The sequence below is a fragment of the Panicum virgatum genome, chromosome 5N (genome assembly GCF_016808335.1).
Source record: "Panicum virgatum strain AP13 chromosome 5N, P.virgatum_v5, whole genome shotgun sequence".
Lineage (NCBI taxonomy): Eukaryota > Viridiplantae > Streptophyta > Magnoliopsida > Poales > Poaceae > Panicum > Panicum virgatum.
In genome coordinates, this window is record NC_053149.1 from 68149325 (window position 1) to 68210589 (window position 61265).

The 61265-nt window shown below is 47.1% G+C and overlaps 4 protein-coding genes across 6 annotated transcripts; all 4 read right to left on the reverse strand.

The window, feature by feature from the left end:
• Nucleotides 1-9366: 9366 nt before the first annotated feature.
• LOC120674389 (peptidyl-prolyl cis-trans isomerase FKBP15-1-like) lies at nucleotides 9367-12110 on the reverse strand. Its single transcript, XM_039955567.1, has 6 exons — nucleotides 11947-12110; nucleotides 11779-11828; nucleotides 10651-10713; nucleotides 10277-10367; nucleotides 9988-10092; nucleotides 9367-9803 (listed from the first exon to the last, which is right to left on the reverse strand). The coding sequence occupies exons 1-6, from the start codon at nucleotides 12014-12016 to the stop codon at nucleotides 9712-9714; spliced, it is 471 nt and encodes a 156-aa protein (XP_039811501.1). The 5' UTR covers nucleotides 12017-12110; the 3' UTR covers nucleotides 9367-9711.
• A 26432-nt stretch (nucleotides 12111-38542) lies between these two features.
• LOC120676765 (eggshell protein 2A-like) lies at nucleotides 38543-39855 on the reverse strand. 2 transcript variants are annotated; one of them, XM_039958100.1, is made up of 2 exons: nucleotides 39761-39855; nucleotides 38543-39468 (listed from the first exon to the last, which is right to left on the reverse strand). In XM_039958100.1, the coding sequence occupies exon 2, from the start codon at nucleotides 39413-39415 to the stop codon at nucleotides 38780-38782; it is 636 nt and encodes a 211-aa protein (XP_039814034.1). In that variant the 5' UTR covers nucleotides 39416-39468; nucleotides 39761-39855; the 3' UTR covers nucleotides 38543-38779. The 2 variants fall into 2 exon arrangements, with proteins under 2 accessions (XP_039814034.1, XP_039814035.1); XM_039958101.1 differs by having other exon boundaries at nucleotides 38543-39470; nucleotides 39733-39804.
• A 3222-nt stretch (nucleotides 39856-43077) lies between these two features.
• LOC120672259 (AP-4 complex subunit epsilon-like) lies at nucleotides 43078-50045 on the reverse strand. The gene is made up of 11 exons (XM_039952576.1): nucleotides 49171-50045; nucleotides 48541-48726; nucleotides 48195-48410; nucleotides 47991-48101; nucleotides 47543-47740; nucleotides 47321-47452; nucleotides 46867-46923; nucleotides 46665-46781; nucleotides 46023-46100; nucleotides 45367-45510; nucleotides 43078-44763 (listed from the first exon to the last, which is right to left on the reverse strand). The coding sequence occupies exons 1-11, from the start codon at nucleotides 49771-49773 to the stop codon at nucleotides 43693-43695; spliced, it is 2913 nt and encodes a 970-aa protein (XP_039808510.1). The 5' UTR covers nucleotides 49774-50045; the 3' UTR covers nucleotides 43078-43692.
• A 2074-nt stretch (nucleotides 50046-52119) lies between these two features.
• On the reverse strand, nucleotides 52120-59278 carry LOC120673185 (E3 ubiquitin-protein ligase Smurf1-like). 2 transcript variants are annotated; one of them, XM_039953916.1, is made up of 14 exons: nucleotides 59035-59278; nucleotides 56433-56698; nucleotides 56313-56347; nucleotides 56157-56235; nucleotides 55983-56061; nucleotides 55633-55713; nucleotides 55410-55540; nucleotides 54924-54977; nucleotides 54271-54430; nucleotides 53751-53970; nucleotides 53368-53472; nucleotides 53098-53223; nucleotides 52869-52920; nucleotides 52120-52633 (listed from the first exon to the last, which is right to left on the reverse strand). In XM_039953916.1, the coding sequence occupies exons 2-14, from the start codon at nucleotides 56634-56636 to the stop codon at nucleotides 52484-52486; spliced, it is 1476 nt and encodes a 491-aa protein (XP_039809850.1). In that variant the 5' UTR covers nucleotides 56637-56698; nucleotides 59035-59278; the 3' UTR covers nucleotides 52120-52483. The 2 variants fall into 2 exon arrangements, with proteins under 2 accessions (XP_039809850.1, XP_039809849.1); XM_039953915.1 differs by lacking the exon at nucleotides 59035-59278 and adding an exon at nucleotides 57131-57322 and having other exon boundaries at nucleotides 52130-52633.
• Between the last annotated feature and the right edge of the window lie 1987 nt (nucleotides 59279-61265).

Genomic DNA, 61265 nt, shown 5'->3' on the forward strand with positions numbered 1-61265 from the left:
GCCCTCCATACACGTTGGGAGTTAAAACTACAATAAGAACCCCTGAATTGCACTTCATATGCTGATTTCGCCGTGTATTGCCCATCCGCAGTGAATTTCCAAATGATTTCATCTTCCACGGCAGTCAACTGCACCTCCTGTACCATGTCCCAAAGCTTGACAAACTCTGCCATTTCCTCCACACTTTGCATTCGCCAAAGCCCCCTAGTCCAACTCTGGTCCTCCAACTGAGCGTTTACTGTCAGATTTTTACGCCACGCTAGCTTATATAAAGCTGGTGCAATGTCCCTTGGCGCTCTCCCTTGTAGCCAACTAGAATCCCAAAATTTTGCAGTAGCACCATTTCCTAGCTTGACCAAAGTGCAGGCTCTAAACAACTGTTTGTCAACTTCATTAATCGGCACTGCTCCCCCAACCCAAGGCCTGTCATGGTCCCTCCATTCATACCAGAGCCAGCGTAATCTTAGGGCTCTACTGAACATCTCCAAGTCTAGCACTCCCAAACCACCCAGTTGCTTTGGTCTTTTCACTAGACTCCACTTTACCAGAGAGTGGCCTCCATTAGCATCAGCAGTACCCTTCCACAAGAAGCTTCTTCTAATTTTGTCGACCTGCCTAATTGCCCATTTTTGTGGCGCAAACACCGTTAGAAAATAGGTGGGTATGGATGACAGTACTGATCTGACCAAGGTCAGACGGCCAGCTCGATTCAGAAATTTCCCTTTCCATGTCGGAAGCCTCCCTGCAATCTTGTCTATCAGTGGCTGGATATCCACCCTGCGCAGATGCCTCGTATGTAAAGGCAACCCAAGATACGTGCATGGGAAAGTCTTGATTGGGCACCTGAACTGCTCCAGAACTTCATTAAGGTCAATGTCTCCACAACACATCGGGTATACTGCACTCTTTGCTGTGTTCACAACCAAACCAGACGCTGTTCCGAACGCCGCCAGTATTTCCTGCACCTTTGTAACTTCTTCTCTTATTGGCTTCAAAAACATTGCTGCATCATCAGCGTACAGGCTTAGCCTTAACCTTGCATTTGGCACGTTCATATTCTGCAGACCACCATCAGTTACTGCCTTTTGTATCAGAAGTTGCAGAGGTTCCATTGCAAGTATAAATAACAATGGCGATAGAGGATCGCCCTGTCTCAATCCTGTGTGATGTTTGAACCATTTCCCTCTTGAGCCGTTCAGGAACACCGAGGTTGAAGCAGTAGACAATAAGATTGAAATCCAGCTGCACCAACGTGCCCCAAACCCCATTGCAGATAGTACTTCTAGCAGGTAATCCCATCTGACAGTGTCAAATGCCTTTGCAATATCCAGCTTTAGAAATAATGCCGGAATCTTGGCTCTGGTCAGTTCTCTAATCATATTTTGTGTGTACAGGAAGTTATCATGTATGCTTCGCTTTTTGATGAATGCACTCTGTGCTCTAGACACGATTTGATTGAGGTATGGAGCCAGCCTATTAGCAAGTAACTTCGACACCAGCTTTGCGACACTGTGTGTAAGGCTTATCGGTCTGTAATCAGCCAGAGAAAGTGCATCCATCTTCTTAGGGATGAGTATCATGTGTGCAGAATTGAGCTGCTTGAAGTGTCTGTCATGCTGGCTGTAGAAGTAGTTGATCACAGCCATTAGATCAAACTTTATAACCTGCCAACTAGCCTTGAAGAAAGCCCCAATATACCCATCCGGACCCGGTGCTTTATCCGAAGCAATGTCGCGCACCACGTTGTGCACTTCCTCCTCAGTGAAATCTTCTTCCAAAACACTCAAATCATGCCTATGCATTGCTAGTGCCTCCCAATCTAGTGTAAACTGTCTTTGCACAGGAGCCCCAAATTGTTTGCTGAAATGGTCATGTATATGTTGCTCCTTTTCCTTATGATCAGTTACCATGCCCCGCTCAGTGTGTAGACTTTGGATGAAATTCTTCCTCTTTCTTCCATTGACTCTCAAATAAAACAACTTGGAATTTGCATTTTCTGCTTTTATTGCAGTCAGCCGAGATTGCTGCTTTGCCCTCAACTTTTCTACAGCCGACAGCCCCAGGATTCTCATTTTCAGATCTCTTTTCAGTATTCTTTCTTGTGTCGTTAACTGTCGAAACTCCTGCACCACATCGAGTATTCTCACTAATTGCTTGGCAGCACACAGTAAAAGTTTAACATGCCCAATCTTGGACTTCGCCCAAGCCTTTAAAGCTTTCCCTGTTCGCTGTAATTTGGTGTGCAATCTCAAATATGGATTTGTTAACGAGAGACTTCTGTTCCAAGCGTCCTGTACCACTTCCTCATATCCCTGTACCTGCGGCCAAAACACCTCAAATCTGAAGCCTGAGTATCGAGCAATCTCACGTTGTCCTACCATTAGAAGGGGGCAGTGGTCTGAAACTGAGGAGGACAAAGCTTGTAATTGACATCCAGGCAGCATCATATCCCAGTCAGCAGTGCAAAAAGCCCTATCAATTCTTGTTTGTGTTACATCATTCGACCATGTGAACCTTCTGCCACACAGTTTCAGCTCTTTCAGCTGCATCCGATTGACCCAATTTCTGAAAATCCCCATCATACGCCTGTTGAGGTTTTGGTTGCTTTTGTCTTGTGCTTGTAAAATGAGGTTGAAGTCTCCAATGACCAGCCATTTGCCATTTATACTATTCCTTAGCTCACTCAGGTCCTGCAGGAATTGCACTTTTTCTTGGTCATCTTGTGGGCCATAAACCACAGTCAGCCACCACTCCACAACACCAGTCTTTGACTGTAACCTTGCTGAAACTGAGTGCGCACGCAATTCAGTCTGTATAATTTGATAGAAATCATCATGCGCCGCAAGCAAAGCTCCACCCCTTGTCCCAGCTGCAGGTAACACTGCAAAGTTTGTCCCAAAATTGTTGCCAAGGGTTTCAGTTACCACCGCTTGATCAATAAGCTGCATCTTAGTTTCCTGGATGCAGACAATGGTGCATCTTTTCTCTCCTGAAAGATCCCTTATCACCTTCCTCCTTGCTGGATTATTCATCCCTCTAACATTCCAGTTTAGTAGAACACAGTTTTGATCAATCATGGGAACAACAACACTCTGAACACACATGTTTGAGCCAAAAGCTGACCACAAACACTACACAAACACACTGATTCGGCAGTACCAAAGACAACAGACTCCATACAGACACTAGTAATTCTGATAGAGCCACACGATGAAACACTACCCTGACAACCCACACCCACTGCAACACACATCGAAACAGACACAAAAGGAACACACACATCCCCCCCACCTCCAAACAAAGAGGCATACAATGGGGAAACATCAGGCATCAGCAAGCACGGCCACCGCGCGCAGTGCGTCTGTGCCTTCTCCAACGCCACAGCTCAGACCAAAGATCTCTCGGTATTCAGTCACCTCTTCGTCTGGCAGGGGGACTGCGAACTTATTGCCAATGTCCTCAGCCGCCCAAAGTCCCGGTTTCTGCGCACGCTCCAGGAAGGAGCTCTTCTTCATCAGCAATGCAGTTGCCTGCTCCTCCATCGTCATACCGCTCGTCGGCCTATTTGCCAGTCTGGTGCTTTTCCTTGAAGCTTGCACATAAGCAATTTCCTTGTTTGTGCTTGCCGCCCCCTTTCTTGAACTTCCAGCAATAGACCTCTCAGGCGTGCCCATCAAAGATCCCTGAAGATTTTTTGCGTATGGCGGCAGCGCCACTTCCTGACGGCCACCGCTTACAGTGACAGTGCCATCCATGATGTCATTTGCAGGCTCCCGGCCCTCCTCCCTAGTAACCACAGCGTCGGAGGAGAGCATGTCACCTCCACTGTCTGTGCCTCCCTTAGCTTTTCCTTCCACCGATTGAGTCCTCTCTCCATTTCCATGTTCTGTTGTCGGGCGAGCTACAGTCAACACGCTGAGGCCTTCAGACAAATCAGTATACTCTGCATCGGGCCCAAAGACTTCGGCCCGTATTAGTGCAACCTCCTCTGCCTCTGTCGTTCCCCCTCCTTGAAACAGAAGATCCACATCACCACCTTGACCATCACGTTGTTGCGCTGTCGCCTCCATGACCCCGACACCCTTTGCTGCTTCTGGCATTGGCAGGACACATGAAGTTTGGGTTGTCTTCAGAGCACTATCGTGCGCACCCATGTGATCAAAGAGCAGCAGTTTGTCACCACACTGTGCTTCGCCCTGCATCGGGTCGAACCAAGAAAATGCCAAGACATGTTGCTCCTGCCCATCACCACGCACCACTTCCAACTCCTGTTCAATTTCCTGCACCTCCTTCAGTCCAGCCTTATCTCCTTTCACGTGACCCACAACAATTTTTTCGCAAAGCATTGGGTCCCAGTCTTCTGTTTGATTATCAGAAGTTACACGAAATAGGAAAGCTAGGTCTGGCTGCCCTTCCGTAGGCCTGAATTCCCCCTCAGTCGGGGCATCGGTGGGGTGCCCCATAGTTTGACCAGCAGCCGTAGCGAGACCGTCGTCTTCCCCAACACCGGCAGGAACGCTGCCGGCTGCAGTGCCCTCCATGGCATGACTTCTGTAACGTCCTCCTCCAGCAGCAGCTGCACCTGAACCTCCCGAACGGCGATCACCATGCCCGCTGGTCCCGGCGCCCCTGAACGCTGTGTGCGGCGGCGGCGGAACCTGCATCTGACCACTCCCTCCCCCAGCACCTCTATCTGGAGATCTATCCCGACGAAATCCCCCTAGCCTTTCATGCACCGTCGCTCGCCTTGGTGATCTTCCCCTGTCCGGCACCCCCAGCCTCCATGAGAAATTGTGCCTCACCGGCCACTCATCCTCCAATGATCCATCCGGAATCCCGCTAGTATCACTTTCGTAACTTCTCCAAGATGGACTGTCCGGAAGCGGTGAGAAATCCAGGACCTGATCCACATGTAACAGCACCTCATAGTTCAGCAGCTTTGCCGGCCCAGGGTGGACTTCCGGCAGCTCCATGTTGCCGAGGCTTGTACAGAAATCATGGTACTGGTCGTTGGTGAACTCGACCGGTTCCTCCAGCTGCAAGGTTCCTTCAATTGCCACACTGTCCGGGTCACGCGTCGTGATCCACACACAGACGCATGCCTCCTCCTCCGCCTTCCTCTTCTCTTGATCAATACAGTTCACGATCGTCGTGGCCGAGAACAGCTTGCTGATTATCTCCACATCTGCAGCATGACCTGGTATCCCCTCAATGCATACACGTACCCGATAGTTAAGCTTGCACGTAGCCGCTGCTCCAAACTGGCGTGTCCATGGCATGATGTGCATCCGAGTTCGCCCAACAGCGAAAGGCCCGCGCCCCAGCACAGCATTGCGCTGCGCCGGCTGCCCAAACCTCAAGATGAATGTTGCACTCTTCAGCATCGTCACTCCCAGCGCATAACCCGGGATGCGGAGCTGCCGGACGAGGTCCTGATGCACCTGGCCGCAGGTCAACTGCTGCCTGGCGTCCAGCTGCACGCCGATGAGCGAGTGCAGCTCGAGGTCGCGCTCCGCCTCCCTGATGGCTGCCGTGCGGCCAGCACAAGCAGTCACCGTCGTTGGCCTCCGCTCCGGCTCCCCAGGAACAAACTCCATCTTCTTGCTCGGCTCCTTCTCCGTCTCCCTCGCTCCCTTCTCCCTCCACTCAGCCTTGTTAGCTTCGTGAGCTCTTTTGCAGTGGCGTGCCTTGTGCCCCGATTTGGAGCACAAGACGCAACGCGGGGGGTCTCTGCACTGAGCTATGCGATGGTCTCGAGCAAAGCAGTTGAAGCACCTGTTCTCAGCCTTGGAATGGAGAAGCAGAAGCAAACTGCTTTTGGAAGGCTCCCGTCCACCAAAACGCTCCTTGATAGAGGGACGGCTCGTATCGCCGGAATGAATGCTCACCTTCCCCCCAACCCGATCATGAATGCTCCTGCGCACAGGCTGAAGACGATCCCAAACGGTAGGCTTTCTTCCACGCTCTTTCCTCAGCTCCACACTCCACCCTCCTTTATCCTGAGCAGCCGCATTGAATCTCGGCCGAAAGGTTCTGACCCCTACAAGCGCCTCCTTGTAGGAGACTCGATGTGTCGCAGGTTTGACAACGACCGAACGGACTTGGCGGCCAATCCTCTCACCGTCTTTACTACCTTCCTTAGATTCCGCCGCCGGGAATCCTGCGGTCTTCAGGGCTTCGTCTTCCGGGCCGTCCTCCTCATCCTCCGAACCAGAGTAGCAATGGAGGTCCAGGGCTTCCTCCCCCAGCGGGTCGCCGGTGGTCAAGACGGTCGCCGCCGGTGGGTCACCGGCCGGCGGGTTTGGTGGTGTGGTGGCAGGTGCCGCCGGTGGGTTACTGGCCGGCGGGTTTGGTGGCGTGGTCCAAGGTTTGCCGCCGGAAGCGACACAAGCTCGACGCGTTGCTGGCCAACATCCTGCCATCCCGTTCTGAATGCAGGCTGTTTTTACGCTCCCCGATTAAACAAGGGGAACTCCCGGCGTCTCACTGCAGCAAACGGGGCGAGGGGTAAGTGGCCGGCCGCCGGCGGCTAGTTTATCCCGCCGGCCATGTGGGGGCTGCCGCGCCGGGCGCGTCCCTCCGCCGCGGCGTAGTGTACAGAGAGACACACACGACTATTATAATCCATCCCGAAAGAAAAAAAAAGATAATTAATAATCCTTCCCGGCGCCCGGTCAAGATCTAACCACCGCTAATCGCCGGGGCCTCCGCCTCCCCGTCAGCGATCCAGTCCTGTCGAGGTTGGCTGATTGCATCTCGCGTGCCCATTGGACGACGTCGCCCCCGCCGGGGCCCCACCGGCTGGCTAATCTCCCCGGCGATCGCCAGTTAGCCGCGATCGATGGATGGGGCTGAATCTAACGCTGTCTTTTCGGGCGATCGCGGCCGGGCGCTCGAGGCTGTTTACAACTCATCATCGCGATCGATGGAGCATGGCTCAACTAATTGTTTATTACTTCTAGTTATTATTGGCAAAGCCGCAGCTTTTTTTTAAAAAAAATAACGGCAGGGTGCTCTCGTCCTGCGACTCCACTGCTGATGATGTGGAGAGGAGAAAGCTGCCGCCTTTTTTACCGGTGCCTGTGACAGACATATTTTTTTCTACCACCTGCTCCTCCGACTCGGTAACATGGCCTCCAATCATTGAGATGACGGGCAGGAGAGAGAGACCTGCTACCGAGACCAGACCACTGTGATGCTGATGCAGTTGTCCGTTGCTGTATCTGTAGTTGTAGCAGTATAATTATCGGGTAACTGCGAGCGTGAGAGAGAGAGTTGGTGATGCCGTTAATGGAGGTGGAAATGTGGAATCATGAAATCACCGTACGCGGCCTCCTGACATGGCGCAGCGGCGAGGTGATAGGGAGGGGCAGGCGGGCTTGATTACTACCCTAATTGGACAGGGATGCCATTGGGGCTTGCTTCGCTGCAGGAGGCAGCGCTGGTGCCGCTGTTGTAGACCGGTCGTGGATCATGGGGGTAGGCCATGGTCATTGGTCTCCCCTCCCCCTCTGCCTCTCTCTCTGCTGTGAGCCTGTGTCCGTGACCGGCAGCGGAGGCAGGTGACATTCCCCTTTCTCCCAGTCCCAGTAAAACCGAGGAGAGGAGCACTGGCAAGCACTAGCAGAGCCCTCGAGCTCGAGCACGGCTGCTGTAAAGTGGAGGGAGGGTGGAGGGAGAGCTGGCCGCCGGTCCGGCGCCACTGTGAGCGTCTGAGCGGCGGCACGACGCGGAGCAGTCCAGCAGAGATGCTGTGACTGTACTGTGTGCGCAACATGTCAAGTACAGTTCAGTTGAACATTGAACGCGCAGAGGGAGCGGCACTGTTGCTGTCACTGTAGTGGAAATCCGTGGGGAATTGATACGATGGGCCCGATATGTCCAAGAACAGCTCTCCTTGCGGTATTTTTCTGTAAATCCAAAGCTGCAGAAAGGTTAGCGATGCGGTAACTTCTCGCCACGCCAACACTTGTATTTCTTTCTAAGCTTGGACGTAGCGTCGCCAAAAAAAATTATGAATCTAATGTCCAAAAACTATCGAGGATTCTTCGACAATTCAGATGACGTAGCATAACAATCGTAGCAATGGCAATTGGGCAGACAATGCTCAAGCTACACTACCATGCCAACAGAAACGAAAGGGAATGCATTGCAAGAACGGAGCCGGGCACGCCACTGGCGTCGTCGTCGGCGAGGCGTGCGTCGCCTCCGTCCCCGGCTCGTGCCGATGCGCGCAGCTACAGGTCAGCAACAGTCGCCGAGACGCGCGATGGGAAACGGCAGGGCTTGTCCGCTTGCCCCCATGGAAAAGACGCGACGCCGAGACGAGGGCGCGGGCCCCCCGTTCGAGGCCGCGGCCAACAGTCTCGTGCCCGTGCGTGCGTGAGTGGAGGCCAAAAGCCATGAGGGGAGAAAGGTGTCTGCGCCCATGCGCGAAAGCACGTCGGGTCGGGACCCGTCCGGTGGCGCCAGCAGCTACTAGCTTTGAGCCTTTGACTGACGACTCCGCATAGCCGCCGTGGGCTCGCCGCTCGTGGCTCCATCTCGTCTGAAACCAAACGAGATGCCTGCAGGCCAGTGTGAAGAAAGACTCTGAACTCTGAAGAGACGAGACGCCTCGGCGCGGCGCGTCCATTTTTCGTCCATCATTGCATGACTCTCGGCGTCCTTCGCGTCGGAAACTTGGAATTTGGTCAAAACGGGTGCGTGAATCGGCTCATCGATCATCTAGCGCCTCAAAATGTGCTCCTGGTCCTAGACTTTCGTGCCCCGTTCAGGCTCGCAACCAAGAATGTTTTTCAGACGGTGTCGTCGTGAATCCATGGCCGCATTTCAGAGGAACAGCCTTTTGCTCAGACGGTCCGGCCACTTGGCCGGCGTTGCACCAGCTTTGACCGAATTCCTGTTGCGTGGAACAGCTGCGGAGGTCAAAGATCTATAGTGTCAAACGCACGCATGCTGCATCAGATTCAGATGACAGTCGCCATCCTGCCTTTTGAGTTTTAACGACTGTTTATTCTCTCATCCTCTGCAATTCTGCATCGCATCGAGACTGTAGTTCCTGCTGAACAGAACAGGTGAGGTTCGTGCCGCAGGAGGAGAATGCAGAGGACATGCTGAAGCGCAACACTCTTATTCCTATGCGCCGATGACAAATCGCATGAGATCCGAGCGCAAGATGCTGGTTCTCTGTTGGCTGTTGCCCACTGTTGCTGTTGGCCTGTTGTTGGCTTGTTGCCTCAGATTCTGGGCCGGTTCAGCTCAGTCTGAACATCTCGTGATAATGTTTTTAGCAGAGCAGTAGGCTGCATGAGGCCTACGCATTCTCCCGTCCACAGGAAAGCTAAACATCACTGAAGCAAAAACTGGCAATCACTGAATACTTCTCATGTGAAAAATATCTGGTTTGAATTTCTAACACTGGTTACATTTGAGATTTAGAAGGCGTCGACCTGCGTCGACAGCAACAGTAATGCAAGAAGGAGCAGGTTGTGTCGAAGACCGTGGCAACAACGCAAATCGAATTCTCATCCAACCAAGCGAAAAAAGTTTCCACAGTATATGAACAGTCGCTGACATAGATCATAGAGCTTAACCAGACTTGCATTTGTAACATCTAAATCATAACACAACAACCCTTTCATCAAGTGAACTCGCGCGAGCCACTATTAGTGAAGCTGCTACACGTTCAAGATGAAACTCTTCAATGTGTTAAAGCTCGCTATTGCTTTCTGCCTTTGCATCACCAGATGTCTTTCCATTGACAGCGATAAGCTCCGTGTCGAAGATCAGAGTTGCTCCACCTATTCATTACAAAACTTATGGTTAGCTTTATTGGAACTCCTATACAGCTTTATATTGAATAGAATAGACTGTAAATGGAAATCCATGGCGAGGTAAAAATGGCCACACTGAAGATGAAAGAATCTATCCACACAATTTCTTCACATGGAACCAGCAAGGAAGCAAACAAATGATCGGCCATACCTGGAATCTTCGGTGGGGAGCCTCGCTCACCATAACCCATCTTTGCAGGTATCTTTAGCTTCCGCTTTTCACCGACGCACATACCTAGTAATCCTCGGTCCCAACCTATAGATGAAACCAACAACGTCGGTTGGCGGATTTAAGATTGCGTGTGACATAAATAGCATATGTCATTTCACCCATCGTTCTGATGACATATTCTTCTAGCCCAAGTGCCCAACACAGCCTAGTATGGTTATTGGACCACAGATAAACATAGAAAGTATATTGTTACATGTAGAAAAATAACCTTTTATCACTTGGCCATTTCCAAGAGTAAATTCAAATGGGTCACCTCTGTCATAGCTAGAATCAAATACTGATCCATCAGTGAGTGTCCCCTGCATCATATCAAGCCTTTCAGCCTATGATTCAAAAAAAGTAAAAAAAAAAAACTACAGGAGAAGTATCAAGAAGTGCTTTAATCAAACAAGATATTGAATCTACAAAGACCATACTGCCAAGCAATTAGCACACTTCTCCTGCATATAGCTATCTAAATTGGCACAAGTTGAGGTATATCTGTATGCCTACATGTGCAAATCCTTTACAGGGCTATACATCCCTGAAAAAACAATGTGGAGATACAGTAAGGCTAAAAAAATATGCGGATCAGATACTTACACGATAATGGACCTTAATTTTATCACCTTTGTGCGCTTGCAGGGTGCATGACTCTGGCTTGTACTGAAAGGAAGATGATGAGCAAGAGAAGACAATATGTCAATCAGAGTCGAAAGGATACCTCCATTTGAAACGTAACAGCAAAAAGGCTGTAGCCTACGTATGGTGGTATTCTCATTTATAAATCAGATATGAACAAAACTTGCAAAGAACAAATAGATTGCTGAAAGCAGATCTGATGACATGCAATCTTCACTATCACATTCCCAAAGGCACGCAACAGTTTGTAACTGAATATTATTATTACCATGCTTCAATGACTTAGTTTTTTTTCATCTTGAAATGGTAGATCTCCACTATCACATTCCCAAAGGCACGCAACAGTTTGTAACTGAATATTCCATTTATTATTACCATGCTTCAATGACTTAGGTTTTTTTTCATCTTGAAATGGTAGCCAAAATCCAGAACAAATGATACATATCATTTCTATCGAAGCATATGATAAGGCCCCAGACAGAGAAGTTCAACAGCATTCAAATGCTTATATCACTTAAGGTCCCAATGTGGCTTTCATTGACTGTGAGTCCCTGAGGCTGAGGGAATGTGTCATCACTCAGCATGGTCCAGAACCTTGATAGAAGGTACCAGCAGCCCAATACAAGCTTTTTTAGAGGTAGCAAGAGGGACATACCCCTTTCAATACAGGCAGTTGTTTAAATGTACTTTTAGACCTCTTCTAGTTTGTCCACCGACTATAAGAAAATTAAGGAGCAATGATCAACAAACAGTACCACAATCATGTTCAGAATTCATCTTTTGAATGCCATAAGTCAAGTGAAACTAAGTACATTCGACGACTTCACGACCTTGCGTAAAGAGAGGGGGGAGGGGGGGGGGGGGGGGGGGGGGCGATTTTGCAGTTGCAGATCTGTGTAGCTCCCTATCCTAGCATCATGTAATTCACATTTGCTCACGCCCACCGCATCCGAGTCCGCAGACTTGTTAAAAGACTAGACATCCCTTTGCTAAATCAGAGAACCGAGTAGTCGCAGATCCGCCAGAACCCGCAAGAATAACAAGCAATTAAACAGATGGAGAGGATCGACCCGGTAACAAAGGACGCACCTTGACGCCGATCTGAAGCTCGGTGACGTCGCCGGTCTTCTTTGCCGACGCTGGGGCCAAATCGCAAGCAAATCGCGTCGAAGGCAGGCAGACGAAAATGAACAAATCTCAGTGCGTCGAACGGTTCGGACAAGGCGGTCGAGATCGAGACGAAGAATCCTTCGTTACCTGTCAGGAGGATGGCCGCGGCGGCGACGGCGGCGGCGGCGAGGCAGATCAGCTGCCGCTTGTTCCCCATGGCGCTTGCTTCGTTGCTACCGAGTCGCTAGAACCTTCTTCCTCGTGTAGTTCTTTCTGGCTTCGCAGTGCCGTCCGTACGTATTCAGTTGGGGTTTCGCTTCTATGGGCTTTTGGTCCAACCGCCATGTAGGCCCAGTTAACGATGCTTTTGTTGGATTTCGGCCTTCTCCAGACACTGTTGTTGGTTGATTTTATTGGGCTGTGTTAGGAGGCGCAATTTCGGCCTTCTTGAGATTGAGAGCCAGCCCAGCCCGTCTGTGAGACTGCGACTAGCAACCGGTAACTGCTTCGTGGATTGCGAGTTTGGAACACTGCTGGAAAGGACGGGTAGATTGTTTAGCACGAGAGGTAGGTAGGCGCGATCAACGGTGGCCAATGCTCTTATAAAAAAAAACTTCTTGGCCGCGTGTAATTGAATAACCGCAGGCTGTAGGAGGTAAATAGAACAACACGAGTACACGACCCATCGCTGTCGTGGCGCGCGTCATTTTGAGGTTACAGCAGGCAGGCTTGGCGGTAAGACAATGCATGCATCAGGTCATGGGAGGGAGTAGATGATTGTGTATCGACGTGGAGTCCAACTAGTTAAACACATCCGTTGGATCACTTGAACAATAAAAAGGGAGGAGAGATACATTAGTCAAGGAACAATGGCAAACCAAACCACTCTAAATGTCATTTTTTTTTAAAAAAAACTTTGATCCCCATGATGTTTTGTTGCAATGTCCCGGTTGCTCAAATCACCTTTTTTTCTGCAAGATATGATGCACAGGGTTTTTTTTCCCAACCGGTCCGGTCAAACCGCCGCCCTCCGGTAGCGGTTTACCGGACCGGTTTGATCGGAAACCGGTGGAAACCAGTTGAATTCAAATCTAAATTCAAAATCGCATGTGTAACCGGTTCCGACCGGTATACCGGCCGGTTTGACCGGTTTACCGGTCGCCATATGCGGTGGGCCTTAATGGGCCGACCCATTTTTCCTTTTTCTTTTTTGATTTAACTTCAAATCCCCGCAAACTATACTAAATGAACGAATTTTTAAGAAAATTTGACACCATTATATTCGTCACACCTTGAATTATTTTTAAGAATTTTTTGAGAATTTTTTATTTTTTGAATTCAAATTTGAATTTTGAATTTGGGTCGGTTGGGTACCGGCCGAAACTGGAACCGGCCCGGACCGGTTTGACCGGTAACCGGACCGGTTCCCACCGGTTTTTTAACCCTGATGATGCATAGGCCATGTTTAGTTCGCAAAAAGTTTTGAATTTTGGTACTGTAGTATTTTCGTTGTTATTTGACAACTAATGTTTAATTATGAATTAATTAGGCTTAAAAGATTCGTCTCGTCATTTACAGTTAAACTGTGTAATTTGTTATTTTTCCAAACTGCATTTAATGTTTCATTTATGTGTCCGAAAATTCGATGTGATTGGTACCGTAGATTTTTTTGCAACTGAACATGGCCATAATCCAAATGCTAGCTAGGTAGAACTTGACTAAGCTAGCTTGGGTCGCAGTGGTTGCACGTCAGTGGAAACAAGTGAAGCGGTGGTTCCATTGGTGTAAGCCCCGAACGTATAGTTGCACATTTTGGAATTGTATATTTATTATAAAAGTATCATAACATTTCATCGAAATAGGTGAAGAGGCAAAAACTCGCACGACCTATTTGGGAGGGCTTATCGTGGCTTCACCTTCACAAGTTTGGCGCAAAACGAGATCCTATTGCGTGAAGTTGTTTTGTAAGCAGGGGTAAAAATGAACTAGAAGTCAGATGAAGCCATTTTTTTTTTGCTTCACCGGTGAAGCCATTGTGGAAGAACCCTTCCAAACAACCTCTCACTATTACTAATGGGTGGGAGCAGCGGGGTAGGCTTTGCAATATAAAACATATCTTATTCGAGTTATTCTCACAATCAAAATGGCACTTTGTGTGATTTTACAAGCAATGCAAACATGTAAATATGTGCATGTCTTGAAAAATAAAAATAGTACACCATACTTGAGGACTTGCATTAATCTCAATCGCTATACCCTATACAAATCATCACCAAGCACACGATAAAATGTATTCTTAACCATCTGCATTTTGCAGACATGTGGTACATCGATCACATCATAAAAATGATAGAAAAACACACCGGCACACTTGGAATTGTAATCGATAACACGAAGATGCCCGCACCCCCATGCGTTAGATCATGTTTCTTTCATCTTATGGCCAATTTTGAAAACTTGATTGAAAAGAATTCAAAAGTCAGATGACTACCATAATTTAGAATCGAGAATCCATAATCAGCTGGACTCTCGATTCTCAATTCTGGGAGTCATCTGACTTACAGATTTTCCAAAGTCGAGCCTTCAAAATCGGCCAGAAGCTAAAACAAACGGAGCCTTAGATGTGTCAATCCCTATCGTCGAGGCCGAAATGGCAGTCGATGTAGTGTCCGACAGCGTGGAACACTGGGGCGAAGAACCCTCTGCCACCGCCTCTCCTCCTCTGGTTGTTGCTCTGGCCATCGTGGTCGTACCTCGGCGCGGCGTACACGTGCACCTCATTGGTGCTGATGTACAAAGGGGACCCAGTCCCATCCTGCAGAGCCTTGACATTGTTGCCGTAGCAGGCGCCGTCGTAGGGTGCGCTGTTGCTGTAGCCGCCGCCGTTGAGGGCGCTGTTATGGTAGCCGCCGCTGTAGGGGGCGCTGTTCTGATAGCCACCGTCATAGTGGGCGCTGTTGCCGTAGCTGCCGTTGTAGGGGGCGCTATTCCTGTAGCCGCCACTGCTGCCGCTGTAGGGGCACTGTTCCAGTAGCCACCGTCGTAGTGGGCGCTGTTGCCGTAGCCGCCGCTGTAGGGGGGCGCTGTTCCTGTAGCCGCCGCCGCCGCCACTGTAGGGAGCACTGTTCCGGTAGCCACCGTCGTAGTGGGCGCTGTTGCCGTAGCCGCTGCTGTAGGGGGCGCTGTTGCGGTAGCCGCCGCCGTTGTAGGGGGCGTTTTTGCGGTAGCCGCCGCCGTAGGGGGCGTTGTTGTCATAGCCGCCGCCACCACCGTCGCCGTGGGGCGCGCTGTTCCTATAGCCGCCACTGCCGCTGTAGGGGGCGCTGTTGCCGTAGCCACCACCACCGCCATGGGGGGTGCTGTTGGTGTAGCCACCGCCGCTGTGGGGAGCGCTGCTGCTGTAGCACGCACATGCCTGCATGGACCAGCAATCAAAAGGTGAGCAGCGTAGGTAAGCTTCTTTTGTGCAGTAGTAGTCCTTTTTGCAGGGGCGGGCCCAGGATTTGGGACCTTGGTATTCAAAATTGTAAGTAGTGGAAAAAAAATTTAACAGCCCAACATACATATTAGTAGCACATGATTTAGCACTAACAACATAAATTGTTCATAATCTGAATTCTGAAATTGTTCAACATATAGAAAATAGAGGTACTAAAACAATAAATGGCATTGATAAGGATGCTTACAAATTACAAGTTAACTTTTCGGTCCTTCATAGCTTGAAAATAATTGATGATGTCCTCATCCTTCGCTTGCAAGAAGAATTCCCCTTCAATGAATGTGGTCAAACAATTATTCAAAAAATCATGTCCCATCTTGCTTCTTAACTTGTTTTTGATAGTGTTCATTGCAGAAAAAATCCTCTCAACACCAGCAGTTGCAACAGGAAGAACTAGAACTAATTTGAGAAGTTTGTACACAATGTCATACCGAGAAACCATATCTCTTTTAACTAGCATCATAGACAAGTCTGCTAGACTTCTCAAATTTTTGAAGTTCTCATCATTCCTCACATCATTAATATAGTTGTGTAGTTGAAAACGAAGTTGGTTCCTCTCTTGAAAATCAAAGTCATGAGGATAGAACCCAGCAAGCTTAACCAACTTCTCATTATCAAAGGCAGAAAAAGAATTAGCTGGATTGAATGCTGCCATACATCTAAGTAGCTCTGTGTTTACCTCATCAAACCTGCTATTCAGCTCCTGAAGTTGCCTATCAATGATACCCAAAAACATATCAGCATGAAACCTGTGGTAATTTGTGGCACCTCTATAGAACTTAGCTGATCTTTGAATAGGAATATACTTTCCATCCATATCAACAACTTTAACTTTGCTCTTCTCACAGAAAGAAGTGACATTCTTAAGAAATTCTTCCCATCCAACATCTCTTCTCAAAACATCCAATTCCACCTTTGTGAGCTCAAGAAGATCCATTGCATTTACAATATCTTGCTCCCTCTTTTGCAAAGCATTGCATAAGTCATTTGTGTATCCAAATATTTCATTCATCATGTGGAGCAGAAAAACAAACTCAAATGAGGTAAATACTCTGAGCATAGTTTGAGCTCCTAATGCCTCAACCCCTTTACCTTCTTTCCCAACTCTAAAAAGCACTTTCTTGATTGAAGGATACAAATGAATCACATGCATAACAGTTCTATAATGAGATCCCCAACGTGTATCACCTGGTCTTGCTAAGCCCATCTCTTGATTCAATCCTTGGCCAGTTTCAATTTCACCCAATTTCAGTGCTTCAATCATGTATTCAGCTTGAGCTATGCGAAGCATGCGGATTTTCTTGCAAGACATGTCTAGAACATTCAACAAATATGCAAGTTGCCCAAAAAACCATTGACAATCAATATTCTCTTTAGCTACAGCTACAAGGGTCAGCTGAAGTTGATGGGCGAAGCAATGAACATAATATGCAGAAGGGGACTCTTCCATAATTAATTTCTTCAAACCATTGACATGACCTTTCATATTACTAGGTCCATCATACCCTTGACCACGTATCTTGGATAAAGGCAACTGATATTTGATAAGTAACGACTGAATTGCTTGTTTAAGAGTCAATGATGTAGTATCTTCAACATGCACAAGACCAAGAAACCGCTCAACAGGTTCTCCATTTTTATTGACATAACGCAAGCAAAGGGCCAATTGTTCCTGTTGGTAGGCATCACTAGACTCATCAGCAAGAATGGCAAAGCATTCATCACCAAGTTCCTCTATAATAAATTTGGTTGTTTCATGAGCACAAGCAGCAATAAGTTGTTTCTGAATCTTGTGGTCAATCATCTGGCAATTGTGTGGAGCATTTTCAAGAACCACCATATTAACTTCTTCAAAATTCCCTGCCAGCCAAGCCAAAAGTTCCCTGAAGTTCCCTTGATTGTTTGAATCCTTTCCCTCATTATGACCACGAAAAGCTAACCCTTGACGCAAAAGATACCTTATGCACTTTAGTGACCATGTCAAACGAGCTAGATACTTAGCCTTGAAATCTGCACTGTTTGAGCCTATAGACTCACGATTTGAAGTCCTAGGTTTCATGAACAAATTATATTTCTCCTCAGCATCATTGTGAGCACTATTGATAGAACCAACATGCCTACGAATTCTGCACTTCATATTCCAATTTCGAAAACCTTCATTAACAAAAGCATCTCCACCAGGATATTTGCTACTATCCTTGAACAAGTAGCAAACAAAGCAATATGCAGCACCTGTATGCATACTATACTCTAGTCACTTGAATTCATCAAACCATTTAGGTTGGAATCGGCGCATACCTCCACATTCATGTTGGGGAAATAATTCTCTCTTCATTCTTGGTTGACATGGTCCCAATGCAATGTATGACCTTCTAACCGAATCTTTATCATTGACAGGATAGCTTGAGATAGGAGGCCTCAATCCCGGATCATGCTCTATATTATAATTACTATCATCTTCATCGCCGGAGTCAGATTCAGCTATAGGCATGGATTCATCATCTTCAATTATTGTGGGGTTAGCTGGTGGCTGCTGCTACTCATCTCTCTTTGCTTCAAGAGGTATGGTGTTTCTCCCACTGCCACTGGTACTCTGTCCTTAAAATACCACTATCTGCATTTGATTTTCATTAGTAGGTGGACTAACAACCTCTGCCTCAGGAGGTTTCTTCTTTGCAGCAGCTCTTTGCAAGAACGATCTCAAATCAGTAGCGGCACTGCCACCCCACTTCCTTTTCATAGTTCAAACCTATAAATTACAAGTATTCAAGATTCAGAAAAATTCTGACTACATGTCTACAAGTATAGATTGCTGCTAATTTTTTCACAAATCCACAACCATAACTAATTCGCCTTGGTTCACTGGATCTAGCTCTGGCTGTCTTCTTCTCCTTGCGCCCGGCATCCTGGTTAAGCTTGCTGCACCTGTCCCCTGACCCATGGGCGCCGAGCCTGCGCCCCCTGGGCCCTGGCCGCCCGGCGTCCTGGCCGCTGGCCACTGGGAAGTGGGAACCTGGGCGCCGATCGCGCCTGGCGTCCACGCTGCTGCCTGCTGGCCTGCTGCTGTGAGCCTCCGACCTGCGGTGCTGCCGCCTGCCCGCCTAGGCCGCAGTCGCCGCCCCGCCCTGCGGCTTGCGAGCGTGGGGCCCGAGCCTCTGGGGCAACGAGCCCGGGCCGGGCGGCCGGACGACAGCGGCCGGCGTATGGCGAGCTGGCGCTGGCGGGCGGCGGCGGTCTAGGGGCTAGGGCGGCGCCGGGTGGGGAATCGCGGGAGGGGGCGTCGGCCGTCGGGACAGGATAGGAGAGGGATTGGGCTGGGGTAATGAGAAATTTTGGGCCATGGGGTGTACCTGGGCCGGCGGGGGTGGAGGGAATTGGGCTGTTGAGGTTGTTTTGGGCTAAAAGAGGAATTTGGGACTTTGGTAGTCAGATTTGTTGTGTTATTTTTGTTTTTTTGTATCATATACCTAACATACACTATATATACAAATTTTTTTGTCAAAAATAATTGGTATTCAACTGAATACCATTGAATTCAATGGGGCCCACCCCTGCCTTTTTGTTTTTGCACTTTGATCTTTGGGAACATATTTGGTGCAAACCATAATTTTGTGAAAACTCGTGCAAACCACGGCAAAAAAATCGTCTAAATTTACCAAAAAAATCACACATGTAGATGATATACAATCTTGTAAAATATCTTGTCCAAACTTGACTTCGTTTGTGAGATATAAAAATAACAAATAACAAATCTCGTTTTCCCCCGCTCGGGACTGCCTCCCATTGGTGGGTCGTGCGGCGATCGTGCCCCGAGTGGTGCGGCGGTTGCTGGGCGCGCTGGCGCTGTACCGTCGGCATTCAAGAGGGGGTTTGAGTGGGCAAGGGCTTTTGGTGTGCCCCGTTTCGACCGGCCCACTGACCGCTGGGGCCGTTAGCACCCACATTTGCCTATAAATAGGGGCAATGCGGATACATGGTTCCACACAAGTAGACGGATCATGGAAATCCCTCTGACAGTTCTCTTCCTCACACCCCACACCCGTCCTCCAGATGAGAGAGGGCATGGCTCAATTTTCTGGTGCTAGAAGAATGCTTGCGAACGGCGGGGGATCTTCCTCAGGCATGAACTCGCCGACGAGTTCATCCTGCCTACGCCGCCCGGCGCCGAGGAGTTTGAGGGCTTCCTGCTGGAGTTAGGCAAGCCAGGCCACTGGTCTGCCTGCTCCCTTGCCAATCGGCGAGGGGGGCTCCCAGCTTCTGGTGGCCTCCTTGGACTCCTCTTGGCGCCGGCTCGGAGACTTGGTGGTAGTGCGGACCTTCCCTACCATGGGGGTCGCCCTTCTGCGTCCTTCTTGCGGCTGCCGCTCCCCCGAGATCTCGGGTGGGCATCTCACGCGTCGTTGACGCGGAGCCGCGGATCCGCTGCCTCATCTTCCAGCTACAGCTGGAAGGCTGCACAGCTCGGTGCTGTGCTTTGTGGCAGCAGGGGACGGTCATGGGCTTCTTTCTCATAAGGCAGGGTGGTCTTGCAGTCAGGATGGGTCTCCGCGCCTCCCTCCCTAGGCGCGCGGTTAGAGTGGTGCGACTGGAAGACACCATGGCCAACGAAAGGAGATCATGGCCCGTCTTCCAGTGCCTGAGGAAGATACCCAGAAGCAGGGGACGGACGATGTCTTCGGTGTTGCGCAGGGCTGTTGGCCAGTAGAATCCCTGTCGGAAGGCCTTTCCAACCAGGGAACGTGGCGCAGTGTGGTGTCCGCAGATCCCAGTGTGTATCTCGAGAAGGAGCTCCTTGCCCTGGGCAATGGGGATGCACTTCATGAGAATGCCAGCTTCTGAGGGGCTGCGTTTGTAGAGTTCGCCGTCGATTACAACGAAAGTTTTGGCCCCTCGGGCTACCCGACGGGCTGCGTTGCGTTCCTCTGGGAGGACTTCGTGGAGGAGATAAGCCAATAGATCGGCTCTCCAATCTGTGTTGTCTGCCTAGCTTGGGTCGGATTGTCCTGTAGCGAGACAGGTTGGGCCCCCGGGTACCTGGTCGGGGGTTGGGACGGAGGGAGCGTGCTCTATTCTGTCTGCATGCTCTGTTTCCCCTGTTTTTGTCTTGTTTGCGGCTGGTTGTTTCTCTCTTGCCGTCGGCGCGTTCAAGTCGTTGACGAAAACGCCGTTGGGTGCCGGCTTGCGCTCGGCGGCCATCTTTGCGAGAGCGTCCGCATCAGGGTTTTGCTTCCATGGGATATGGTGGAGCTCCAAACCCCAGAATCTCCCTTCCAGCTTGCGGACTTCCTAGTAGTATGCGTCCATGAGAGGGCTCTCGCAGTTGGAGTTCTTCTTGACTTGGTCGATTACCAGCTTGGAGTCGCCATAGACGTACAGGCGGGTTGCCCCGATGTCGATGGCTATGCGGAGGCCGCTGATGAGCACCTCATACTCTGCAACGTTGTTGGATGCAGAAAAATGGAGGCGGACCGCGTACTCTTCATGATCAGGACGACCTCGGCCCCCGCGCCGGGTCCCATGACCGACCCGTCAAAGTAGAGGGTCCAGTACTCGTGGGAGATTTCTGGGGTCGGGGCTTGGATTTCCGTCCACTCGGCGATGAAGTCGGCCAGGGCCTAGGACTTTATCGCCGTGCGTGATACGAACTTGACGTCGTAGCCCATTAGCTCGACTGCCCATTTTGAAATCCGTCCCACTGCATCGCGATTGCGAACGACTTCCCTGAGTGGGAATGAGGTGACGACCGACACCTCATGCTCGGTGAAGTAGTGTTGCAACTTCTTGGCCGCCATGATGACGGCGTAGAGGAGTTTTTGTGTCTGTGGGAAATGTGACTTGGTGTCAGTCAGTACCTTGTTGACAAAATACACGGGCCGTTGGACCTTAAGGGCATGTCCCTGTTCTTCCCTTTCGACCACCAGAGCGGCGCTGACCACATGGTTAGTGGCCGCGAGGTAAAGCAAAAGGGGTTCGCAGGGGTCCGGTGCCACGAGCACTGGCGGAGAGGATAAGAGGGCCTTGAGGCGGTCGAGGGCCGCTTGTGCCTCCTCTGTCCAAATAAAGGTGTCGGATTTCTTGAGGAGTTTGTACAGCGGCAGTCCTCGCTCTCCCAGCCGGGCTATGAACCGACTAAGCGCCGCTAGGCACCCGGTTAGCCTCTGGATGCCCTTGACGCCACGGATGGGTCCCATGTTGGTGATGGTCGCGATTTTGTCGCAGTTAGCCTCGATGCCACGCTCGGACACCATGTATCCGAGTAGCTTGCCCTTACGCACGCCGAATGTGCATTTCTCAGGATTCAACTTGATGTTGAACCTCTTGAGATTCGTGAACGTGGTGCTTAGGGTGGTGACCAGGTCGTCCGCCCGCGGCGTCTTGACAATGATGTCGTCAACGTAGACCGCGACCGTCGCCCGAGGCGGATCCGGTCGGTCGGGGTCGATCGGCGGGTCGATCTGGTTGGAAAAGCAGGCTTGCATGCATCGCTGGTATGTTTCCGCTGCATTCATGAGACCGAACGGCATCAATACGTAGCAGTACGAACCGAACGGCGTGATGAAGGATGTTGCGAGCTGGTCAGATTCCTTCTTCACTATTTGGTGATAGCCTGAGTAAGCGTCTAGAAAAGATAAGATTTCGCACCCGGAGGTGGAGTCGATTATTTGATCTATTCTAGGTTAAGGAAAAGGGTCTTCGGGGCAAGCCTTGTTCAGGTTGGTGTAATCAACACACATCCTCCATTGACTAGTTTTCTTTTTTACATGGACTGGGTTAGAGAGCTAGTCGGAGTGGTAGACTTCTTTTATGAAGCCAGTAGCTAATAGCTTAGCTATCTCCTCCCCTACGGCCCTGCGCCTTTCGTCGTCAAAATGGCGCAGTCGTTGCTGGACGGGCTTGGATCCCGGCAAAATGCGGAGCTCGTGCTCGGCGACCTGTAACGTCCTGCCTCCCCGAGGTCGGGCCCGCTTTCATCTGGCAGCTTTATAGGGCATAGACTACCCTCACAGACCAACACAAGTCTTTTCTGTGCACTTTGTCCACACTCGTGCGCACCCGGGAATAACTTCCCGGTCGGTCACCCATCCCCAAATTGCTCCGAGCCAAGCACGCTTAACTTTGGAGTTCTTTGGAGATCGACTTCCGGAAAAAAAGTTGCAACTTGTTGACATGAGTATTCTATCAATCCTATTAAGTCCTGGACCGGGATGTCACATCCTCACCCCCTTAAAAGAACCGACGTCCTCGTCGATCAATCCCAAGCCACGAACGTCCTCTCTTGGCCACGTCCGTGCGTCCAATGCCAACGGACCCTGTGCCACGTCCGTGCGTCCAGTGCCAACGGCGCATCCCAGATGCCCGCGCACTGACCCGCCACACGCCCGTCCACATGACGGTGGCATCTGCGCCCCCACGCGCCCGTGCTCATGCCCGCGCACATATGCCCGTATGTGCCCGTGAAACCGCGAGAGTCGGCTCTGATACCATTCTATAACGTCCCGCCTCCCCGAGGTCGGGCCCGCTTTCATCTGGCAGCTTTATAGGGCATAGACTACCCTCACAGACTAACACAAGTCTTTTCTGTGCACTTTGTCCTCACTCGTGCGCACCCGGGAATAACTCCGGTCGGTCACCCATCCCCAAATTGCTCTGGGCCAAGCACGCTTAACCTCGGAGTTCTTTGGAGACCGACTTCCGGAAAAGAAGTTGCAACTTGTTGACATGAGTATTCTATCAATCCTATTAAGCCTAGACCGGGATGTCACACGACCTCCCTTGGGATGCCCGGCATGACGAACGGCTTCCAGGCAAAAGTGTCCTTGTTGGCGCGGAGGAAGTCGACAAGTGCGTGCTCCTATTTGGCCGACAGCTGGGAGCCGATCCGCACCGTCTTGGTCGGGTTGGCGTTGTCGACCACGACCGTCTTGGTCTCGTCGGTTGAGATGAAGGCCGGTGCCTGGCTTGGCTTGCCAGGGTCAGGACGTCACTCGGGAGTGTTGGCGCGAAGCTGGCCGAGCTCGGCCGAGTTTGCCGCAGTGGTGGCGAGGTTGTAGTACTCGTGGATGCTGACGTAGGCCTCCTCGAAGGAGCCGCTCACCGTGCTGACCCCGTTCGGGCTCGGCAGCTTGAGCTTGAGGTAGGTGTAGTTGGGCACCGCCATGAACTTGGCGTAGGCGGGGCGCCCAAGAATGGCAAGGTATACCCCCTTCTAGTCCACCACCTCGAACGTGAGGGTCTTGGTGCGGAAGTTGGATTTGTTGCCAAACATGACCGGCAAATCGATGTTGCCGACCGGGTATGCCTTCATGCCTGGCAGGATGCCGTAGAAGGGGAAGAGAGATTCCTGCAAGCAGGCTCGCGAGATTCCCATGGCTTCCAAGGTGTCAACGTAGAGGATGTTGAGGCTGCTGCCTCCGTCCATCAGCACCTTGGTGAGGCGCATGTTGCTGACGACGGGGTCGACGACGAGAGGATAGCTTCCAGGCCGAGGGATGCTGACCGGATGGTCGTCCTGATCGAAAATAATGGGCGTGGATGCCCACTTCAACTTTCTAGGAATGGAACTTGCGGCAGCACATACCTCGCGGAGCCGAACCTTCTGCAGTCGTCTGGAGCACTCGTCCTCCAGGCCGCCGATGATCACCAGACACCGATCCACGTCCAGGAACTCTCCCTCCGCCGGCTTTCCTTTGTCTTGGTTGGCGTCGGCCGCCTATCACGGCCGTCGCCGTTGGCCTTGGCTGTCCGTCGGAGGAGGCGCTTCATCATGTCACAATCCTTGAACTTGTGGTTCACCGGATAGCCATGGTTGGTGCATGGCTTTTCCAGGAGCTGGTTGAAGTGATCGTTTCTCGGCGGGCGCTCGATCGCCGCGACCTCGCCGGCGGTGGGAGATCGACGGTTTTTCTTGTTTCGCGGCTCGAGGATGGCCTGTCACGGTCACGTCGCTTTTCTTTCGCCGCGTGCTGGTCGCGCTCGAAGACGGCCCCGACCGCCTCCTCGCTGGAGGCGTGGTTGGTGGCGATCTCCAGGAGCTCGTGTATAGTGCGCGACTTCTGGCACCCTAGTTTGTGGACAAGGGTCTCGCAGCGCGTTCCGCTGAGGAACGCACCGATGATGTCGGTGTCGACGACACCCAGCAGTGAGTTACACTGCTTGGAGAAGCGCCGGATGTAGTCGCGCAGGGACTCGCCGGGCTCTTGCTTGCAGTTCTTGAGGTCCCAAGAGTTTCCAGGGCGTACGTATGTGCCTTGAAAGTTATCGATGAATACTTTTTGGAGATCTGCCCAGCTGCCGATGGAGTCGGTGAGCAAGAAATCCAACCGGGCGTGGACGCTCTCTCCCAAGCAAATAGGGAGGTACTGGATGATGAAGCGGTCATCGTTTGCCCCTCCAGCCCGGCATGCAAGCCGGTAATCCTCCAACCACACGCTGGGGTTCGTGTCGCCGGTATACTTCATGACGTTCGCCGGCGGTCGGAAGCGATGGGGCAAAGGCGCCCCCCGAATCGCCCTGGAGAAGGCGTTCGGCCCGGTGGGGTCCGGGCTCGGACTCTGGTCGCGATCCTCGTCAGGGTCGTAGGGGCGTCCCCCACGCCGGAGTGGTGAGCGCTCCGTGTCGGGCGCGTATGCCCGCGAGTCTTCCACCCGCGCGGCCACGCGGTCGACGTCGGCACGGTGTCTCGCCTGCTGCCGGCCTTGGATCACGCTGCGCGCATCGTAGTTGGGACCGACGCGGTCGCGAACCGGTGGCCTCGGCGGGAAAGGAGTGGATGCCGCCGCTGGGACGGGCTGACACCCTAGGTGTTTAATTAGCTAAACCAGGGTCATTAGCACCAAATCATGCATTATTAACCATGAAACGTGGAAATAAATGCAAGTGTATGTATGTGTGTTTATGTGTATATGTGCATAGGTCAGAAACCTTCAATAACTTTTAACCAATACAAGTATGCATGTGAAATTGAATAGGCATCTTAGTAACGCCGTGATAAACCGAAGTCTAATTGAAGTCAAAGGGAGAAAATAAAATTTTGCACATGAAATGATGAGTCATCCAAATCACAATTTTCGAAGATTTTAACTATCTTTCAAATTTTAAACAAATATGCTTTGAAAATAATTTCTAAAACATAGCTCAATAAACTTTTGCCCAAAACCAAAGTTGTAGAGTTTTAAATGTTGAAAAACTTTCGTGTTCAATGATTTTCGAGTTGCTACACAAAAACTGAAGAAAAATTTGAATTCAAACTCGAATAGGGCAATAATGTTTTTTCCTCAAGAATTTAAATTTAACTCTTTAACTAGGCTTCAAATGAGTTTGTGCCTGAAATGAAAGTTGTAGGCTTTTGAATTTTGAACAACTTTTGTATTTAAACTTTTTCACGTTCCAATTGAAAATTTTGACAATTTTTGAGTCAAACTCGTTGACTTCCTCGTCTCTCTCTTCTCTCTCTCTCTCTCTTCTTTCACTCCCGGCACTCGAGAGCAGAGCAAAGCGCTACGCTGTCGCCTGCCGCTGCTGCACCGTCGCTGCGCACGCACACCTCGCCTGCTCACTGCCCGGCCATGATGCCCCATCAAGCACGCACCACTGCTGCCATGATCGCCTGCACCGCCGCTGACTTGCTGCTCCATCGAGCACGCGCACGCGCCTGATTCTCGACCGTCGCTCGACGACAAGCACTCGGCGCCAAACCCGCCGCTCGCCGCCTCGGCTAGTCCCTGCCCGGCTCCCTGTCCGAGTTGCCCGGCCTCCTTGCCCGAGCCCCACTCCACTTCCCTCCCTCTCCCAGAGCCTCTCCTCCTCTCCCTTGCCGAGGAACGCCGCCCGCCATCCACCATGGCCGCCCCCTAGCGGGTCACCATGAGCTCCCCTCTGCGGCCCCTCTCCTCCCTATTTACTTCACCACCCCGTGCTCCCGCTCCTCCCCTCTCCATTACACCCCAATCCAAGCCCCCACTCCCCTCCCTGCGCCCTGGAATGCCGCCGCCCACGCCATTGCTGCCGTCGAGCACCACCCCATCGCGGAGCCCCCTTCCCCTCCCTTCCTCGCCTCCAATGGACCCCCTAGCTAGCTTCTCCTCGCCTCCATGAAGCTCCCCGACACCTCCACCGCCCCTCCCCCCCAGCCACCGAACTGCCGCCGCCCACTGCAGCCGCCGCCGCCGCCGCTCCCTGTGCGCCGCCGGCGCGCCTGCTCCAGCCGCACCAGCTCGCCCCGAGGCCGCTACAAGGTCCCTCTCGGTCCCCTCTTGCTGCCCCACCCCGATCCCCTCGCCGCCGGCGATCTCCTCGCCGGGATTCCGGTCGACTGGCCACTGCCTCCTCTGTTCCAGGCTCCGGCCAGGGGCATATTTGCAAGCCCCCAAATCATTCCAAGGGCCCAACTGCAAGATTTCGTTTTCTTTTTCTTTTGTTTTCAAAAACAACAAAGTTGTAAAATCGATATAAATTCGTAGAAAAAATCGGAAAAATGAAAACTAAATTGATCTGAGTTCCTTGTTACTAGATCTACAACTTTCATTATATGCACTTTTCATTTGCTCACTGGTTTTTATTCTAGATTAAATACAAATTTATTAGTCCTTTATTTAGATCTCAAGTTCTAGCCATGATCTGTAGGTGATTTTTGGACAGATTGTTGTATACTGCAAGTGTAGGACTCTGTAAAAATTTGATGTCCATTTGACACTCCAAACTATAGGTTTATTTAAATTTTGCTTTAAATTTCTGGTTAACTTTGTTTCATGAGCTGAAACTTTTACAAAGGCTTTAAATTGATGTTTAGTTATTGTACAAATTTTTTGAGAATTTTTAGATAAGTGGAACCACTCCAACTAATTAATAGCATGGATATTTACACTAAATTAAGGAAAATAGTTCCTATGCATGTAAAAATCTGATATTTTTACCAGAGCTGTTACTTGAGTACTGTATCATGCTGGAAAAATTTGAAGCTCAAGAACTCAGTAGAACTAGCTGTGAAAATTAATTGTTTTCCATGTAGCTCTATTTTATTACATTTTTCATGCCTAGTGTACTGCTCCTTTAAAGTTGAAAAATTTACAGTAGGCTCATAATAGGATCATAAACACTTAGTTAAATTTTCAGTACAAGTACTTACCTTGTTTGATCTATACAAATTAATCTTGTTTCTAGCCGTGGCTGTGTAAAATAATTATCATGTTTTTTTTGCTACATGAAACTTGCTGAAATTATTACAGTAGGATGTTAATTAAGTTTCTTACCATGTGTGGGAATTTCATGACTATAGGATTTAATTAACTACACTTTCACTTTATACCTAGCTCGCACATGTTATATGACTAGGAATGAATTAGTGGCGTTTTGAAAAATTACCCTAGTTCTTTTATGAACTAAATCATGATAATTAATACTCTATAAACGATTGCCCAATATTTGGTAGATGAGTTGCTTTACAACTTAACTTGGGTTACTTAGGTTATAATCCTACAGTGGATTAATATAAGTTTTGTTACCATCACAACAACTCATGCATATGCATTCATGTAGATTCGACTACTCTCGCTGATGGTACGTACGAGCTGGTGCCGGAGTCCGAGAGTGAGCATCGTGAAGCTCAAGTGAATCTAACTGAAGCCACTGAACACCCGAACCAAGTTTCGGAAGAGCCCAAGGCTAGCTACGCTCAGGAAGGCAAGCCCCGGAGCATGACCTATTACTTTCAACTCTATACAACTTATTGTTTCTATATACTTGTGCATTTAAGTTTACAGGAGTTGATTGACATCTTAGTTGCATGATCCTAGGTACCTATGCTTGAACACTAGTTGGTTTAGGTCACTAGTTAGCTATGCTAATGATTCGGCAGAAGTCGAGTGATTTCCTGTCACTCGCGAGCTCATAGGAGTTGAATGTCTACTACATGCTGCAATCATAAGGTCCATGGGCGGGGCTATGGTACTTGTTGATGCCTCGTCTGTTTAGTGAAAAATGTTAAGACCGCAGTGTGTGGTAGTGGTGGTTAAGCGTTTGAACGTACTAACCACATGCCGAGAAATATGGTAATCGATAAGCTTAAGTACCTGATCGGCCCGGGGAGTGGACTTTTCCCTCACCCTCTTTGAACGTTGTTTCTCATGTGGCCACATGCGGGTGCAACCGTGGTCACGACCCGGCGTCGACCATGGCGTGGGGCTCTTGTAGCCGAAGGGGGTGACCCTGATCCATAAGCCGGAAAGAAAGGGGAAAAGTCGCGTGGGTGACTGGATCCCCATGCGTGTGTGTTAGGTCTGCCTTGCAAGGTTAACAAATTCGATTCGAATCGTCCGCCTCTCACGGATATTGGGACTGCTTAACCCTTTTGCCACATAGAGTAAGAAGTGGAACAATGAGGATGATGAATATGGTTGAATGATGAAAAATAATTATTTTTCACCATGTATGCTATTGGATAGATGCTCACTTAGAATGGTCAATTGAACTAGAATTTTGAAGCTAAAATTTGAAATTAAGGAATTACTCTTAGTTGCTTTTCGGCGAAACAAACCTCTCCAGCCAAAAGCCTTATATGTCTAGGTAGTGGGCTAAGTATACCCATAGTCGGGTAAGCCTTGCTGAGTATTAGTATACTCAGCCTTGCTTGTGGCTCAACTTTATTTTCAGGCAGATAGCTAGCTTGACTTGGCCGTGTACTTACCTCCTGGTTGGTCGGTGGAGTGGGATCCGACTCCGGCCAACGATGGCAATGCCAAGTGATGTCATGTATGAGCTTCATCATGACATCTTGTATCGTCGTTTAGAACTCGCTTTATTTTCCGCTGTAGTTGAACTCTGAATTAATTTAAATTTTGCATTTCAAGTACTTTTCTGAGATTTCAAACTTGGTTTGTAATAACTAAGTTAAGACTCTGTATTGTAATATAATTGTGAAATGTTGTACTCTCTGGACTCACATTCGTATGAGTTGCATGTAAGCTTTGGGTTTCGATCGACGCATACGTGGATTCTTCGGGATTTTACCCGACAGCACTGCCGGATTACTCCGTTTGAAGTGCGTGTTAACCTGTATTGTCTTTATGGTGATGGTTAGCGCACTTGAGCTGGATTAATTTGGGCAGTTCTGCCACAGCGCCGCCCGCGTTGGCCAGGCGTGCAGGTGGGGTGCGCTGTAGTTCGGATGGCTCCCGCCCACCGTGGCTCGCACCACCAACGGGACACGAGGCAGCGGCCTGTCGGCGGTGTAGCGAGGAGCTCTCTGCCTGTTGGACGGCGGCGAGTTCCACCAAGTTCCTCACCTGGCGGTGAAGATCTCTTTGGGCCGGATCCTCCGGCTCTGGCAGCGTCTGCAAGAGGATTGCGGCCGCTGCGATGTTTTGTCCTGCACAGAACTCATGCGGGAGTTGCATGCGAGTGTTGTTGATGATGTCGCGGTTGACCCCGCGTGCGCGCTGGCGCGTGGAACTCATGGGGTTTATCCTTTTTGACCCGGAGGGGACCCACAGAGGTAGTTCCACGGGCGGAGGCGTCTGTTGACGATTGAGGAGGTCTTCGCTGTGAGCCCGCGCGTTGATGAGTGTATGCTCACGGCGGTCCACTGGAGTGTGCGTCTGTTCGGGCGGCACCACCTCCGGCGGCGGGTCGCCGTCGGCCATGGCGCACATGCGCGGTGGCGCAGATGTCTCCTCCAAGCGATTGTCCCTCGTGCTGGAGGAATCACTCGGGGGATCCTCGTAGCACAAGAGGTCGTGGACGGAGTCAGGGCAGCTCTCTGTCATGCCCATGAACTGTGACGTGGGCTGGAACCCTTGGGTGGCCTTGCGCACCTCCCGAGCATAGACGCTCGCGGCGTTGCATAGGCCGAACGGGAGTCGCTCTGAGAATGAGCGGGGTGTCGGGAGCGTAGGTCCGCCCGCGAGCTGCTGAGAGACGTTGGCCAGAGACAAGAGGACCAGATTGACATCCTCGACAGTGGGGTTGGAGGCCATCATTAGCGCGATGCGGCGGAGCACCGCTCGGGTTGGCTGTGATGGCCTATGCTTCTTGATGCGCCAGCAAACTGATCGCTGACGCCTCAGGTTGCGAGGCTTGGGGGGAGGAGCGGGCTCCTCTGTGGCCTCCGGGGCGGCTTCCTCCTCGTGGAGGCGCAGTGCACCGAGCTGGTCGGTGATGAACTCCAGACTTCCGAAGCGGAGGGTCTGGGAAGGTGGGAACGGTGGAGGCGCCCGCGATCTGTCGCGGGGGATCGCGGGGAACTCCAAGGAGCCGAAACAGATCGTCTCACCGTGGCTCGCCGTCGGAGCGGTGAATTGGGTGATCGAAACCATCCGATCGCCGAAGCAGTGAACGCACAAAGCGCTCCCCACGAACGGCGCCAAAACTATTGCTGCGGGAAATGGGTGACTACTAAACTACTCGATTGCTCGTTGGTTGTACGCTTGATCGGATATGGTCTAGCACGCAAAGACTCGAGGATTTAGACTGGTTCGGGCCGAAAATGCCCTACGTCCAGTATGGGGGTTGGTGTTCTTACTCTATTGCTCTCAAGCCCGGGTGCTCAAAGTGTAGAGGGGAGCTTACAAGCTGGTCAAGCAGTGTCGAACCCATGAGAGTCCAACCCTTTCCTACGTGGGGGGCTTTCCCTTTTATAGTCCAAGGTGGGGCCCCTATTACAGATATCTAGTGTTGTGTCTTGGCACTGTTGGAGTGTGATTCATCCTTGTCGGACATCGGGGCCCACTCGGTCGGCCGAGAGTGGGCTAGTTTGATTCTGGCAATCTTCTGGGCAGGGGATGATCCTGGCGATCTTCTTGGGCAGCACGTTCCCCAGGTGCTGTGTCATCCTGGCTCAATCGAGGCGGCGCGACCGCTCGGACGGTCGCTCGGGGGTCCCCTCCGGTCTTGTCCGCCGGAGCTTGTGTTCCTTACCCACGGGACTATCTTACGTAGCTCCTGTCACCGGACGGCGCGCCTGGCGAGAGGTGTCTTACCGAGGACTGGCTGGGGGCGTCCGGTCACGCTCACTGGCGTAATGAGATGGTGCACAGAGGCAACCATCATTACAGCGGGGAGGAGGCAGGGTCTGTGGACGCCTCCTCTCGTTGTGTCGCGGGGCCCATGCGAGTGGCGCTGTTTCCTTATCAGGGGGTGCAGCTGCCCAAGCCCTCGCCGCAAGATAAGGGAAGCGGGCGTCCCGGGGCCTCCACGAGGCTTGTCTTGGCCGGCATGGCTGTCAGGAGGTGCGGCGTTCTTGGAGCGCACGTCCCGGATCGCCGGCATGGCTCTGACCCGGGGCGCTAGGTCGGGGGGCTGCCACGTGTCCCGGGAGGTCGGACCCCCGGGCTCGTTCGCTTAGCAGCGAAGGCTGCTCCCGCGCCGGTTAGCGGGCCGTCCCGTTCTAGGCCCAGTAAGTTTGCTGGGCCTCCCTTTACGCGAGTCGGGCTCGTTAGGGACCCCGGGTTTACTCCCTCGTCATAGCTCCTTTGTGTCACTAACACTTGATAACCTTTGCATGCTTGGTAAGTATTTGTTCTTGCTTAATCTATATTAGATCTTTGCAATCTTGGTTAAATGAAGTGTAAGTCGTAGCTTTGCTTGTGCACACTCGGTTTAGTGAAGTTTTGATGATAACCTTACTTGAGTGAATCATTTGTTTGCTTTCACTTTGTGTTGAGTTTTTTCCTAATCGTTTCTAGAGTAAGCTCGCCACTACTTGGCTTGTGTCACCTTGACGGCTAGAAGAAAGTGTGTCGAGTTGTATTCGGGATATAGACCTTGTTCTCTTGGAGAACTTTTTAAATGCTCCCATTCACTACCCCCTCTCTAGTTGTCTATTCCGGTCCTTCAGTTGGTATCATAATTTGGTTAAGAATCACACAACCTTAATCAGCTTTGTGATTCACAGGACGATTAAGGTTGTGTGATCCTTAACCAAGCTATGATACCAATTGAAGGACGATTAGAGAAAATGATTTTGCTAGTGGATTTGATTTTCTAGATTTGAGCATGTTTTCAACTAATCCTAACCGGTGCTTTGAGCTACGATGCCAAGCTTATGTTCTATTGGTTCTTTATCCTTAGGTGGTGCGGTCGCATCCAAGGATGACCAAAAGTGGAGAACGAAGCATGATAAACCAAACAAGGATGATGAAGCATGACATTGATGCATCTTTTGATGGAAGAGATGCCTCAAGAAGATGAACTTTGAGCTTCACAACATGAGTAAAGGTAAACTCATCTCATTGTGGTACACAAGTTGGTTGAGCACAATGAGATGAGTGCCAACTTTGCGAAAGAAAATGATCTCTTGTGTGCCACATATGCTAAGTGCATTAAGAAGGGGATGCATAATTTGAAAAAAAAATCTCCATATGGTATTTGTGATCGCCTCAAACTTGAAAATGAGGTTTTGTTCAAAAGGTGTAGGAGTCTTAGTGCTAAGTCTTTTGATTCATGCAACTCTTGTCACTCCGATGTTAGTGTTTTCAAAATTGCTTCTTCCCAACCGGAGTCAGATACTTTTTCTTGGAGCGCGAGTCTTTGGATGTCGGCACTTGTGCTAGTGCTTCGGATAGCTCTTCTATAGCTATTTCTAAGCTTGCTACTTCTTATGGTATTGCCCAAGACAATTCATGTGGAAAGGGTGCTTCTCACTTTTTTCAAAACTCAAACTTCTAAACCAAAGTTTCATTGCACATTTTTTCAAGAAAGATAGGCATCCGATAAGTTTTGGTTTCCTGTGCCAAATATGAGCAACATGTGCGTGCCAAAGCTTTTAGGAAGCCATGTAGCCTTCACATGTTTTTCTACTATGGGCACCAAGTTGAGTGTTGATGCTTTTTGCTCTAAGTCTTAAGGGACTTCTCACTTGAGAAAGAATGGTATTTCGTCCTCTCGGATCGTGCCTCCATATAGACCTTTCTACCATTGCTCTTAATGTGAGAAAGTTGGGTACCAAAAGAGAATTTGCTATCGCCATGCAAGACGCTTGTGGCAAGCTCGTGCTTCTAGGTCCTTGATTGTTCATAGCCCTTTCCATGGCATGAATACTTATGAGCCAAGTAAGAAAGCGCACCATTTTCAAGGGATTTATAACTGCTTTTCTAATGGATTAGGCCATGATCGTGGTCATGCTTCTAGTCATTCTTGTGTCAGTCCACGACATGTTTCACATGGTGTTTGTGTTGGTTCTTCTAAAAAGATTTCATTGCCTTTTTGCTAATGGTATCACTCGTTATTTTTTAGATGCTATTTTGAGGCATGATTCCAAGGGTGCACTAAAAATATCTCTTTCAAACTGGTATTTGCATTATGCTAACCCACGTGATAAGTTGAATGCTACTTACACCTTTGTGGCCAAGTCTTGAGTTCCCAAGTCCATACTTGCTAACCCTTGGGGATCCAATACTCGAGTTTGTTTGTCCTTTCATATGTTGGTACCAGGGTTTTACTTACCGACCGGTCCGGCCAAACCGGTGCGGTCCGGTACCGGTATACCGGTCCGGTTTGGCCGGAAACCGGTCGATACCGGTGGAAGTCAAATTTGAATTCAAATTTCACAGTTCAAACGGTTCGTACCGGTATACCGATCGGTTTGACTGGTAACTGGTCGGTTTGACTGGTAACCGGCCAAATTCAAATTTTTTTTCTTTTTTTGTTTAAATTCAAATGCCCGCAAAGTATACTAAATGAATGTTTGTATAACATGTTTTAGTCTAAATGAACCCTCCAATCCTTTTTTGTACTACTTTTACATTGTATTTGTATAATTTTGTATGCACGCTTTTTTGTTTAACTTCAAATCCCCGCAAACTATACCAAATGAACAAATTTTTGAGAAAACTTGACACCATTAGATTCGTCGCACCTTGAAGTATTTTTAGGATTTTTTTGAGAATTTTTCATTTTTTTGAATTTAAATTTGAATTTTGAATTTGGGCCGGTTTGGTACCGGTCCAAACCGGAAACCGGACCCGGACTGGACCGGTTTGACCGGTAACCGGTCAAACCGGACCGGTTTCCACCAGTTTGGTGAACCCTGGTTGGTACAGGGACGGAGGTGGAGAACATGCCCATAGATCTTGGTCTTTATATGATCAAGATTTAATGGTTCTCCATACCTTTTGGATGACCTTTCAGTGGCTTTGTACACTATGCTTGATTTCTTAGTTTTAACTTTTGTACACTCTTGTGCTCACTTATATACTATTTGCATGTATATGCTTGTTTTATGCCTTTATGGCTTGTCTAGCACGAATCTTTGCTAATCTTGCACCATACTAGTTGTGTATATACCTTGGTAGGCTAGCCACCTTTCTTTTTTAGCATGTGTTATCCTCATGTATATCTTTTCATGCTAGCTTTGTAAGACATATTGGTGAATTAGTGATCTTTTCATGATAGTGTGTGTGATTCATGTGAACTTTATGCCATGATCCTCTATATACTTCAGCTTGTTCAAGTGGTATATTGTTCATTTGCTATCATTTGTATAAAATTCGTTGTAACTAGTGGCCATATTTACAAGTCCAAACTTTTATTCATTTAATTGGTATCATTTTACAATGCTTTAATCCCTCACATTTGATATCATCGTGCCATTGTTTAGCGTGATTTAAGTTTTAACATGCTTTTGGGCTTGTCTTATGATCAAATTGCATTTTTGTTTCTTCTTTAAGTTCTCTCTTCCTTTTAATTAGTTTTGGAGTCTTTCATTTGGTATTTATGTCTCCTTTTTCTAGCTTTATTTTTGCTAGACGTCTTTAAACGATTGGGAAATGGGACTGACGTGGCACATCCTGACATCCAAACATGAATCGTATTTGCCAGCTTCTTTGATTCCATCGATCAATTTCATTATATCCAAACAATGACTTTGGTATTATAATATAATATCAATACTAGACTGATTTGGCATTGAACCCAATTCAATGCTAAGGCATCCAATATCAACATCCAAACAGAGCCTAAGAATCATTCAATCGGGCGTGCGGTTGAGATCATACGAGTTCCGGTCATTTTGCAAAAAAAAAAAACTCTGCTTTTAGCGAAATCACTCCTCTCACAACTGTTATCAAAATCAACTCGCAGTCCAACCTTCATAGTCCAACCTTCATAGTTTATGGAAATTTGCAAAGGTTTTCATGAAATTAACCCGTCGTCCTAATCCTCTCTCAGCAATTTTTTAGAAGAACCCTCATATTTGAATTAAATAAACAACAATACATTGTACTCGTTACTTATACACGAGCAACATTATACGTACCATTTGAACACCAAAGCGTATTGAAATCAAAAGTTGTTCAATATAAAATTTTATAAAAAATTTCAAGAACTAAAACTTTATTACAGAGCAAATTATAAAATTCAAAATGCTCTCGCAATTCGTTTGCATAAATGCTTATATGTGATCCATTGTACCTACAGTTTGAACACCAAAACATCTTCAAATTAAAAAATATTCAATACAAAAGTTTCTCATAATTTAAAATATACATCTTAATTATATAGTACAGCTTCAAATTCAAAGTGCTTTAAAAAAAACTTTGAATACAAACATTGCTCAAATTTTCGAAATCTAGAGCTTTGCTACACAACAAAAGTGTAGTTCAAAGCATTTTTGTAATTCGTTCAACATAAAATCCTGTTTTGCTAAAAATATAATATCATACCACTGTTCTTTTATGGTTTCTCATGCTACCTCCACATTAACGCATCATATTTTAATATAACGATCACTGACTTAAAAAAATACCACCACGTTTACATGATTAAAGGTCGAAATCTCCTCATTTCTCAATTACAGCTAGTTGTGAACCAGCCTCCCTAATAAATAATTTTACCCCTCCTTTCACCATAATAAATATAGCAAAAAATATCATATATCCATTTCGATACCCAATATAATATACTACATAAATAGTAGTGTCAGCGTGTCACAACAATAAAATGCTCAAAATATATACCAAGTGCAACAACAGGATGCAAACCATGACACCTATACGAAAATAACGAAGCAATGGATTTATCTTACCTACGTTACTCATGAAAACATACTTTTGCCTACATACAATAATTATTATATGCTTAAACTAAACTCCACATCAATTGTAGTACTACGACACAAGACAATTGGTCATGTGATTTCGTTGGGACTTTACTTACTACCTTTGATATGCTTTCTTTCCTCTTTTATGGGCACAAACATCTTTAATATGCTTTCTTTCCTCTTTTATAGGCACAAACGATAACATTTGAAGATTCAATTTAGATAATTCATAAATTTATGTTTAGTATGTAAATTTATCGAAGAATCCATGGATCACATAAATATAATATTACATAAATATCTCAAATATGTATAGTATAGCTCTGTTCAAAAAGGTTTCTGTAATACTTTCTGTTCTCCCACCGTAAAACACTAGCTCAACTCATAGGAGGACAGGGCTAAAACACTAGCTATCTCACCGGAGGGCGCGCCAAAGCCGCGGCAGGTTTCTAGTCGCAGATCCCCCGAACCCGTAAGAATAACAAGCAATTAAACAGATGGAGAGGATTGACCCGGTAACAAAGTACGCACCTTGATGCCGATCTGAAGCTCGGTGACGTCGCCGATCTTCTTTGCCGATGCTGGGGACAAATCGCAAGCAAATCACGTCAAAGGCAGGCAGACGAAAATGAACAAATCTCAGCGCGGCGAACGGTTCGGACAAGACGGTCGAGATCGAGACGAAGAATCCATCGTTACCTGTCAGGAGGATGGCCGCGGCGGCGAGGCAGATCAGCTGCCGCCTCTTCCCCATGGCGCTTGCTTCGCTGCTACCGAGTCGCTACTCGCTAGAACTTTCGTCTTCCTCGTGTAGTTCTTTCTGACTTCGAAATGCCGTGCGTCCGTATTCAGTTGGGATTTGCTTATATGGGCTTCTAGTCCAACCGCCATGTAAGGCCCATTTAACGACGCTTTTATTGGATTTCGGCCTTCTCCAGACACTGTTGTTAGTTGATTTTATTGGGCTGTGTTAGAAGCCGCATTTTGGCCTTCTTGAGATTGAGAGCCAGCCCAGCCCGTCTGTGAGGTTGCGAGTTTGGAACACTGCTGGAATGGACGGGTAGATTGTTTGTTTAGCACGAGAGGTAGGTAGGCGCGATCAACGGTGGCCAGTGCAACCGCTTCTTCTTGCCCGCGTGTACGTAATTAAATAACCGTAGGAGGTAAGTAGAAGTGTAGAACAACAGGACTCATCGCTGTCGTGGCGCGCGTCATTTTGAGGTTACAGCAGGCAGGCTTGGTGGCTAGTCAATGCATGCAACCGGTCATCGGAAGGAGTAGATGATTGTGCATCGACGTGGAGTCCAACTAGTTAAAGTGTTAAACCCATCCGTTGGATCCCTTGAACAATAAAAAGAGGGCGAGATACATTAATCAAGGAACGATAGCAAACCAAACCACTCTAAATGACGTTTTTTAAATCTTTGATCCCCATGACGTACGTTTTGTTGCAATGTCCCGGCCGGCCGGTTGCTCGATTCACTTTTTATTTTCTGCAAGATATATATGATGAGCGTGCATAATCCAAATGCTAGCTTGGTAGAACAACTTGACTCGGCTAGCTTGGGTCGCAGTGGTTGCACATCAGTAGTGGAACACAAGTGAAGTGGTGGTTCCATTGGTGTAAGCTCCGAAGGTATACTTGCACATAGCTAGGGGTGCAAGTTAGATAATTTTGGGATTATTGGGTTGATCTAAAAAGTTAATAACATGAACTAGAATGATATTATATGTAAATAATGTGGAAGGGAAAATGAACTAGGGTGTCATCTCATCGTAATTAATTAGCTGATCCAAAAAAATATTATTGGGTACCCACTTGCACATGTTGGAATTTTATATTTATTATAAAAGTATCGTGACTTTTCATCTAAATTGGTGAAGAGGCAAAAATTCCCACAGTCTATTTGGGATGGCTTATCATGGCTTCACCTATTTTGCACAAAACGAGACCATGTAGTGTGGAGTCTTTTTGTAAGCTGTGGTAGAAATGAACTAGAAGGCGGTGAAGCTACTTTTTAGCCTCACCGATGAAGACCATGTATCGTAGAAATGACACTGGGCAGTGTGACTTTTGCAATTTTCTAAAAAGAACACATATATGAGCAATGCAAACATGTACATATGTGCATACCTTAAAAAAAATAAAAACAGTACACCATACTTGAGACTTGCATTAATCTGCAATCGCGCTATATATACCCTATACAAATCATCACCAAGCACACGATAAAAAGGATAGGAAAACACTGGCACACTCGGAATTGTAAACGATAGCAGTAAGATGCCCGCAGCCCTTTGAGAAACACTTAGTTTTTTTTTTGTTGGAAAAGTAGCTTAGCACTTATTAGGCCTATAGGGGTAGTACTGTGGAAGATGGTCTGAAATTGCACGCAGATAGATCTGTCGACGAGGCGAGCACGCAGGAATACGCACGGCCAGCCTTAGGCGCGTCAGTCCCTGTCGTTGAGGCCGAACTTGCGGTCGAAGAAGTGTCCGACGGCGTGGAACGCCGGGCCGAAGAACCCGCCGCCGCCGCCGCCGCCGCCTCTCCTCCTCTGGTCGTTGCTCTGGCTGTCGTTGTCGTACCCCGGCGCGCCGTACACGTTCACCTCCCTGGTGTTGATGTACAAGGGGGACCTGCTGCCGTCCTGCGGAGCCCAGAACGCCCCGCCGTCACCGCCGGTGCCGTAGGGAGCGCTGTTGCCGTAGCCGCCGCCGCCGCGGTAGGGAGAGCTGTTTCCGTAGCCGCCGCCGCCACCGTAGTAGGGGCCTAGGACTACGCTGCCGCCGTTGTAGCGGTTGCCGCCGCTATTGTTGTAGTCGTCGCTACCGCCGTTGCTGCTGTAGTTGTTGTAGCCGTTGTCGTCGGCCTCGTCGGTGCTGCCCTTGGCGTACGACTTGGGGTAGTCGTCGTCGGCGTCGGCGTCTCTCTTGTTGCCGCTGCTCTTCTTCAGCCTCGAGGACCCGCGCTTCTTGCCGCCGCCGGTTGCTTCATACTGCGGCTGGCCGCCACCGTACCCGTCCTGCTGGTCGTTGCCGTTGTTCTGGCCGCCGGCGAAGTGTGATCTGCTGCCCCAGTACGACATGGGGTGTATCCTGGTCGACCTGCTGTCTCTAGCTCTTTATTTACTCCTGCATGCTATACCCACACAAACAAGAGATACTAATAAGCAAGCTCGGACCTATTGACCTGATGGGCTAATTTCAGTTCATCAGAAAACAAGCGATGCGTGGTTACTTCGATCGATCCTACGACATACGAAAAGAACACTTTCTGCACGTTAACTAAACAGGAATACAGGATGGATTCCGAAACAAAAGCTAGCCCATCAAGAGATATTTGGAGACTCCAGTAGAACAGTAAAAAGTGAAAAAAAAATTGAAGGGAAGAAAAGAAGTGGCTTTATTTGGCAGCATGCACGCGTTCGTACCCTTTGCCGTAAGCGGCCTCGCCTTTGCAAATTGCAATGAGCACAGTCGAGTAGTAAGCAGTGTGCTGGACATATATGTAGGGCTCCAAGTCAACGTCTACCCAGCAGAAGTCAAGAGAAAAATGCACTTTTTTCCAAGACATTCGTCAAGCACAAGCATGCGTGGTGCCCAATTTCGTCACCCTCTGCATAAATTTATTTTGCTCATGAGAAACAGTCCAAATTAAACAATTTCGATCCATAGAAAAGAAGCATCGATCAGCACACAGGTTCATTCTGAAATCATCTCTCTCTCACACACTCTCTCTGCTCTCTCGCGCGCAGAAATCAGAACTACCTCTCCCTCTTTCTGCACCACAAAGGAGGCCCGGATTGACGACCCTGATCTTGGATTCAGTCTCAAAGGTCAAGATCCGAACTATTTTTTTCGAAGCTTGGGTCTCGATCACATCAAAAAGCTTATATAGTAGCTGTAATAATCTGTTGGTTATAAAAACAAAACTCTAATATTCATTACCTCTCCACGCCTTAGATCTAGAGGTGCAAATTGATGATCCTTAGATGCACCTCCAACACTTTTTAGTTCAAAGGTTTGTAGTAATTTTTCAAATTGAGAGCTTAATTTGAAAAATACCTAAGGGCCACCAATTAACACCCCTACTTGGATCTGATCGAAACGACAGCCTAGGAATGCAAGATCCATGCACTGTCACTGTCCATGCCCGTACTAATAAGCAGATGTCTCAAGGCATCATGCGTTTGGACGCCAGGTCCAATCCAACAGGGAACTTCGCAAGAACTTTCGCGCTTCGTCATAGCTTCGGTAGCATTGAGCCATTGACAAGCTAGAGAAAAACCATCTTGACGAGAACGACTACTCAGATGCTTATGGGTGTGCCTACCCTAGCTGTGTACTTCCTAACAAGAGACTTGCAAATCTAGTTTATTACATGCACTTGTATGTACTGGATACTGGTGTGCATCACAGATACAATTAACTATATCATAATGCGACGCTCAACTTAACAAAAAAAATTAATTGTTGGTGCGCAAATTTCCATTGACCAATCTTGAGATAGAACGAAGAAGCAGACCCTACCGGCATGTATCCAACTTGCAGCATCATATCTTGATCCACAAGAAAAACCAAAGGAGATTATTACAGTCATTCGTCAGCCCATTACTGCCATCAACACATGACCAATCTTTGTTTACAAAGATGGTTAGGTATCATCTGCAGTGTGCTATTCCAACCATTCAGAGTGTGGCCGTGACATGTATGGGTTTATAGTTAAACAAAGCGCAATAACACATAATATTATTAGCAACCATCAGCGGATCGGATGTGCGTGGCAGATCTATGAGAGGCATGCCCATATTTAGGTGCATGCTAAATTAGCACTGCTAGTCATTCTCAAGAGGTAGGCGAAACACTGATTGAACCGGTATTATTCCTGCAAAAAATATTGTACTATTGAAACTCGATCGAAGGGGGCATGACGGCCTCCGCTGTTTTTCTTTAGGCCATTTTTCTTTAGGAGGAAGTGACTTCAGCTTCCCGACTGAGAAAACCTTCCGAACCTTAACTTCTCTAGCTAGCGAGAGGGATTTTTTTAACCTCAGTTTGAGATTCGCTCTCACCGGGAGTCGAACTCAGAACGAGTACTATTGGAGCCATCTAACCAAGTCAACTTGAAAAAAAAAACCGTATTATTCAAGATAAAAACGAACGATACGTTGCGTGAACCAAATTAGGAGAGGAGATAACCCCTGCTAATGGGCTTATAATAAGATGAATTCCTTCTTCTTTTTTGCGAATGAAGATGGATTCCTTCATGGGTTGGAATATATACAAATATATATCTTGTATGCCAAATTGTTGCTGCCCGGCGAGATCGATAGTAGTTGAGGGGAAGGGGATAATGATGCTGAGTTAGCAGAGCGGCGTTCGTCATGGGTAAACCATTGACCCGTCGGTTGCGTGCAAGGTTAGAATTGTTAGTTAAAGCAGAAGAAGGCCATGCCCTCGCGCCAAGTTTTCCTGAGGGCGATCGTCGATCGAAAGCTGTGCTCGCGCGTGCTACTTTCACATGTCGTGTGCATCAACGTTACTGATCCGACTCAGCAGTCACTTTGCAAATTTTTTATCTTCCAAACAGACACCTTTTTTTATTACTTTTACAGTTTTACGTCCAACGCGTCGTCTTCAGCTAGCCGATCACGTCTCAAATTTTGTTAGCCCAATCGGTGGTGGTGTCGCCAGTAAATGGCCGGCTGGTGATGATACAGCTAGCTAGCGTACGTGATCCACATTGTTTTTTTTTCGTCACGTAGTACGCAAGCATGCACGCACGGCGTATAGGCCGATGACGTCGTTGCTGACGACCAGCTCTGAGGTGTACACGCACCTTGATCCAGATGGATACTGGCATACTGCCACTTGACTTGACACTTAACTTGCAGTTGACTAGCAGATCGGAACAAGCACAGACCGGCCGGCAGGCGATAGATAAGGATGAGTAAGTAGGCCAACTATGATGACACTAATTGAGAAGTGGCCGTAGATTGCTGCATTGCGAGATACACAATGTTACATGTCACCATACTTGCACGCGTCACTAGTTTTTGCAGTGATCCATTGTTCTGTACCCTTTCACTTTCGCGTGCTACGTACAGTACTAGCTAGATGCATCTCCGTAAGCATTTGACTCATCTTGGCAAAAGATCCATGAGACCTGTACATGTCTGCAGCATACTGCGTGCTGCTAATTTTACAATGTACAATGTGCAGCATACTCAGGTTTCATCAACCATCATTTGATCGAAGTCACGTTAGCACAATCAGGGTCACGGTACGGTGTGTTTCAGATCCTGTCCCAGAAGGGGTCTCTACTCTCTTGTTTCGAGCTGCGAGTGGGCAAAGCACGGGGCCACGGGTGACCATGACAAACCTGAAACCTGACATTTTGGAAAGATCCTGACATGACATGGCAATCACATCTAATACACGGTTCGCACTATTGTTTGCTTTTGTTATGTATTCCTACTACTACTACTACTATATACTGGAGCATACACATTACGCGACGGAGATGAAATTGAAGCAGGAACCAAGGATGCTTAGTTACAGATTTGTTGTGCTTGCGTGTGTGGTATCATCAGTCATGCACATTCTACATTGCTGTATATTGTTGGGCTGCTGCCCAGAGTCCTAGCTCGTCACAGTGTGCTCCAATATTATTGTTAAAAAGAAACGGGGCAGGCCCTGCGCTAGGTCTGCTATGAGCCAGAAAATAAAAGACAATCTCTTTCATGAATAAACACTGAATATCCCATGGCCCTACCTCGTTGCAACATGTTTGATTGAATCTGAAAAAACAAACACCGGTGTTGCTTCTCATTAGCTATACGTTAAAATCCGGCAAAGCTTCTCATCAGCTAAAACAACACGGACGTGACCAACAACCTTATACATTTTATTCCACCCAGTCCCAGAGAAAATGACACGACTATTCTACTTTTCCAGTGCCAGCTACTGTACTGTACTCTGTATATCCAATCATCCAATGTTGGGAACTCTAAAAGCACAGATGGACAGGCCCCCTCTCCCAGCTGAACAAAAAAAGCGCCGGCACACACTTCTGGACCATGGTCTCATGTACAATTACACATCATCATCATGTACACTAGTCTCAGCAGAAAATTACCATGTGAAAAAACGCAAGAGGAAAGAAAAATACCCGCAACCATCCACAAATCTCAGCAGCACATCCCCCTCCCAATTGAAAAGGGGGGAATGTCGTGTCTTGTGACTCAACAAATATACCCCTTGTAACCTCAGCAAGATCGATCATGGCCATTTCTGTGATCGGACCATGTTGGATATTAGCTCCATTTGCTCAAAAGAGACCACACAGCATCTGGTGTATCCTCTAGCCTAGCAAGTCCTTGAAAAGATTGGGATTGTTCCCTGTTGGTGTCACACCTACTTGTCGTGCAGTCGCATCCTTTTGCAAGGCATCTTGAAGGCTAGGACCCTTCTTTGCAGCCGCTGCAGTTGCTCCTTTGAGCGAGCTCATCAAATTAACATCACCTAGAGCAGGATCAGAGGATTCACTGGTCGCTCCAGTTGGTACATCATCTGAGAAGATCGACATAAGATCTGGTGCTTTGGAAGTGCTGGTAGCCAGAGCTCCAGAAACCACCGGAGTGGCCGATGCTGGTCCAAGAAGCCCCTCTAGCTGTGAGAAAGGGTCAGCTGACGGAGGACTTGATGAGACTGGCTCATCACCCAGATCCAGCAGATCAGGCGGTGGGGCAGCGGGGATTACTTGCTCTTTAATGGGTTGGGGTGCTGCACTACTCACAGTTGCTTTGTCCGCTGATGCACTTTCCTTTGAAGCCTTTCGAGAAGCTTGTGCTTTCCTGTCAGCTTTAGCAGCTGCTGAACCAAAAAGCGAAGCAGCAAGCCGTTGCTTTTCTGCTGAAATTTCTGTGCCCTGCTGTCTCTTTGAACCATAGGAGGACTCCCGCGCCTGCGAACTGGTTAAGCCTCCCCCATCAGAATGAGAGGCCCCGTTGGTTGCTTGTTGGCTAGACGCTGAGCTTGAAGGTGTAGAAGAGGAATAGGTTGGCCTTCCCCATTTCTTTTGAACCCCATCAAGACGAAGTTTGACACCAAACTCACCAGAAATCGCATCACCTGAAGGCTGGGACCTTGATGTTTGGTGGTCTTCCTTATGGTAACCAGGATCTGGAACTGGAACCAGGTCAGTAGGTGGTGTGGACATGCTGACTTGTGAGGTTGCTAGTGCCAGCGAAGGTTTAGGCATCTCATAGGCCTCAAATCTAAGAGTATGGGCAGATGCTTCCTGTTGTTCGTGGCTTCTGTAGCTGCCAACACTCATCACACCTGAGCGTTCGCTCTCCGGAATGTAAGGGGCCGCACCATTTTCCAAGGCTTGCTGCACATAACTGTTTAGAAATGAGAGGTTTCTGTCAACCTGCAATGGAAAGAAATATTTACAAAACGGTCAGATTCTTTCTTTGAAAAGTACGGGCAGATTCATGTGCACAAGAACTGACAAGAACCACACTAGGAATCTCAGCCTAGGGTTAGGATTAACCCCATTACTCCTATCCCAATTGTGACAACAGCTTGAGGGAGGGATCTTAGGAGAAAGATGGGACCATGAATGGGGACAGAACATTGAGCCATAAAAGAAAATTTCCTTTTCCTTACTTAACTGAAAAAAAGGATGATTATGAGGGCTCCTAACAGACTGGCTTTAGACACGACCTATTACAATCTACAACCACGTAAAGATACAATTTATTACCACGTAAAGATACAATTTACAATTTACATGTCTGAACCATACCTACATCGCTGAATACCTACATCACCCAGAACCAAGTAATGAAAACTGATATAGTCATGTATTCAGCGATGTAGGTATGGTTCAGACATGTAAAAGAAATCAAATTCGTCTCACATTCCTATTTGTGCAGGGATCAGGAAAGATATGCCCAAACATTCAACATCTCATAATAAGAACAAGATAATAGAAGGACCAAGCTAATTTCCAAGGATGGTATAACAGTACCTCAATATCTTCACAGCTTGCATCTGCGGGCATAACACTTTCAACAGCACGTTTGTCCAAACCTAGTAAAGCCTGTAGTTCATATGCCCGTTGCTGCAAATCTGTTGAATGCGAAGCTGACAATTCATCTACCAATGTTTGGCACTGCAAGAACAGGGAAGATCCATAAATATTTGAAGTAGAAACTGAATAATGGCACCAAATTAACAATAATGTTTTACTTGATTCCTATATCCGTTGCTTCATATTGTCCGGTATTAAATCACATAACTATTCAATGAATGTACTTGGTTCTTTGACAACAAACACCATGATAATAAATTAGTTTAGCAAAAGATTATTATCAAATCATATGTAATGCAGGAATCACAGGATATGTGTAAATATGAGGTTGAATACTCATGAGCTTTATTTACTCAGCGGTGCTTCAACTTTGCAATGCATGGAGATTTTACCTAGCCCATTCTTAGCTGATTTTCCTGTCTCCATAAATAACCAGCCTTAATGATGCAAGTCCTTGCTAAAGTAATGAACAAAGCAAGAGACTTGAATGCACCCATATAATGAACTTTCGTGGCTCCAAACAGACTAAAGCTGCTATGAATAGATATGGACTGATGAAATCGCACTGTAAAAAAAGTTTTATTTCCATTTACCTCAGGCAGCATATCAATCTTCCTTCCGACAGAAATTTCAAATGCAAATATCTTCAAAATCGCCGAGATTGCATACGCCTTCATAAGCAAAACCAAATAAACAATAGTACCATACGTCAAATACAGCATACAAAAGAACTTATCAGCAACAGAATATAGGTGCTCATAGATGATAAATTTCCAGAACGAGTCAGTAATATCCAGTGTCGAATTAATGCTAGATCATGGACATATGGAGGAAGAAGCTTCAGCCATGTACACCGTGGCCAGTTTACATCAACATATGTTTGTACGTACAAAAACATGTATATGTCAAATTTTGGTATATAAAATTTCAACTTGGCAACTGACCGAAGGCCACAGTTCCGCTAAAGAATTGGTCAATAGATTGAACTGCACACCATGTTTATACTATCAAACAATAATGTACTGTGTGTACTACTCTTTAAATTGCAGAAAAAAGAAATATGATATTACAACAAAAAAACATCTCAGGGACAATTCCAGATTATCAAATCAAGCCTAATTGTTTCAGATTATCCAATCGAGCCCAACAGACATATTTTAGTATAGAGCATGCAGGATATAACGAGGCCAAGGTAAACTAATCGATGAAACATGAACTAAGATACAAAAACATACCTTGACAGTGTCATCTGTGAGATGGGCCTCTGCAACATCACACAACTTTCCAATGATATAAGAAGCTGAATACTTCCCATCTGCCGTTCCATATTCTCCCAAAACCCAGCATATTATCTGAAAGTGAAATGAATCAACATTAACTATACCAGAAATGACAATTTTGAACACAAATGGCAATAGAAAATAAGTTAATAACTACCTGCAGGAAAGAAGAAGGAAGCTTTGGCTCTCCCACGATGCGGAGATAGGAATCTACCTGTTTAAGCACAATGTAAAAGTGTTACTGACTTACTGGCAGATCAAGTGAGGTGGACATCAGAGACAAACAATTGTGAATGTTGTTCAAAACATTGTTAACATAGCTGGAATGTAAGCATGAAAGATAATCATGAAATTTTCCTCAATAGTCCGGTTAGAAACCAAGAATATGTGATTTTCTCCTTTAGTCAGCCCAGTCTCCATGTGGGAAACTAAAGTGAATTTGACAAGATAAATCAAGGTAGAACTTAATCCTTAAGCTTTCCTTTTGTTTTTATGATTTCATGATCAACTGACCAGATAAAGATTGCAACTGAAGATGTATTTATCCATAATAATAACATTCGGTGTTAAGAATGTGGATGCAACAAAAATTTGGAGTTCAGAGTACATACAGCTGATGATCTTAGTTGACTGTCAGCACCTTCATCCTCCACACCAAAGCCTTCAGCAATAAGCCGCATCAAATTGTGTGCCACTCTTATGTTGACAAGATCTCCAGCATGCTCGAAGACTTTATTCATGGTCTGTACGAAAACAGAGGAAAATAAAGGTTCTGCTGTTAAGAATCAACTGAAGATGTTTGACAACATTTACACGTTGGCCCATGTAATTACCTGGATGAACCACTGATTGCTAGGTGCAAATTGCTCTGCAAGTTCAACACAACGTGATGCGATTTCTGTCTTGTAATGATGATCAGTTATGTTGATCATGTACTCAATCATTCTATCAACAATCACTTCAATATTTGTTGACTTTGTCATCTTATAAAGAAGCTCAAAAGTCTTGCGCTTCAAAGTGTCATCAGGGTCCTATTCACAAATCCAGTGAGTGAGAAAATAGAGTGCTACTGAGAACAAATTTAAAATGCTAAACTGCTGACACAAAGAAATGTATCAGCAAAGGCTGGAAATAATAACCATAAACAATAAAAGCACTAGAAACATTCCTCACATTAAGTTCTGAAACTAGAACATGATTACAATAAAAGAGTCTTAGCTTCATTCTATTGCAGCGAGAAACAGACATTGGAGAATCATCAATGTTTGACATATCCCTTACCTCTAAACAATCAATAACGGCCAATTGGTGCTCTTCCGCAATATCTGGATTTATTTTTATTAGCCGGCCAAGAGCATCAATACCCATGTACTTAAGATTATGGCTATCACTCTGCAATCCACGGCGGTAACGTATCAAGTTGGTTAGCTTGGGGCCAAAATGAGTGCCATTTATTTGTCCCATAATAATGAATTATGTGCAAACCTTCAGAAACTTTGATGTCGTTTCAGCTGCAGCCTCTAGCATCTTAGGGTTTGGGAAAATGGATGAAATGCAGCATATGCATTCATACAGTATAGCATTTCCAATATTGCTTGCAGTGTCACCCTTCCTGAATATATCACCCAATACCGTGTACATATGTCCACTTGCTTGTTTATCACCGCTACCCAGCACAGCAAGTATCTTCAATAGTTTTATCTGCAGATAATGGCAGAAAAATCTAAGGGGAATAGAATGGTACCAACTTTAGACTCAAAACTACTAGAAAAAACATAAAATGCAGTGGAAACCTATCAACACATAATAAATCAAATAATAGATCATGTACCTGAATAAACGGTGCAGGCATCTGGTGATAATCATAGGAAGTAGGAAGCCTCCTCTCTGCAACTTGTTTGAGGATGTTAACAAAACTAACAACCAAATCCTTGTATGAATTTGGTTCCTCCAAGATCAGGTCATAGAGGGGGCACAGGGTTGCACCCATCACGCCAGGATCGTTGTCACAGAGCCTCTGCACAGTAAGACGCACCACTACTCAGAACCTCACACACTCCTCTGTGCCGCAGTTAAAGATGAGAAGTTACTCTAGCTTACATAAAATTACAAAGGAAAGCAAAGATTAATATTCTGTCCAAATTGCAACCAATGACTGACTATAATATCTAAAATGGCATATCCTCAACATCCAGGGCATGCCAAAGATACAAAGTCACATGATTCATTTCAACAAAATGCAATTGGATACAACAGCTAGTTGCTTCAATTTAGCATACAGAGACATTTGTAAATGCATACTCCAGAGAACAGACACCTTAAAAAGAAGTGGCAGTAGATTGAAACAAAGTTGTAGCCCATGGAGCAAATGCATAATCATTACAGGTTATTCTGCTATGGTAACAATTATAAGAAAAGCATGAATTTTATCAAAGTAAATGGATAATGGGGAAAATTGAACCTTGCGGAAGTTGGAGACAAGGTGGGAAACAGAGGAGGGGGATCGCTGGTAGAATCGGTGCAGCGCCATGACGGCCTTCTTCCTCACAGCCTCCTTAGGGTGTGCAAGCAGCTCTACAACTTGTGGCAGCACGGCGGGGATGGCCTCCTCGCCAATGAGGCGGCACGCGGCGGTGAGTGCTGCGCAGACGACGAGGTAGTTGTCGGACCTGAGGTCCTTCTGGATGGTGTTGACCACGAGGATGACGAGGTCGTGCCGCTCGTCGAGGAAGAGCGCGACGGCGAGGTACCCGGTCCGCTTGAGCGGGAGCGACTCGTCGTGGGTCATCTTGACGGCGTGGATGTGACCGAAGGAGGCGTCGTGGCCGAGCATCTCAGCGTAGACGAGGCGGAGGAGGAGCTCCTTCATCTTGCGGCGGGGCACGTCGGGATCGGCGAGGCGGCGCTTGAGGTGCTCGAGCTCGCGCGCGATGATGCGGTCCTCCTCCGCCTTGGAGCGCGCCTCGCCGATGGACTTGACGAGGTCGAGGAACTCCTTGGACTGCCCCCACCCGCCCTGCGACCCCATCGCCAGCTCCCGCCCGATCGTCCGCAGCTGCTCCATTGCCGGCGCCCGCTCCCGGTAGGGCAGAGGCTTCCTCCTCGGGGGGCGCGGCCGCCGCCGGCGACGGCGGAGGCGTCCGGTTGGAGTGGGGAAGTGGAGAGGTGGAGGAGATCTGGATCGGCGAGTGGGGGAGAGCCGGCGAGGTGGGTTTGCGGGGAGATCGGGATCGGGATTAGCGAGGGAGCAGAGGAGAGGGGGTCTAGTTTTCCCCTCTCTTTTTTACGTTTTCTCCTCCCTGGTTTTTTTTTTTTTTTTTTGAAGTGGTCTCCTCCCTGGTTTTACTCCAGTATTGAGTTGGTTTGTTTTGCAAGGGAAGTCCAGTACTGTTGTGAAACTCTTTTATCTTCCACTCCTTGCTGGATTTGCATTTCAAACGGGAAATGTGAATTCTTAATATTAAATGTGCTTTATTTGAAGTTTTTAGACATGGATTTTGATGTTATGATAAATACAAATAAGTCAAAATAAAACCCTTTAGTAATAACTTCATCTGAAAATATAAGGCATGCACTCAACCTAAGTTTTAAACATTTTAATATTTGAGCAATACTTGCTCTAAGAATTTATACACGATTACATATAAATTTGATATCCTATGATTTTTATTCCAGAGCACTTTCATATCTTGTCAAATTTATGGCTGCATATATTTTCATGGAGGACGATCAGTAGCGTAGATATAGTAAGATAAGAAGTCTAGGGAGAAAGGTTGTTGGAAAATAAGGAGACGACGGTTAGGATGCCAAGAGCAAAGAGGATGAACATACGCTTGTTTATTTCAACGCCGACCTTGGAAAGAACATGGGAGATGCAGCGGTGGAAGGAATTGTTAGGTCCGCAAGTGTGAGATGGAATTTTCGGAAAATGAAGGGCACCAAGAGGTCACTGGCGTACCCAATGGGTGGGCCACCTATGCCATACCTAAACATTTTGGCTCACCTAGTAAAAAATACAAGCACTCTTGTTAATGTGACAAAGAATACCTAAATACATAAATGAATTAAGTGTTTGCAAAGAAGAGAGTAAGATATATATTCGTAATCACTCTTGTTAAGGACTAATGGTTGGGAACAATTCCTTGAAAGAGTAGTTACTTTGTTTTGTAACAAATATGGTGTCCGAATTCCAGCTATGGAGGATAATTATGTGCCTTATGGAAAATCATCACGTTATGCTCGGAACCGAACAAATGATGATCACTTCAAAAGAGAAATATATATTGGTGTCATCGATCAAATTAGTTAAGAACTTGATTATTGATTTGTTGTGATAAACATGGAGTTGCTTATCGGCCTTCAATCCTTCCAACTCATTTGCTTCTTTTAATGCACAAAAGGTACGTAGACTAGCTGAGTTCTACCCTAACGACATTAAAGGCCATGATTTTATGAAACTTGAATTGCAACTTGACAATTATATTGATGATATGATGCAAAATGATAACTTCAAAGGCCTTGTGAATCTTGTTGACCTCTTAGTAAAGCTTGTTCAAACAAATAGACACACGTTGTATGATATGATTTACACGCTTCTCAAATTGGTATTGCTTCTACCAGTAGCGACGACAAGTGTTGCACAGGTATTTTATACAATGGCTTTAGTCAAAACTAAGAAAAGAAATAAGTTGGCTGATACTCTTTTGGATGATTGTCTTGTCACATTCATTGAGCGGGATATTTTCTTTGAGGTGCATGAAAATGATATAATCGAGATGTTCATGAACTTTAGAAATCATAGACCAAACAAGAAGTAGCTTATTTCGTTCATTTGAACTAGTATGTTTGGATTATTTGTATTATAATTTATAAAATATTAGTATTTAACTATTAAATTTAAGACTTAGAATGTAATTTTTATTCTTGGTAACTGAAATTTTTGGTGAAATTTAAAGTTTATTATCGAATTATATATAGAAAAAATATTATGGCATACCCTCTATGAAATCATAGGTACGCCTAGAGGTTGGCAGCGAGTAGGATCAGAGATTGAGGGGGTGAGTTTTAGAGCAAATGGCATTTTCTTGTATAGATATTATATAAGATAAGATGTTAATAATCTAAGTGATATTGAAGATAGCAGTAGGGTAAAATTGTCTTACTGTTTGAGGTTGTGTGGTACTTATTTGTAAGAGGGCCTTGGAAGCGCGTTAAAGTGGAGCACCGAAAAGGGCATACCGCATACATCGCTCGCAAAAGATGGCGAATAATTGGACGGATATAGATTGTGAGTGTAGTGATTAGTGAGGCTCGAATTCAGTTGATTAGCATCTCTTTTCAGGTGGCAACATGCATTTTCTAATGAAATGGTAAGGCGCCCTATGTTTTTACTGGCTTCGTACATCGCAGATTAAACTCGATGCAACTAAAAATGTTGTCTCTTTGGAAAATTTGATTCCTTATCTCTATAGGAACATTGCGTAAACTACGAGATATTGTCTCTTTCCACTTACAAATTACAGATTCCAAGCAAACCAGGGCACAGTGAATGGCCTCTACAAAACGGGGTGAGCGGACTGCTCTGTAGACTGTAGCCTCTTAGGTCCAGTGAGTTCACTATATACTCTAGCTGCTGCACAGTTTCTTCCTGAAAATTGGCTGCCCATAATTCTGTTGATTTTCTCCATACTGCACTGCACCCATGGTTCAGCAGCTCCAGAAACCAAACCACAGAAAATACTCTGATTGCACAAGAATTTCAGTTCATCAAAAGACTAATCCGCCTCCCCAAGCCCATCGCTGCCATCTCCTCTTTTTGTTATCGGAGCCATACCACCACGTTTCTTGCCGTGGGTTGCTACTTCTGCATTTTTCCTCAAAACAGCACCTGGGGAGGGATATGGTCTTTGTTGGAACAAAGGTCCCTGCAAATTAAATGAAAAAAATGAGGCTCCATGATTCTAAGTATAAACAAAATACGAATTCGGTAGCTATGGATGCATTATAACTTATAAGATATTGCAGGCTTGCATGGGAATAATAATACCCTAACTACATTCCACATAATCCTAACCACCCATAACATGTCTGTGCGAATTGCACAGAGAGAGAAAAAAACAACTTCAGGACATAAAGTTTGCAAATAAAAAAAAAACATACAGCTGCAGTAGTATCTGCTGCTCGTGGTTGTACACCCTTCAAACCAACAACCCTGCAAAAACAAAAGCACAGCGCTATTAGCCTGTTATTTCAGAGGCAGCTAATTTATTATGTATACAATTCTTCGTTGGTTGCACAAAGCCAAAATAAGAATATCTTAATGCAAAAACCACAAAGCTTGTGAAAAACAACTGAATAGTAATAGACAAGGAAGAGAGATATCATGTACCAGCCACCCCGTGGAGCATCTGAGTAAGAACTTGGGTCCATCGGGTCAAGCTCATCATCCTCGGGGCGATTTCTTTTGCGGTGATCTTTTCTGTTTGGTTTCCCAGAGGGTGGTTTTGAGCTTGATCTGCATGTAAATGAAACAAATGACACTTTTCTGCTACAGTAGTTGACCGCAGGGGGGTAATAAAGTACCACATGTACTGTAGATCATATGGAAGAAGAATACTCAGCGAACCCATTAATGAGCAAAATGCATATACCATTATACCTGTCCTTAGCTGCAACATTCCCCTGAGTTCTGGTACCATTGTTACCAGAGTGCGCCGTATTGTCTGTGTAAGATGGATATTGTTGAAAAGGGAGGTTTTGAACCCTGCCATGAGTATTTAAAAGCAAACATTTAGCTATGTGTTCTCGATGTTTATACATTGGATTTGGTGTTAATAGTAGTTCATAACATAAAGACAAAGCATGCAAGACTGTTAACTCATCGCCAATGACAATATCCCGAATATAGTTCAGATCACAGAGATCCATTCAAAAGTGTAGTTTTGTACAAAATCATGTCATCTATATGAGAGAGATAATGATAAATCAAGCTTCATAACAAAACATTTGATCTCCTTTAAGGGGTGAGATTAAACAGATTACCTTGTGCAGTGGTTGCAGTATCCCCAAGATTGGACAAGACCAACTCCCCAACCACCACAGCCTGAACATCTCTGCATTTGAGAGTCCCAAATATCTGCAGTTTGAGTGACTGGCTCTACTGCAGTGTTGGTGGGAACATGAGGTGTAACAATGGTGTTCACAGAAGTAGGAGGCTCCCACTGTGTGGCCTGTGTCTTTGTATTATAATAGTATTTGTGGCCTAAAATAATGCACACATCACATTAAACTGAGGATGATAAACCACACACACACATTCCCAGGAGGCAGAAGCAAGGAAAAAAAGAATAATTTAGGACACGAAAGGGTCTCGTGCTTTTATTGAATATTTTAAAGGATACCTTGCCCAGCTCAACTTCCTATTTATAGTTTAACAACGTTTGATGTTTTTGGTCTTGCATCTGGACATTTCAAATTCTTTTGGAACCTTCAAAAGTTTAGGGCTAAAGATGCACATGAGTCATAAGGTTTGTGATAAATTAGAATTGTTTTGCTCCTATACCTGTTGTTTTATCAATTGCCTCCTCCCAATTCTCTGGCAAGGATGAAGAAACTTGATGTTGCATGGTGTTCACAGCACCAACGGGACGATCCCATTGACTCACTCCGGTGCTTTGATTGTAGAAATAAGGAGCACCGGTTGTCGGGTCCTTTGCTTCAACCTGAAGCCAGACAAGTTAGCCTTAATAAGTAATAACAGATAACCAGCTCCTTGTGGGGCCATACTACATCCTTCTGTATTACCTATCCTTTTGGACATAAAACAATCTCCAGCACACACCTTGAACATTACTCTCTCCAATTATATGTTAACAAAAATTATTAAAAGATAATGAAGTGGAAGTATTTTTGGTGAGAAATCTATTAGAATTCATTATAACTTGCACATCTAAATACCTCAGCATATGGTCAAATCTGTAAATTGGCGGCTGCAGGTACTCTTGGATGGAATAATGGTAGTAACTATTATCCTCTTATTCTATTATAAACCATAGTGAAACAAATGGAAAGTTGTATTGTTGATGCCTTGATGGTATAGGCGCACTAAAAACTGATGAAGAAGACATATATTGACCAACCATTTGAGACTGATAACCACATGAAATTGGCAGAAAAATAACAAAAAAAAAGGAGAAAACACTTGAGCACACTCACCCAACCAGGAGGCAACTCATGCACAGATTTGTTCTGGTTTTCTTGAGAATCCACCTGTCATTCAGCGGCATGAAATGAAGGATTTATTAATCAAAACTAAATATGTGCTAGATAAAATGTCAACTGAACATCAAGGCTGACAGATGCAGAAGCTAAGGCTAAAGACAAAAGGTATCTTTCGCCAACCGTTTTCAGTATCTACATATATGCTCAGACAGTATCATCAAATTTCCCACTGTTCTTCTGAAATTATGTACCATAAGTGGACTTTTAATAACCACATAGCTTTCATAAGTTCATATGCTAGATAATATCTTCTCCATGCCCAAGTAATGTATACGCATGATCCTAGATTATAACAAATAATCCATGCCTACCACTGAATAATAAGATTCTGCTGGTACTAGATCAAGGTCCTGACAGCTACAAGTATTTATTTCCCAACCTCCCAGTTTAATTTCCAAGGAATTACCCCTAGTAACTTACTTTCTGTGTACCCGTGCTATTCTTATTTGTTGTCTCATCTTTGAGAATTCCCCTTGCCCTTAACCTCTGCTTCAAAAAATCAGGGAGATCATTTCCACATTTTTCTTTATCAGATTCATCTCTAGGTTTGTCTGAAGAAAAGGATAATAGTTAGCACTTAATTATAATACTGGAACCAGAAAGTGGCTTAGAGATGTGGCAATGGCTTAGAGAGGTGGCATACTCATTTGAGCACTTGGCAAGTTTGCAGCATAATAAGCACCCCCTCCTGGGACACCATAGCCATTGCCAATTTCAACATTTCCTGTAAATGTGCTCAATCATCAGATTTGGGAAAGAGATACGTCAATATATAATAGTAAAAAATTAGTAAGTAACAAGAAGCTTCACAACTGCATAATGAAGAAATAGACAAAATGACTCCAGTTAGCAGAAAGATGCATAAGTCTTGAGACAGAATCACTAATCTTAATGACTCAGTAAGGATTCAAATCAAAATCATCATAGTCGCTTATTCGCTCTAGAAGTAGACAATTGAAAATAAATACAGCATTATCATGGAAAAACAATGACCATTGTTTGGATGAAGTGGCTTCCCCCTTTTGTTTGCCATCTCTGCACGATGATCAGCTGTCATCTTTAGCAAGTGTTCCTAAAAAACCAAGAATGAAAGTCATACACAAAGCACATGATGCAGAAAACCGAAAACCCATAAAGAAGAAAAAGACCAGCGATCGATATAATCACCTTCAATGCATTAGGGTCACGGCGGTTAGACAGTAAGTCTTCCCCATAGGTTGTAGGTTCACTTGTTGTGTTTGCATGTCTGATAGAAAAAAGGTGTAATAGAAACATAAAGCAGCTGCCAATAACTAGTAAAGACTGAAATGGGACAAAACACACCTTTGATTTTGTATGACTTGCTGGGTCTCAATGTCCTAGTAATCAGAAACAATTATCAGCAATCAATAAAAAAGAAACATAACAGCAACTCTCGGAATATGATCTGGGGGATATCTATACCTGTGCGTGAAGAACAGCCTCTTGGACAGCTGACTCAATATTTGCTGCACTATCACTACCGTTGGCACTAGCATTGTCAGGTCTAGTGTCAAATGGAGAATGATAAGACTGTGGGCCAGAATGGAACTGTGGCGGGTGATTGGGAGGTGCCTGTGGCCATGTTCCAACACCAGGTGGTAATGGTTGATTCTGAGAGTTATCCATGGTTGAGCAACAGCTAAATGTTATGCGCGCCTAGCTGAACTTCTGGAGTTTAATCTCAAAATCTGCAGCACAAGGCAACAAGCATAGCAACATCAGCACATAATTAGGTTAACAATTCTCACTGTTTCGCTCTAATCAAAAGCAGACATTGTCATGGTTCCACTAATCTGAATTCTGAACACATCCAGTTCATGCCTAACTAAAGGTCTAAAGCTACCTCACTTATGAATTTTCCATTCGCTACATCATATCAAGTATCAGTATCCAAATCCATTCAAATTGCAGTCTCCGAGCAGAAACCGCACTCGCATAAGCTATCAGCACTACAGGTTCCAAATCGCGCCGCAAACAACAAAAACTTATACTCTAATCTTAAAACCAAGTTCAATTCATTATATGGAGTGCACAAGGATAGCAGCGGACTTAGTGTGGGATTCTAACTCTCACGGTTGTTAACAAAACTTAATCTTAGCAAAAGTCGAATTAGGGTTTACCAGGAAAAGGGGTCAATTCCATGTCAGGATGGATCTCTGGTCCGCGTCAATCCGGCAACACCAGGGAGTGGCAAAGCAGGAGAGTGCGAGGGCCTTCGAGGTAGCTAGCGTTCTCCGACCGGCGGAAGGCGGAAGGACGCCGGAGGCGGGTCTGTTCGCGAGGCTGGCCGCTAGCGGAGGAGAGAGGAGATGGTCCGTGTGACGAGACGACGATGCTAGGTCTAGTCCTGGATTGGGCTTAGTTTTGGCCCAAGCTTGAACGAAATGGTTAGGCCCGTAGACCGGAATTTCGAGTTCGGCCTAAGATTCTGTTTTGGCCCAAGCCTGGCCGAAATGCAAAGGCCCCGAACTTGTGTCCTCTTCTGCTCCTGCTAGCTGTGTAGCTCCCTCAGATTCCAATATGTAAGACTGACTTCTGCAGCGCGAGGCAAAATCAATTTTACCTCGCGCTGGCCATTGTGCACGCACGGTAGAGCCTCCAACAGCAGAGCCAACGCGGGAGGCAAATTGCCTTTGGAGGAGAGAGGGGATGCAAAATTGCATTGCCTCTCTCCTCAAAGACATTCAAGCTGGAGGGAGAGGGCCGGGGAGCTCCGGCGGCGCGTCGATCTTGCGGCGGCCTCCGCTACGCCGCCACCCAACAACCGGGGACGAGAGGCGGCGCCGTGGAGTAGGGGAGCGAAGCCGGCCGGTGGGGCGGAGGAGCCGGCGCGCGGACGCCGGTGCGGCGAACGCTTCCGGCCGCCATGAACGGAGACAGAGATGAAGGGGACGAGGCCGCCGCGCGCGCAGGGGAGGGGAAGGAGGTCGGCCGCTGCGACCTCCATGGCCCGGCCTTGTCCTCGCAGATCCGCGCCGCCGGCATGGGGTCGATCCGCCTCGCTTCGGGAAGCTCGAATCGCGCCTGCGAGCTCGATCCGCGCGGCGCATCCCGCCGCCTCGCCGCATGCCGTCGCTGGACCACGGGCTCCTCCTTCTCAACCGCCGGAAGCAGGGGGCTTCTCGTACCCTAGATCCACCGCCCCGGCCACGGCGGGCTCCAGCGCAGGCGTGGCGAAGCGGGAGAGGTTGAAGGACCGGAGCCGGTCGTACCCCAGCAGCGGCGCCCTTCCCCTCGGCGGCGGCGACCGCCGGCGCCGCGACCTTGGAGGTGACGGCGATGGTGCCGATGACGATGGTCCGCGACCTTGGAGGAGACGGGGATGGCACAGGAGGTGGTGGTGGGGAAGAAGGGGGCGGCTCCGGCCGGAGATGAAGGGGAGGGGGCGGCGCGGACCGGAGGAGAGCGAGGACGGCCTCTTTTTCCTTCCTGCTGTTGGAGACGAAGCTTTTTGCCTGCCCGAGCCGGCCTCCGTGCGCAATGCATATCACCGAATGCCTATCCCATTTTGCAATCGCTTGTTGGAGTCGGTCGGCATTGCAAGATTCTGACCCCTCCAAGCTCTTGTCATGCCTGAGCCTGCCTACTCTGAGATGCGTTGACTGTGTACTGCTCCAGTTCTACGAGCTGCCAATAAAGTGATTATTCGTGGATGATAGGGTGAGATATGGACAATGGCGAATCCAGAAAAAATATATAGGGGGGCTGAAGTATAAGAGAGTTTGAGTTCATGGTATTCCATATAAAACCAACATTGAAGTTTTACATCATAAGAATAAACAAATTATGCAATTTACGTGGCCAAAGAGAGTCCCACTGCTTGAACTCGAATAATATGTGTGCAGCCCTCTTTTTGACATTTTAATTTTTGAGTTCTTCACAGACAAGCCAAAGATCTGCCATGAAATGCAAATTAAATACAAGATCAACACATGGGCATTGGGCATTTGGATAAGACCATACGCATGCAATGCAAACAGCCAATTGAAACTGAGTAGTAATACTAATTCCATTACGGCATTACCTATGACAAGCCAATTAGCCAAATATGCTTGCTGCCTTGCTTTGCTCTGTTGCGCGGCCGCCCGCCTGCACAGCTGCGCTGCGCGCCTGCGCCCACCGCCACGCGCCCCCACCGACCGCCGCGGCGCCGCCTGCCCACGTCGGGCCTCGTTCGCAGGCCGCAGCCCGCCCGGCCGCCGAGCAGGAGCAGCAGCCGCCCGCCGGCCGCGAGCTGCGGAGCTGGAGCTGCCTAACCCTAGGACTAGGAGCGCTCTGCAGTGGAGGAGAGGGCGAGGCGCGAGGAGCCAGAGGCAGAGACCGACAGAGAGGGGAAAAGAGATTGAGAGAAAAAAAGGCCGACTCGGGCCTGCTGCTGCTGGGCTTTGGCCTTTGGGCTTTTGCGCAAGGGGGCGAATTTTTTTTATTTTTATATTTTTTTTCGTCGATTTATCAAAAATATATGTGGGTATAATTTTTTTTCAAAAATATCACCCTGCCGCCGGTTGGTTCGGCGGTAAGGAGCTACCGCCGTTTAATCCGGCAGTACCTTCCATGGGCCGTGGGCCCAGGGGCCTTACCGCCAGTTCAACCGGCGGTAGGTGCTTACCGCCAATTGATCCGGCGGTAAGTACTACCGCCGCGCTGTAGCCCGGCTATAGCCGGCTGCTACAGCCGGCTGTAGCTGGCAGTGCCCTACCGCCAAAAGCTTTAAATAGCCAATTGGATATTGAAATCCAAGTCCTCTCTCTAGCTCGGGGTATTTTTTTTGTGATCGAGCTAAACTCTGACAAATCTACCCCTTCAGGACTATATCTAACTTCTCCAGACCCATAGAACACTTGAAAATACAAATCATCTGACATGCCTGTCAATATTTACGACAATAATTACTCTTCCTTAGAATTTAATCAACGCTAAAAAATAATTCTGCTATTTTTGCATATATCTTAATTATTTCTCTACAATTTTTATTACTGACAACAATTTCTATTTTTTTGTAATATATTATTAATTAATATTATTTTTTATGCGACAAATATGTCTGTTTGAACTCATTAATATTTTCAATTATATTCGTATGTAAACTAATATTTTCAATTACATGTTCTACGATTTTATATCGTAATAATTTCTACATATAAACTAATATTTCTACATATAAAAAAATAATTTCTACACATCAAACTATACTCAAATAATTACACGCTAAAAACTATTATTAATTCTAATCTAATCTAATTACACGCTAAAAACACTATTATTAATTCTAATCTAATCTAATCAAATTTAAATTTTGAATTTTGGCCGGTTGGGTACCGGACCAAACCGGAACCGGGCCGGACCGGTTTGACCGGTAACCGGTCAAACCGGAACCGGGCCGGACCGGTTTGACCGGTAACCGGTCAAACCGGACCGGTTCCCACCGGTTTGGTGAACCTTGTCCTTCCACGGTAGTTTTTTTTTGGGAGGGGGGCTAGGGGGGCGCTCCATGGGAAATTGCTATTCTTCTAACTAAATTAGGAGTTTTCTAACTCTATAAAAAATAAAGTCTCCTAAATGGTAGGGAAACCAACAGACTAGGTAGATCTTGAGAATGTAAAATACAAACGAGATCTCTGAATTTTGCATTAAACACCATAGAAAGAACTTGGGATTTGCAATATAGTCCTCAGGCATGGTTGCATTTATGGCTATGGAGGTGAAATTCTAGCGAGAGGAGGGCTTGCCGGCGTTGGGTAAGTGGTGGGGAGTACGAGAGGATCAATGCGATCGATGTGAGGGCAAAAGCTAGGGTCAAATGTGGTCGGAGGGGATCACCAGAAGGGTGTGCAGGGTTGGTTTGTGAGGAATGTTGAGTACTCTATCCTGCCTGTGATGATTGAATTGTCAACCGTGCGGTGTTATCGTGCGCTTGGTCTTTGGATTGCAGGTACATGGGCGTCGAGTGTCGACGGAGAGCTGTCGTGGAGGAGCTCAGGCCGGGCGGCAGCTGTGGCGTCCATTCCTGGATCGAGGGCGCAAGCGGCGACGGAAGGCGGGTTTCTTGGTTTGCGCCACAAAACCAATGAGACGGACGGCGGTTGAAGACGCCAAGTCGTGGAGGCACGGGCGTCGGTCTCGGGACTGACGGAGGCGACGGGCATCGATGGTGTCTAGGGCCTCGCTGCGGGCGAGGAGGTGACGGGCGTCGGGAGGCGTCTAGGGCCGTCAGAAGGCCGAGGCGGGAATGACGTCTAGGGCCACGGCGTGGAG

What these genes read in the sequence shown, in the direction of transcription:
- LOC120674389 (XM_039955567.1), bottom strand. Translation starts at nt 12,016, where the DNA reads ATGGGGAACAAGCGGCAGCTGATCTGCCTCGCCGCCGCCGCCGTCGCC. An exon ending in CGCGGCCATCCTCCTGACAG is followed by an intron (nt 11,829 to 11,946) that starts GTAACGAAGGAT and finishes ATTTGGCCCCAG; the next exon opens with CGTCGGCAAAGAAGACCGGC. An exon ending in AAATTAAGGTCCATTATCGT is followed by an intron (nt 10,368 to 10,650) that starts GTAAGTATCTGA and finishes GATATGATGCAG; the next exon opens with GGGACACTCACTGATGGATC.
- LOC120673185 (XM_039953916.1), bottom strand. Translation starts at nt 56,636, where the DNA reads ATGGATAACTCTCAGAATCAACCATTACCACCTGGTGTTGGAACATGG. An exon ending in ATAGCACGGGTACACAGAAA is followed by an intron (nt 54,978 to 55,409) that starts GTAAGTTACTAG and finishes GCTGAATGACAG; the next exon opens with GTGGATTCTCAAGAAAACCA. An exon ending in GATGCTCCACGGGGTGGCTG is followed by an intron (nt 52,921 to 53,097) that starts GTACATGATATC and finishes TTGTTTTTGCAG; the next exon opens with GGTTGTTGGTTTGAAGGGTG.
- LOC120676765 (XM_039958100.1), bottom strand. Translation starts at nt 39,415, where the DNA reads ATGTCGTACTGGGGCAGCAGATCACACTTCGCCGGCGGCCAGAACAAC.
- LOC120672259 (XM_039952576.1), bottom strand. Translation starts at nt 49,773, where the DNA reads ATGGAGCAGCTGCGGACGATCGGGCGGGAGCTGGCGATGGGGTCGCAG. An exon ending in CCGTTATTGATTGTTTAGAG is followed by an intron (nt 47,741 to 47,990) that starts GTAAGGGATATG and finishes ATTTGTGAATAG; the next exon opens with GACCCTGATGACACTTTGAA. An exon ending in GTCAACTAAGATCATCAGCT is followed by an intron (nt 46,924 to 47,320) that starts GTATGTACTCTG and finishes GTGCTTAAACAG; the next exon opens with GTAGATTCCTATCTCCGCAT.